The sequence below is a fragment of the Diadema setosum genome, chromosome 7 (genome assembly GCF_964275005.1).
Source record: "Diadema setosum chromosome 7, eeDiaSeto1, whole genome shotgun sequence".
Taxonomy (NCBI): domain Eukaryota; kingdom Metazoa; phylum Echinodermata; class Echinoidea; order Diadematoida; family Diadematidae; genus Diadema; species Diadema setosum.
In genome coordinates this window covers 4,444,363-4,505,310 of record NC_092691.1, presented here as the reverse complement: position 1 = coordinate 4,505,310, position 60,948 = coordinate 4,444,363, and the positions used below count along the sequence as shown (strand labels likewise).

At 37.9% G+C, this 60,948-nt stretch overlaps 1 protein-coding gene and 1 long non-coding RNA gene across 2 annotated transcripts; both read right to left on the bottom strand.

The window, feature by feature from the left end:
• Positions 1–3,637: 3,637 nt before the first annotated feature.
• On the bottom strand, positions 3,638–23,309 carry LOC140230489 (myelin expression factor 2-like). The gene is made up of 12 exons (XM_072310644.1): positions 23,029–23,309; positions 17,112–17,371; positions 16,786–16,838; positions 16,195–16,202; positions 15,600–15,693; positions 14,385–14,793; positions 13,177–13,395; positions 11,953–12,180; positions 7,948–8,315; positions 7,042–7,093; positions 6,419–6,520; positions 3,638–5,543 (listed from the first exon to the last, which is right to left on the bottom strand). The coding sequence occupies exons 1-12, from the start codon at positions 23,202–23,204 to the stop codon at positions 5,482–5,484; spliced, it is 2,031 nt and encodes a 676-aa protein (XP_072166745.1). The 5' UTR covers positions 23,205–23,309; the 3' UTR covers positions 3,638–5,481.
• A 21,747-nt stretch (positions 23,310–45,056) lies between these two features.
• Positions 45,057–58,427, bottom strand: LOC140230329 (uncharacterized). The gene is made up of 3 exons (XR_011901389.1): positions 58,382–58,427; positions 46,272–46,361; positions 45,057–45,473 (listed from the first exon to the last, which is right to left on the bottom strand). It is a non-coding gene; the product is annotated as an uncharacterized lncRNA (long non-coding RNA).
• Between the last annotated feature and the right edge of the window lie 2,521 nt (positions 58,428–60,948).

The following is a 60,948-nucleotide window of genomic DNA, read 5'->3' as shown; positions in this document are numbered from 1 at the left end:
GATATTGCCATGACTGGAAAAAAGCGGCACGTGAGCATGTTCACATTTGATTTGAAAGACATTGGTTATTTGAAAAGGTCTGCCAACCTTAGCATGATTCAAACATAGGGAAAGGAAGAGAGATTCAAGTTCAGCCAAAGTAAGTCCCTTCCATGTTCAAATTGAAAGCAATCATTCTTTGCAACCAAGCCATTTGAAACGAACACAAAATGGCAGAAATAACATATCAATTACACTGAACAAGTATGAAAAGTGAAATTCACTACAAGTCTGCACTGGACCCAGTAAGACGAGAAATACGACTCCAGGTACAATGTACGTTTTTAACTAATCTTCATGATGAAATTGATGCTGTACTTGTACATAATTCAGTTGTATTTGCAATTACTATTCAACAAACACACCTAGATATTTAGGAGCAAATGGTACTGTAATAAAAGTAACAACACCAGTTAGACTGAAGAATTGTTGATAAATGTGATCAGAGTTGGGGATTTGATAGACTCGTAGTGCAGTAATGATGCACTCCTCATGGATTTTCCTCAGAAGTTTTAATGTACCATCTTTCCAATGGCTATTCTTGAATGCATAGCACAAAGGAAATGTATGCTGAAAATTACTGAAGGTGCCTCCGAATTGTAAACTCAGTTTCATACTGCACTCTATAGCACCTGAGCGCTCCATGGTCTACCTCTTAGAGACCCAGTACCATGGTGAGCCCATGAAATGGGAATGCTGGTCTCACTCAAGATATACCCAGGAATCCCCATAACAAATTGTATACAGCTTGATACGCAACACAGACGCATCCAAGGATCTTGACTTGAGTTGACCATTAAATGTACGCTTCAGTGCATATATTCACCAATAGAGGGCAGTAAATGAAGATCAATTCCGGGGATGCCAGTTAGAATGACAGAGATGGCCTGAAATACATCTACATGAAGATACTTTGTACATGAAAAAGCCCGAGCTTTGAAACTGCCAGGGCTTGAATTCAGGCTTTCACCTAAACACTGGCATCCCTGTCAATTCAATTGGGCAGACCTTTTCTCCCCGTGATATTGGTTTCTCCCCGTGATATTGGGTCTTCAAGAATCAATGAAACCTCTGCAGCCACCATTATGTGTGTGTGTGTTTGTGTGAAATGTGGATGTGCTTTCAAGTCTGACTGTATGATATCATCTGTCGCCCGTCTCTGAAGCTGATCTCAATGAGCAAATAATAAATTTATTTCAATCCTTGAAAGTTTACCGTTTCCTTCTACCAGTATTGGTTGGTATTGCAAGAAACCTCAAATGTGCTAAAGGGTCGATTGTAAATTAAAACCACAAATAGTGACCAATAACATTGAGATCCTGACCGGTGTCATTCAGCAGGACTTCTCTTGCATTCAACTAGCAGAAGGAAACTGGCCTCTATAATTTACACAGCTACTTTGTCCAGCACGGGAAAAGATTTTGTGACGGAGGATACTCTTGGAAACAGAACATACCATACCTACATATTTCAAGCAAACATTGCAGGATCTTTTGACAGCTACCAACTTTAAAGACGTGATACTTGATTAAAATGCTTCATTCAAACATGCATCAAATAGGTACTTTTCCACATGCTTGGTCTTCTTTGAAAGGACAGTTTTAAGGGGAACGAATACTAGAAATAAATGTGGATTGCATAAATGCAGCATTATTAGTAGAAAACATCAGTGAAAGTTTAAAGAAAATGGGCAATCCATTCAGAATTTTTGTATCTTTTAAAGTTTGGTGCTGCCATTGCTAGATGAAAAGGTCACTACAGATTGTGGCGTATCACAAATGATGTAGAGAAAGAATAAAAAACTCCACAAAATTTCAATTGTTATAGACAGTAAACATTCCCTCGCCCTGTTACTGACATATAAAGGGTAATTATTATTCTCTCTGCTTTCTGAAAGAGGCAAGTAAAAGTCATCTTTTATTGTGCTAGAAAAGTAAAATTATGTTGATTTTCTTTATATTTCTTCTTCTGTATTGTTTTCCATGCGATGTCATGAACTGCAGTAGTCTTCTCATCGAGCAATGGCAGCACTGAACCTTAAAAAATTCATAACTTCTGAATGGATAATCTGATTTTCCTCAAACTTTCACTGATCTGTTCTACTAATATTGCTGGATTTATTCAATCCACATGTTTATTTGGGTTTCATTCCTCTTTAAATGATCCATTATTGAATTTTGTGCTCACCAGACATTCTTGACGACAAGCAATCTCCAGCCGATGATTCTCAGAGGGCCCAACGGAGATGATCATTTCATGCAAGGTCAATACCTGGCGGAAACTTTCGGACAGCGAAGGTACTATATCGACGACGGGAATGTAGAAAAGCCAGTCAGTACTTCTCTCTGAACAATTCCTGAAATGGTCACTTTTCTGCCTATGCTGAGAGGTATTTTTGTTGGCAGCTCTTCCTGTAGTTTTATCTGAGGCACTCGAGTCACTTCCATACTGTTTCAAGAACAAACATCTTGCAGGTCTACAGGACGACAGACCTTCCCCGACTGGTAGAAGTCGAATCGAACACAAGTCGAGCAGTATGTCTCTTTGCTTACTGAAATCCGGACCTCGTTCAGTGATGACAGTCATTTTCTTTAGATCAACCAAACATGCGACTCTGAGCCTGGCTCTGCAGAGAGTGGTTTCTACGAAAATCCTCCGAAGAATCTTCTTGAAGAATCATGGTCCACCCATGAAATCCCCACGTCACTTGTTGAATCTCATTGTACTCCAACTACCCTTGCGATAATAACAACTACAAAAATAGCCCATATTGGCTATATGTAGCTTGCTTCAGTCAGAAGACCATGTTTACATATTTCAAGCCTACTCAAAACTAGAGCACTCCAACTGCTGCATACAGGCAACTGGGATGCCTCTACTTCAACACGTAATCACTGTATCTGCTGTGAAGTATTTTGAGCTGCATTTACATTTTCGTGAAGATAATTAATCTCGACCACTGGACTGCAGATAAACCTCTAGCTCCTTCTGCACAAGGAAATTTTTTTTTTTGATTACCCTATTCGAATCTTTTACTCCAAACAAGATCATTGGACATGTATCAACTGAAATTTGATATCAGATATCTAGCAAATTTGATATCTAGCAAAATTCGGGTTAAAATTACGATTGGAAAATTACATTGTTCATTTTACAATAGTAATAACATGGTATGACACAGACGGAGAACCTGAAATATAATACTCCTGGCACATCAACTGGGTCAGAGAGGCTTTCTACAGCTCAAGACAGATAAAATTGTTCTTCTTGGGTGTACCAGAATCCTTATAAATCATTTCCTGCATTCACGAACCTTGACCCAAGAGCATGATGTATTGATGGCTAGCAGTGTATGTATTACACCATCATTACACCAACGTCTATGTCTTGCAGAATGCACTGCCATCTGTTCCTTTAGTAATGTCCGCAAAATGATCCCTTGCCCTGGACCTCTCCAGGAAACACATCTCGAAATAATGCAAACCTCTGGGTGTCCACACGAGCATGAGATCACGAAAAGTATCACACACGCACGGACTAGCAGTCGAGTCAACGGAAAACTGTACGGGACAATATGCAGAGATCAGCAGGCAGAAAATTCTTCCATCAACCATAGCTGGCATTTTCAAACTTTATTATCACTTTTCACGACACAAAATACAAACCACTTGGCCGTGGCCCAATTACAAACTTTTAGACCATACCATAGGGCTACAGATATACACTACATGTTGTTGAGAAGTATAAACTAATGCATTAGAGAAAGCTGACAAATGAGAGACACAAGCAGGAGCTTCGAGCCGAATTTCAACGGTTAAAGCTTGGCATTGAATAGAGCAAGATCAGCTCGAACAGAGAAAAACTCGTAACCACAGAGATTTCCTGGTATTAATATTCTGCAAAAGGATGTTCACGTTGACACCCCTCAAGTGTGGAACAAACATTTTGGTTGCCATGGCTACCCTTAAGCAGAGCCATTACCCTAGCCCAGTGTATTAGTTAAAAACAGGAGGAACAGACGGATAAAAAAGCCACCAGCATGACAATTAAAATGCAGACTGCCAAAATTGACACTTATGAGTGCAGTTCTGATCTCAACGATATAAAAAATGATGCACCAACAAAATAATACTAAATTGGAAAAGTGTGCAACATTTTTCTTCTCTTTTTTAGTCAGAAGATATCACATTTAACAAACAGAAGATGAGCAAATTTGCCTGCCGCTGGAACTATCCACAAATATGCTGCACCCAGATATTCATCTGTTTTGCCACTGAAATATTTACATGAAGGATAATATTCCAAATACCACTTGAATGAGCTTCAATTGGACTGCATCCAGGAAAATTCTATGCTCCATACAAGCCAGACTGTGAATAATAAAAACAAGCTATGACTACCATTGCTGAAGCAAATATACACGCTCTACATTTTAAAGGCATAATCACATCCATGTACGATGATTATCTGGCAAAGCAGTACGAAAACATTGGGCACGAGATTTGGGGATGTGATTGGAATCTTTCTGCTGATCGACGAAGGACTGGAATCAGCTCAGCCAAACTAGGAAAGATACTCAGTACAATCAAAGATGTTATAGTCCTTTACATCTACAACAAAGCGGCAACAAAAGAGACACTTCGTTGAGAAAATCTGAACAGGGTTAAGTGCACTGTCCTCTTTGCAATTAAAGATACCCTGACTGGAACAATTCATATATACAACATTGTTCTTACTTCCTGCCTCTACAATATTTTTTTTTTTAGTTTGTTCGTTTTTTAAGCTCTGGAGTCACTCAAATGAAAAATATCTGCCACTACGATGATGCATAAAATCTGTTCAGTCTTACTAACTCCAACCTCAGACTCCATTGAATATTCGCAATGACGTACACCAAAATTTTTCCCAGGAGACATCAACAGCGGCGTCTTTATGCAGAAATGAAAAATCTGTGTTTTATTCCACTTAACTTTTTTTTTTTTCACAAAAATATGGTATGCCAATCAGTCGGGAGGAAATCCACTTGAAAAGACTGGCTGCTTAATCAGCTGTAAAGATCACCAACTTATCAAATCTCCCTAAAAGAGTGTGGAATCATACGCAGATCTACAAGCAATGGATGGGGAATAACAACATTAGACAATACAAGAGGAGATTTATCTCTTTCTTCCATGACTAAAAAAAAGACAACAGAGCGCCAGACAGGCCTTACACAGAGGTTTGAAAGCGAAAACAACAATGAAATGGAGAAAGTGCACAAATCAGATATGCCACCGAAAAAATGCGGAGAGAGAGAGAGTGAGAGAGAGAGAGAGAGAAAGGAAGCCGCAGGACATTTAGAGGACATGGGGGGGGGGGGGGAAAGAAGGGAAGAAAACACAATGAAACCCCCAGACACTTCTGGCAAAGCCTCGAGGTGGATAGCACAAAGGGAACTCCGCCCTAGTAGCAGTCCAAAGTGACCTCAATCATACGCCCCTCGATGTCGCTTCCACTCATCATGTCTGGAAGGGGTAACTGGTCAAAGAAAACATCTCAAGCTGTCATTACATCTCATGATTTTTTGAATGAAGAAAACAAAGGCTTCTATTAAAATATTTACTATTATCTATCCAGTAATATTTTAAGAGTAAATAAAATCTACAATCACACCATACATTAAAAGGGGTCTCCTGCATAGTGCTAACAATAAACTTGGACAAGGGGGATTTGAATACAGTTTTACATACACATCCAAAGCAGCATCAAAGGACAAGTTCACCCTAATATACATGTGGATTGAGTGAATGCTGCAGCAACATCAGTAGACCACATCGGTGAAAGTTTGAAGAAATCGGACAATATATCCCATGCATAAGACTGACATTTAAAAAAAAAAATCAAACATAATTAAAATAAACATAATTTTCCCACATAATAAAAGGACACTTTACTTGTCTCTTTGAGAAGGCAGAGGTAACAATACTGCCCTCAACATATGTCACTAACAAGTCAAGGGAATGTGTCTTTTTTTTTTAATGATATTTTGTGGACATCTCTATATATTTTCCTAACATTGTTCTAAGCTTGTGACATTGCAAATTGTAGTAATCTTCTAATCCAGCAGTAACTGCAGTGAAACTAAAAATGTATAACTTTTGAAAGGATTGTCCAATTTTCCTCAAATTTTCACTGATGTGCTCTAATAATGTTGCTGCATTCTCTCAATCTGCACGTATAAAGGTAAACGTGTCCTTTACACCTCAACACAGAACTAATCATGGCCCAGCCGTGATTTAGAGCCTGCCTGAATATAGTCCGATCCCAGACAAAACACACTCTTCTCATCAGCTTACACATTCATAAGATGCACACAAAAAGTGTTTAACAAAGAGGATACTGATGGCCATTTGGGCAGCGCCAGATGACTCAAAGCGCACAGTTCCGAAGCCGCGGGACCGTCCCATGTCGTCTGTTTTCACGGACGCAAACATCACCTTGCCTGGGTAGGAAGGACAAAAACTTGCCTCGTTATGAACACATACTCTCATCTTGCCTTGCGAGCATAAGGTCAAGGTCAATGCATCAATGCCAAGTGAGCATAAAACAATAGGATACAGTTACCTTTTTTGAAGGCATAATGGCTCTGCTCTAATCTGGAACAAACTGTTAAAGAGAAATCTATGCCATGAGAAATCTACATCTCCGTTGCTTTGCATTCACAAGGTCTCTTGATGCAAACACAACAACCAATTAAGATACATAGGACAAAGATCTGTTTTTTGACAGAAACATGACATATAATGGCACGAAGAGAGTGAATTTCTTGATCTGAAATGTGCCAGAGGTCACAAGAAATTTCTTTGAAGTTGGCAAAGCATAACATTTACTGCATATCTTTTAAATAGATATGCCATGAAAATAGTATTTTTATGGCATGGCAAGCTAAGTAAAATACAGCTACCCATGCTTCCTGATTGCTGTATATATATTTGATGTAATGTTTGAAGACTGGTAACTCACCACAATCTTTAAAGATATCCTTCAGCTTCTGCCAGGTGTAGGAAAATGGGAGCTGCAAACAAACAGAGAACATTCACTCTACAGGAGATGTGCATGGAATGATGGATGATCAGCCCCAACAGACTAGTTTTACTCTTTATGAGCACATAAAAATTATCACCCATTCTGGACAATTAACCACTATAACTATGGTACAATAATTAATCTCCCTTCATTTGGAGCTGGATGTACTAAGAAGGTGAAAGGGTAAAAAGTAAAAGTTATGCATGATTTTTCTTGAAATCAAGGGTAAGTGTCTTTATGAAACGGGACTTACCCTCAATGTTGAACTCATGATCAATTCACCAAGTTACGCTAAATAAATCAAGCATAAGATCAATTGCAACTCTTTCTCAAACAGGCCCTAGTACTTAGGCACACATGGTCAGCATTACAGACTACTAACACATTTGACGAACACTAATAACTACTTATACACAGTCAATATTTCAGAGTACATGCGTTTCTGTCGAACACTAATTACCATTTACGCACACATGGTCAACATTACAGATTACTTACATACGTTTCTGACTAACACTACTTACTAGGTATGCATACATGGTCCACATTACTGACTACTTAGTACTTGTGTTTCTGAAGAACATCAATTACCACTTGCGCACACATGGTCAGCGTTGGTTCCATTTACAAATGTACACATGGTCAACACAGCTGATTAATTATGTTTCTGATGAACACTAATTACCACTTATGGACACATGGTCAACATTTGTACCACTCATGCCCATGTGGTCAACATTACTGACTCCTGAAGTTTTTGACAAACACTAACTACCTTTTACGCACACATGGTCAACATTGGCGCCACTTATGGACACATGGCCAACATTAGCGACTACTCACGTTTCTGACGAACACCTGTTTGCCATCTTCTTTAGGCATGCCTTTGTCTCCACCACCTCCTCTTCCTCCTCCTCCCCCACCACGTCTGCCCCTATCTCCCCTGTCGCGATCCCTGTCCCGCCCACCACGGTCACGGTCCCGATCCCGGTAACGGTCCCTGTCCCGGCCACCCCTATCGCGGTCCCTGTCGTCCATGAAGTCGCGGTCATTGCCGTAGCCCCCGGAGTTGCCGAGAAGTTCACGGTCGAGATCGTTCAGGGATCCCAGGCCCAGCCCCTGGTTTCCGCCCATGCCGCCTGATCCCAGATCGAAGCTGTTGAAGCTGCCCAGACTGGAGCTGCCTCCACGCCCGACATCAGAGCCAAGACCTGCCAAGACCAGCAGCAATGACACAGAACAACTAGATCGTGGGCCATTTTAGATGCTATACATGTATAGGTTCCCTTGGGTGAAAAGACCTCATTTCTCAAAACCATGAATCTTTAACCCTAATCAGGCTGGGCTTTTTTGGCTATGCTATATCGGGGGGGGGGGGGGGGCAGATTCCGCCCCCCCCCTTCAGATCCCCCCCCCAAGGAAAAACGCAGTATCTACATCCAGCTCCATTTCTCAACAACCGAGATATTCACCATTTTATGTTTTTGCCAAAGCCCCTGGAAAATATACTCTTTTGAAAAATTCCTTCATTGTGGAATTTTAGTCTATCTAGCTACCAATTTTCCTGGAAAATATCGTTTTGCGTTTTTGTTTTGTTTTTAAGTTATTAATGAAAATGTAGATACTTTGGGGAAACCCCATGCAATTGACTGATTTCCCCAAGGAAAAACGCAGTATCTACAGCGGAATGACTAGGATTAATCTTCTGCCATAATTATGTATCCATACATCATTGTACAAGTATTCATGATGCACCATCCTCAACCTCTGGCCCTGGGGGATGCATCCTCCATCCCCCATTTATGCCCTGATTGCAGAGCAGGCTTCATAACAATAGCATTAACAAATAACAGATCGTTCTTGGAACGTTTTGCTTACATTCCCAGACCGATCTTGCTGTAACGTTACGCGTAAATATGAAGCTTGCTAGGGCTGTAATGTGATGCTACATGGCCTAGCCGCTAACTATCATCTAAAATACTAGATCTAGATCTGTACAGTCTAGGCTAGAGTCTGTCTAGACCAAAATAAATCTAAATCGGATGTCTGGACCTAGATCGATCTAGACTAGGTCTAGTTTTTATATCGTTTATTCTAACGTTAGGCTGGCTTCGTAGCAGGCTACACCATACACGAGTCTACAGCCTCAGGCTATGCACGATACTCACAGAAAAAAAAAAATAGCCTAACGTTAGAACTGCAGAAGGTTTAGTCTAAGCCCTACACGAGACAGGACTCTTTAATTAGAAAAAAAAAATAAATCTAGAACCGGTCTAGATCGAAGTGACATCCGCTCTCTAGGCCTATTCCTTCTGGATTGAACCTAAGTTTGTTATGTCATGTAAATTTGTAATGGAACTTTTTTTACTTGTATGTAACGCTAAGTTGTAGCATGCAGCATGGAATCATGCATGCATTTTACGCAACCCAGTCTCACTAGGGTCTAGACACTGTCTAGATCCGATAAGAATTAAAATACAACTTATTCTTAACTGTCTCTATTTTGTCCATTTACCGTGGGTAGCCCCCTACCTATTTTTCACATAATCTATTTTCAACTAGATCGCTGTCTATGTAATTATAAGACAGTATGGTAACGTTATGGACTTCTTTCTTAGTTTTATAAACAGGCCTGCCCTAGAGTAGGCCTATTCTAGTCCTACACTACATCTTTCTTTAGACTTTCGGAATACGGACCCTGAAAGTTCTGATTAACGTTAAGTCTAACGTTAGAAAAGAGACGCAAGACTCAAACGTTACTGTCTAGACAAGTCTTAGACTTGGACTTAGATCTAAATATAGGGTCTAACATGTTAGTAATATTAAACGCGACGTTTATCCGATACAACACAAATAGGCCTAGATCTAGGTCTATTGCCTTTCGACGAAACTTTCAGATTTGGAGCCTGAGGAATTTTGACAAGGGTCTAGGCCTATCAAAGTTACTTCACAACAAGTTGATATTGAAATAGTACAGAAGATGTTCATCATCGAGGTAGAATATGAAAGAAAAGCTGATCGTTAATCACACGAAGCGAGGTAAACATGCATTTGTGTTTAGAACTCTAACGTTACCTCGCTTCGAGTGACAAACATGCATTTGTGTTTACCTCGCTTCGTGTGACAAACGATCAGCTTTATTCTTTCAATATTGAAATAGCTTTGAATTACTTACTCATTAGGCCTATCTGCAGATTTTTCTTGAGGGCTAGGCTCACGAGTAATTTTCCCCGCGACAACATTTTGTTTTAATCCAAGACAAGTACACACTCACACTGTATGCTGACTAGCCGGCCGGGCCCTGTGTGCTGACTGCATGCTCAGTGCAGCTATGCAAGCTGTCAGTGTTGTGCTGTATTGTTTAATGTGCACTCGGTTAATCACACACTGTGTTCTATATTAGGATCACAATCTCATCAAAATATTTACTAATCAGTATTGTTTCGGTTAGATATTTTGAACATTATGTCTTATTATTGAGCAAGTATATCTAAAGAAAGTAATTTACGTTCAAATTACAGAACAACCGGCAAAGTATCCACATATATAAATAACAGTGTCTGGTAATTAAGACTAGCTTTGTAGATACTGCATTTTTCCTTGGGGAAATATTCATCATGTAGATACTGCGTTTTTCCTTGGGGAAAGTGCAAGTTAAGTGTAGATACTGTGTTTGGCAGTTACAGAAAAGTAGCTTTCCAAACATTTTTTCAAAAATCTGAATATGTCATATGAAGAAGGATTGCCCACTGACTATATTTATGCAAAAAAGTGAAAATCGCCAAAAATGTTAGATACTGCGTTTTTCCTTGGGGGGGCAGAGATCTCGCCTATGGAACGTGTGATCGCGCCGAAAAACGGCACACGCGACGCCCGCGACGTATACTATCAAAATGTATGGTTGCTTTCTCCGAAAAATTTTTCTTATATTTTATACTAATTAATTATTGTAATTTATGCATAAAATCAGTTTTGGGCTCTAAATCACTTATTAATGCTCTAATTAAGCTAATTTCTTTTTTAAAATGTTTCTTGTATCATTCTCCTGAGACATAGGATAAAAAAAAAAATCTGTATCGAAATTAATTTCTTATGTATTTGACTGTTTTTTAAATTTCTTATGTATTTCGTTGTTTTTCGATCTTTTGTTTTTGTTTGTTTTTTGGCCAAAATTTGTCACAGACATTTTTTCGAAGCTTTATTATGCTAAAATAAATCAATTTCGTCCATTCTAAGTCAAGATATGAATTTTTATGTGAATTAATTGAAAAAACACAATTTGCATTGGATTTGTACACAAAATCACGTTTTCCTGACTTCATGCATGCTACACCTTCTGGTCCATGGGGGGAAATATGATTGACTCTACTCTCTCACAGCACTGCCTAATCTTCTATCCTCTTGACTAGCCCAACACTAGTGGTAACCACACTGTATGAGATGTTCTTAAAGGGACTGTACAGTTCTGGTTGCGGTGAGGATTTAGCTTTTATCGTTTTGCGAGATATTCAGAAACCACTCTATGAGATGTCAAAGAGCATGCAATTTGAAATGGCCGAGATATCCCAAAACAAGGTGAAACAAAGAGATCCAAATAAAAGACGTGGCCTGTCGCCTATTATGATTATCATTTTTTTGATACATCTCAGCCATTTGAAAACCAATTTTCATCAAATAAACGTTGAATCCTTCTTAAAATTACATGCTCTTTCATATTTCATACAATGTATATAAGAGTTCTCATTATCTCACTTAGGAACGTTATAAACCTGTATCCCCACCTCAACCAGTGCTGTACAGTCCCTTTAAGTCTCTTATCACTCCCGTCTGGATTTGCATAAGACTCACCGAGGCCACTGCTGCCGCCAAGTCCACTGAGGGCACCGAGTCCACTAAGACCACTGGACCCAAGGCCTCCCCCTAGTCCAGGCCCACCAAGACCTAGACCACTGCTGAGGTTGTTTCCAAGACTACCACCCAGGTTGCCACCAAGACTACTGCCCAGGTTGCCACCCAGCCCACCTCCCAAACTCTGACCGAGATTCTGGCCCAGACCGCTTGGTAGACCACCGCCACCTGTAAAAGAACATCGAATAATCATGTCCAAGTTCACTCTCAAGTATTTCAGAAAATATGTACAACCTATCTTATGTGTAAACATTTCACCCCAGCACCATTAAAGGCATAATTTACCATTTGCAGATGAAACAAAAACCCAGCATTAGTGCTTTATAATAGTTCTAAAATGTGAGTTTGGGATAGAAACAACCACTGTAAAAGGTTGAATCCGTATTACAATCGATGTTAAGTATCATTAAATATACAAAATGTAAACAATAATTATAATAAAAACGTTTTCAGACTAAACCATCTACAGTTATGGTTTAATGAGAAAAATACTGATATCTCCTTGTATTTTAGACTTTATTTAAAAATTGCACTGTTATCATGGTAATGCACTTCCACTTTCCTTCAAAACTTGTCCTGCACAGCTTTTTCTACTACAATCACTGTGTGCCAAATTTCCTCTGAATTGAATAATAAAGTGGAGAAGAATTTCAATCGTCAAGGCTTTTTCCTGATTAGGATGATGTGCTGATATTATGGCAATGCTTTTTCAAGGCCTTTTGTAAATATGTCTTGCACAACGCTATATCCAGTTTTTCATGTGTTAAGTTTTCTTGTGAAGGGCTGAAAAACTGAGGCAGTAGTATGATGCAATGGTTTTTCGGCAATGTGCTCCTTCCATGGCAACACATTTTCCAATACTGCTAAAAACTGTGTCTTGCACAACTCTACATGGGGCTCAAACATGCGTTTCAAGTGCTAATCACTTGAACGCTGGAAAAGTAGTTTGATAGCCTACAAAATTTGCGACACAGCAACTGCTCGCTTGACCACATGCTGTACGATGCTCCCTTCACACTATTTGGGGTTATAATGATTATCAAATCCAGCATCATCATCACCGTCATCATCATCATCATCATCATCGTCATCATAATCATCATTACAATGAACCTTGAAAATACTTCTCTCCTTGTTAATCAAGCTAATCAACAATATACTCACCTCCCAGTCCTCCTCCGATCCCACCCAGGTTGCCCAGATTAAGTCCGCTCAGTCCCATGTTGCCTCCACCGAGCCCACCGATGCTGCCGAGTCCTTGGGGGAGGCCACTCCCGTAGCTGCCTCCATCAGCTCCCCCACCGCCGCCACCTCCTCCTCCTCCTCCTCCGCCTCCACCACCGGCCAAGCTCTCAATGCTGGGCCCTACACTGGCCAGACCACCTGGAAAGGAATCACATCAAATGCCCTTCACTACCTGGACTTGGTTCAAATTTGGAAAGCATGCTACAGGCACGACAGAGTAGTCGTCATCATCCTCATCAACCAATTCCTTCTTGTTCTAGTGGCTCACCTCACAGGTATCAAGTCTTCTATTCCTTGCTTGCCACACTTGCTGTCCACTATAAATGTCATAGCAACAACTCTCTCACCATCCTCCTAAAGCCCACTGTTCACTTTCTCTCTTTCATCCTCTTCCCTTCTCCATCTTTGCTCAAAGACTGGCACAGTCTTTCCAAAGTTAAAATACCAACTTGCTCTCACATCTTCTCTTACATTTCTCTATGCATGCTCTTGTTTCGTTTCTTTCACAAATCACACACCTGCCATGCTCATATTTTTCACGACATGCTTCAACCACGCATCATGATGACGATCAGTATCAATACTATTATGACATAAAAATAAAAAATCATCAAAAAAAAAATGATCCGTCTGACTCTGCACCTTATTTCTTTATCTGTCTGGGTCTTTAATACATTTCTTAACCATACAGGTCTGCAAGTTGCAGTCAGAAAATTTGGTAGTGTCATACACAACCTTCAGTGCTAGTGGAAGAACTGATTACATTCTGCTTCGATCCTCCTCTCTGTTCAGAAATTTGTAACACATTAAGGAAAGAAACATTCCATTACTTGAAGGTCCTCTCTTGAAAATGGTTTCATATCAAAAGTAGCATGTTACATGCTGAGAATGGCATAAATTACACTCCATTACAGGCTAAGACAATTTTCTGAATGAAACTATCTATGTGCCACAAACGAAATATCATATAGGATACACAGAGAAAGTGACAATAACCAAGCCGACACTGACATAAACACGAACAGGAAGGAATAGTTTACGATTCAAATACTGAAACCAACAAAATCGAAAGGTAAAGAGAAAGAGAGGGGGGGAAACAAAGAAACTATTGCAGGATTCAGACTCACTTGGCAATGGCTGTGGTCTTGGGGCAACCTCCTTGCCCCCACCCGAACTGCGAACCTTCTCCTTATCCATGCGCACAGCCATGCGCCGGTCATACAGCATCTGACCGTCAAACATGCAGATGGCATTCACCGCGGCCAAGATGGTATCAAACTGGACGGTGCCCATGCCGCGGCTCTTCCCTTTCTCCTCCATGATCTCGGACCGCGCCACGGGGCCGGCCAGCTTGAAGACGTCCTTCAGCTTGCGCCAGTTGACCTCGTAGGAGAGGTTGGCCACGAAGACCGTGTCGCAGAGGTTGGCCGGGTCGAGGTTCAGCTGCTGCAAGAGCTGCGGGGTGAGGACGTTCTTCGCCTTGTCGTCCGCCTCGCGCTGCCGGAAGTACTTTTCACTGTGCCTACCCTCAGAATCCTTTACATCAATAAGACAAGAATTGCACAGTTGACCACGAATGTCCCTCTTTGGGTGGTGACAAACAAAGACTATTTGTCAGCTTTTGTTTTGAGTAAATGTAGTGGAAGAAATGCACTTCCTCTCATTCCAGAAATTTTCCTCTAGGTAAAACATTTAGTATGTATGTAAACAGGAATATCTTCATACATAATGACTACACACCCAAAAAAGAAATAAATCAACAAATTAAGAAAAAAGGAGTAAACACAAAATCAGCAGCTAAGAACCCACACAGCATCAACTGAGCAATTCATACCCTTTTGCTTCTAAATATACCAGCTATTGACTACTTGAAGTAAATGTTGTTTTCCTACAATATGTAATGTAAAATAAAAGGGTTACAATACAGTTTTCCACTCTTGACACCTTGAGTTATGTTTTGAGATGGACAATATCCTGCCACAACATACAAGCATGTATACTCAGCCTACAAACATGCTCTGCGATAACCATTAAAAAAGTGCAGGTGTCGGATTACTTATATAAGGAATTCCCCAATGGGCTAATTTCATTGAGTTTTCTGAACTCACCCTGTTACCTCATTCAACTGCCATTAAACATCCAAAAATCATTGCAATTCCATTAACAGTCCAATAAAGACCATCTTTACGGACAACTTTTGCCCACAACCCACTCAGTAATTTCTGTAAGCTGACAATTAACCAAGCAATTTGAGATGAATTCTGCATTCATCGTTGTCCAATTACAAATAGATGAGAGAAACCGTTGCTGTCAACAAGAAGTATGCACAGCAGGCCTCTTACCTCTTTGACGACCAGTTTTCTGCCATGGATCTCAAAGCGATCCATCTCTGACACTGCTTTCTTAGCATCATCTCTGTTCTTGAATTCAACGAACCTGACCGGGGGGGGGGAGATGATTCCATAAAATAAGACTCCACGGAAAATTCTTCACAAAAGATCAGACTTATCTCACTTCCACAGGAAGAAGAATGTAAAAAAAAAAACAAACAAACAAACAAACAAACATCAAAGTAGCAGATGTTTGTTTGGATAATGTCCACCATATGTAACAAGTGAATTTAATTTACAAATTGGAGATGTGATCCTGACATAGAGTGCATACTTCTAATTCACACAAACTATCGTATAAACACTACATGTAATTAATGAAAACATCTAATCAATGATATTAAATAAAAAAGTAAACAATAAACAAAAGTGTCTCTAAATATGAGGCTAGCACAATTTCACAAAAGAAGATATAGCTGGTAAAAACAGTGCACATGTATGTTCGATTTTATTTGACATTACGATACTGCTCTCTCTTGAAATATTTCATCAATTCATAATTACGCAAAAACAGTATTAAAAAAAAAAGCAGTTTTACTATACTTACGCACAGCCCTGTCGACGTTGCAGCAAATTCAGGAACCATGAAAAAGGAAAATACAGGAGATATAATGTGTTAATATCTTTGCACTTTGGATAGGTCTGTTTCCCTTTAAATATGGAATGATTACAATACATCATCTGTGATGTAAATCTGAGCAAGCGTCACAATCATTAAATCATTCAATTAAGTAGGCCGCAAGGTATCAAGAAAATATTGGCACTCACAATGACTACTAATTTTCAGCTGATTTTAAAGCACACAGGTAAAAAAGAAAACAAAAAATTAAATATTGTACATGTAGTTTAATGCAAGTTGAAGGGTAAGACACGAAAATGGCAAAATAGAATGTGAGACAGGATGGCAAATGAAAATAGGTACATGTATGCCGTACTAATAAACATTGGTGCAAACAGCGGTATAATGAAAATTAAAACTCACCATAGTATACATACAGTGTATCTCAGAATAGCTATTTCTTCTCACAAATATCAATCACCAAAACCGGGGAAATAACGAATTTGCAACCATGTCATTAGACTTTACAGAATAGAATGTTTCTATTATGCCTTGCTTTAAAACCGAAAATGGAAATACCTTTGATGTGCTGTCAGGATGGGCAAACAATTCAACATAGCCAACTTCTCCAACTGAAAAAGAAATATAAACAAAGGAGAGTGTCTCAGAATGTCACCAAGCATCCATCGCTACAAGTCTTCATTTATGCATGCTGTACTGACAGTGTGGTCCGTTAATCATCTTTTTCTTGCACAGGACACATACAAATGTAAAAAATGATTAATTTACCAGGCAGAAACACTGTTCAAATCAAATAACATCTTAGGAATCTTCACTCTGGAGCTATCAGAGTTTTGCTTCTGGCCACAATGCTACAAGTAAAACTTATAAAATGTCAATCTCACCATGTCTCTTCAACACATCTTTCAACTCTTGCCACGTGACCTTGTAGTCGATATTGCTGATGAACACGCAGCAGTCGTAGTTGATGATCTTATTCCGCTTGGCCCCTGGAATGCTTGAGTAGGTGGGCCTCCGCCTTCCACCACCATCACGTCCCCTGTCTCTCCTCCGGTCACTTCCCCTGTCCCTCCCTCCTCTGCCGCCGCGGTCCCCTCTGTCCTTGCTCCTTGACCGTCTCCTACTCCTCTTCTCCACTGGCGATCTACCGCAAGGAAAATAGAAAATAGAGGGATGGAGAAATACTGCCACAGCCTTCTATGTCTGCCACAGCTTTTTATGTCACTCTGCAAGTATGAAGTCGTTGCCATCTGGGAATACATAAGTTTAAAAAATATCTACGAAAAATAGTGTCGAAGTCTTCATAAATTTGTTTTTGGCAAAAAAACAAAACAAAACAAAACTAGAAATGTCGCTATGGCGACTGGTATGCCTCCGCCATAGTGCATGATTCTCCTAATAGGTCTAGATAGTACATGTGGACAATGTGTGATTACATTTTCACAATACAGTATTCATCGCATAATTGGGCATCTGAAAATCGGGAACCTCGCTTAAATAACATACGCTTCCCAGAAACATTTCCAATGCATGTTATTTTCACTGGATAATCGGATGGGGACCTCTGATAAACGGGACAATTTTTCTTCAAGCGATCTTTGATTTTGTTGATATTTTACACAAAAAATCTACCAAAATACCACAGAAATATTTCAAAGATTCCCTATCAGTTGTCGTTTACACGAACTTACAAAGCAAGCTTCGGACTGGTGTGTTTTGACCTCCGTCCATCCCGTACAGGTACATTTCAGCTCGCTGCCCGCCTTCGCTTTTCTGTACATGTGTATATATGGCAAGCTAGATCGCTACATATTGACAATACATGTACAGTGCAGTGATCGCGGCAAGTAAACGATCAGGCAGTGATGATTGAATGATTGAAGGACTTTTCATTGACGTTCCCACATCAGTTCTGGGTAATCATTTCCCATGGTTGTGGATATGTATTTATACGGAACGACCTACGTGTCCAAGAATTCTACGAATGTTTAAGAATGTGCTAGCTTTTAATCCACATATTTTGTGTTCGAAGAGAGGTGACAGAAGAAGAACCCGGTTGCGATTACTCTACATCATTGCGAGAATGCAGGGAGAGCTAGAGGGTCGCGCCGAGGGGTAGCGTGGTTGTGTATTCATGTACATGTACAGTACGTCAGTATGCATGTGTATGTGTGTGTGTGTGTGTGTGTGCACTACATGGTACATGTCGTATGCCGTTAGTGTATGGTGAGTGCTCATCGCGAAATCGGGCACCCCGCTTAATAAAGGAGCCGTGTTTGCTACACCTGTACTCCCAACCTGTCCCAATTATGCGATGAATACTGTATTGGCAAAATATCAAAATGACAAGTTTGTCACAAATGTGTTGAATGTTCACCTTCCTTGACCTAGGTTTAATTAGATGAATAGGAGAGCATGTACACATGTATTTGGGGATTTAAGGACTTTAACTTGACTTTGACCCATTCATACGTTTATGCATTGACAAGACTTACGATGGAAGTAAAATTTTATTTTAAAGGACAAGTTCACCTTCATAAACATAAGGATTGAGAGAATGCAGCAATATTAGTAGAACACATGTTATCAGTGAAAGTTTGAGGAAAATTGGACGATCGATGCAAAAGTTATGAATTTTTGAAATTGTTGTGTTGCAACCGCTGGATGAGGAGACTACTAAGGCTCGTGATGAGTACAACAGTATAAAGAAAATGTAAAGAAAATTCAACATATATATTATTTTCACTTTTTTCGCATAATAAAAGAGCACTTGACTTGCCTCTTTCTACGTAAAGGCAATGGGAATAATATTACCCATAACATACAAACGTATGTCAGTAACGAGTCAAGGGAATGTGTACTTTTTTCAAAAGATGAAATTTTGTGAAATTCCTTATATTGTTGTACGCATGTGACATCATACACTGCAGTAGTCTTCTCATCCAGCAGCGACTGCACAAAAACTTCAAAAATTCATAACTTTTGAACGGATTGTCTGATTTTCCTCAAATTTTCAATGATGTGTTCTTCTATTATTGCTACATTCTCTCAATCCTTATGTTAATGAAGGTGAACTTGTCCTTTAAGTTACCGGTACTGAAACAGGGCCCTCCAACCCTAACCCTAACCCTAACCAAAAACCCTAACCCAACTTTTTTCCCATAGGTTTAACACGCGCCATGCCCCAATCTGTGCCGTCTTAAAAAAAAACGCGGCCATTTGACAAACAGGTGCGAAGGTACACTAGCGCCAGTCTTTATACATGCTGATTGCTGGAGAAGAAACTGACTAGAATCTGTATCATGATTTGTAATGATTTACATCATCTCTAACTGTAGACTGTAGTATAAACTGTGTGTAGTGTTACTGACTAGATTTCTACTGTTGTTCGCCCGACCAGTACCGGATCAGGCCCGGACCTAACCCCGTCGCGGGGCGCTGTAACGTAGTAACATGTATTAACACTAACAGCCTTTACGGTAAGTATTTGTCCGTAGGCAGTGTATACAACCACACGCGTGTGTCTTTACCATCCAGCCACACGAATGTGGTTGTAGCCATGGCCCGAGTCGCTGGATACAGCCACACTCGTGTGTAATGTACATGTACACAGGGATACAATGTACACACACGGTACCGGAGAAGATGATCGCCGTGCGTGCATGTCAAACACGTAAACGCCACACAATCAGCTTGCTCACAAAGTGATGAAAGTAACCTCATTTTCATACCTTTTAATATTGTTATTTTACAAATACATTTTTCGCTCCATTCTCATCTTGTTTGCTTGATATAATGGGTTTAGAATTAATAGCAAAGTTACAACTGTCGCTAAATTGGGGGACTTTGGATTGACATCGCTTAATTGCTGGTGGTGTGCTAGCGATCGCTCAGTGCAGCTGTAGCCTAGCCAGCGCAGTTGTGCCGCCCGCCCGCCTGCCCCAGGAGGGACCCGGACTCGCGCGTCGGCTGCCTTGTGCAGATCATGGATGCGCGATTTGCGAGTACCCGAACGAACGAAGGCGAAGTCTCAATAACGACACGATGTATCAAAATCAAATGTAACTTTAAATTTACTTATCAAATCAAGAAAATGAGAATAAAGTTAAAAATGAAAACAAAAAAAAAGTAAATTTGTCTAGATGGTGTGATAATATTAAATGGGATTAATCTAGGAGGCAGGTTCATGTTCATTGCTTTGAAGTGGTGCATGATCGCGTGTTGATGTGGCCGGACACACACATTCCCGCTACGCGTTTGTGGATAATTATGTATGGTTGAGGGGTCTAGATATCGCGCACGTAAATTTGAAATGCTCTTATAATAGAAGTTATTCTATAATCGTACCTGAATTTTTCAATGAATATCACGAAAAAGCAGAAAAATCACCTCCCAGAATCTCCTGATGATACGATGACATAGTGCGCTGTCGCCGTTTGTATGTCGGACTTTCTTTTATGCGTTCAATTTCTCGGGGTATGTAAAGATCGCGCAGCTGCCCTCTGTAGTTTCATGCGTGAAAGTGTCTGCCCCTCTGCGGCTGTAACGTGCTCCGGCTTTCGTAGAATATTTTTTCACTTGATATTAAATTTGTCCCTGTTATAAGCAACAGCAGTTTTACCTAACTTGTGTATATTATTGTTATTATTATTATTATATGTGTTATTATTATTATTATTATTATTATTATTATTGTTATTATTATTATTATCATCATTATTAATATTATCACCACCACCATCATCGATCATCATAATCATCATCATCATTTTCATTATTATTATTATCACTTCCACCACCATCATCATTTTATCATTCTTATTATCATTATTTTTATCATTGATATTTTCATAATCGTTAATGATTTTCATTTATAAAGTTTTCTTACAATATTTCTAATCACTTTAACCAATGATATACACGTAATATAAAATGGAAAAAAAGTAAAATATGAACATACTTTGTGTGTGTGTGAGTGTGTGTTTGTGTGTGTGCTTACCCATTCGTCACCCTCTCATTTTCGTCACCCATTTGTCACACTCTCATCTAATTTGTTTTCTTCAGTATCATTATGGCCCTCCCCTGTCACAAATATATCACAAGTTAGCGCAAGAAATCACAAGCAAATTCAAATTGAAATCACACTTCAACTTCGATAGACTGAAATATTTATTCCTTTGTAATATTATAATCGTTGTGTTAAAATTTGACTTAAAACAACATTTATTATCAGTATTTCAGCGTAGCTGGCAGCATACATTGTTCTTGTGTATGATGACGTCACGTGGTAAACGATCGATCGAACAAATTACGAATTCTATCGACTACGAACGAGACAAGCGAGACGACACGTCTAGGCTACAACATCCTTAGAACAGATTTTAAGGGAAGGTAGGTTTGTACAAGGTAAAAAATTGGAAATTTAGTGGAAAATTTGTTGGAAATCAATATTTCTTACCTGCTTCCTTCTCATGTTGAGCGGTAAGTCAGGTATGTTTATTCCATGGGCGTATCGGCAAATTTTGCGCTTAGTCCTACGCGTAATATCGCTTGCTATACGCAGTTACGCTATGCGCGATCATTAGGTCCCTGCGCGAGACCTAGTACCCTTACTATACATAGTACAGTAGAGTACACACGAGTGTGGCTGTATCCAGCAACTAGGGCCATGGCTACAACCACACTCGTGTGGCTGGATGGTAAAGACACACGCGTGTGGTTGTATACACTTGGTCACTTTGCCTTGTCCGTATCAGTTCGGGAAACCCACTCACAAGGGGGGCCCCTCCTTATAAGTAACCCGTCCCCCTTATAAGTAACCCTGTCCCCCTTATAAGTAACCCGCGGGGCACCCCTTATAAGGAGTCTCCACGCTTTTTTGCAATGCAACGCGAAAATGAAAGGACTGCGGAAATTCGCTTGATTATGTCCATAAAGCTTCACAAGTTTCCTAGTTACTCACGAAATTTGAGCAAAATCGGTTTGAGGCATCATATCTAAAATCATGGATATAAATGCGATGTCAAACGACCCATGGGAATGCTGAAATGCGAGCGATTACTGGCGTGAGTGTCGCCAGGCGCAGCGGCGCGGCAATGTTTGAGTGCAGACGTGGCGACTGACCTCCGTACTCAGTCGCCACGTCTGCACTCAAGCATTGTCGCGCCGCCGCGCCTGGCGACACTCACGCCAGTAATCGCTCGCATTTCAGCATTCCCATGGGTCGTTTGACATCGCATTTAAATCCATGATTTTAGATATGATGCCTCAAACCGATTTTGCTCAAATTTCGTGAGTAACTAGGAAACTTGTGAAGCTTTATGGACATAATCAAGCGAATTGCCGCAATCCTTTCATTTTCGCGTTGCATTGCAAAAAAGCGTGGAGACTCCTTATAAGGGGTGCCCCAGGGGTTACTTATAAGGGGGACGGGGTTACTTATAAGGGGGACGGGTTACTTATAAGGAGGGGCCCCCCTTGTGAGTGGGTTTCCCGAACTGGTATGGGGTCGCTGCTGCGGTTAGCCCGGGCCGTGCGCAGCATGCAACTTGCAAGGGTTCTTCTAGACTTCTTATGGTATTCTGAGTACAATTATGACGAAAACCTTGCGTTTAGACATCAGTACATTTAACGAATAAGTGGAATTCAATGGGGTTAAGCTTGTACAGGTCAAAAGTGCAAAAAAAAAAATAAAAAAAGAAAGGCGTTTAGACCCAACTCGTTAACTCTGTTTGTCCGATTGCGTGTTTAGGCTTTATGTGCCGACATTTGCAGAACTGATTTGATTGTCTTTAATTTTACCTCGATCTTGAGCGCTCTCTTTCTTGCTGTTCTTGCTTCGCAACTTCTGCTAATGCTGCAGTCTGAATAGCCACGAGTTCCTCGATATTATCCTGGACGAAGGTGTTTTCCACCCCGGCTTCAATCCCCTCTTCGTCAGCCATTTCGTCAGAGTTTAGTGGATCACCGTTGTCCATAGGCCCACGCAGTGATTTTCACGTCCAATATGGTGGTCTCCCTCTCACAAATGCCTGCATATATCATCACAGACGCGACACGCATGCTGCAGTGTGTGCGAGTATTGTACATCATGTGTGCAAGCGCCATGGGCGAGCGAGCAACGCGGCTGCTGATCGCCGTGCACCGTACAGCGCATGCGTAGAAGATCGGTGCAATGAAGTAGGACGCCCCCTTCGTTGGAGTTTCCTCCTCTTTTGTCTGTTTTGACTTCCTGTTTGTGCACTGAAATTCGTAATGTTTATTAAAATTTTCTCACGCCAAAATACTTTCTCATACTAACCAAAGTGTTACAGTATCAAGAAAAAATCACAAAAAACCCTTAAAAGCAGTCATGATGATATGAATTTAGGCGAATAGAATGAACTACCAGATTAAGTCTGTCTCTCAAGTTTCTTGCCAGCCCTGTAGCTGAGCATTATCATAGTGGGTTAGACAGCTAGATTTCAAAAGAGTTGGTTCAGAATGTTTTGTCTACTGTGCCCCAGGTCTCCCCCATAGAGGAAATTGACATAGATCTACAGACAAATTCTGCAGTCCGCCTTGTACTTCGAAGAACTCAAACCAAGAACTGAGATCTTCGTGATAAGGTACTAGTGTAACCCGTAGTCCGAGCATCAGTAAGAGCAAAAATATTCGACACTGAGGATGCTTATCATAATCCTTGAGTGATAGTGCATTAGATTATAATAATTATGCTCAGTATTATATTATATACTATGATATAGACATAAAGTTTAAAAAAATAATGCATGATCAAGCTGGCGAAAACGCATCATCATCATAACAACTAGTGTTCGTTGCTGACATCATTGATTTGCAAAAGGGAGCGCAAAGTCATTGCTAATGACTGCTGCGTGCAGTTAATTATTAAGCAACCGATTATGAGAACATAGATTCGCTTTATTCCTTTCAGTTAATTATTATCTACTAAGTGAAATGCAATCGTTGGATTAGTCATTGTACCAGTCCTGTGTTACGCAACGATCTTCCTATCAAACTTACATTTTGAAATATGGAATTTAAAGTTTCTGAAAGTACTACCCCATGGCATGAAATCTAATCTAATGGGAGGGTACTGTATTGGCTCCGTCATGGGGGGGGGGGGGGAGGGGGGAGGGGGGGGGGGGTGGTGGCGTTGTAACATGGGTAGATAGGCCCATGGACCCTACCACAATTTAAAAAGACTCCTGACTCCCAGTCGGAGGTTCCGAGTTCGAATCCAGTCCATTGTTCACGTCCTTGGACAAGATGATTTTAATCCACCATGTCTTAACCCAGGTGTTAATGGTTACCTGGCAAGGCTAGGTCCAGGAGGCTAATACTGATGATAGGGCCCTCTGGAACGAACCGTGCCAACACTGAGAGGCTATCAAACCGTTAAGACTTTTATTTTATCTGTCCAAATCATGATTTGTATGATTGTACACAAAACATGCATTGTGTAGATTACGAGTGGTTACGTTTCCTTTTCTTCACGTTGTATGTCAAGTTTTAATGCATTCTGATCATTGTTTCATGACAAAGTGGGAAACTCCACTACTTTCTTCATTTTTGTCAGAGTTTACATCTTTTTTTTTTTGCAATTCTGTTTGTCAAAGGAATATTCGTGATGACACTGTGTTTGTGTTATGTGGGTTACAGCGTGTGTGTGTGTGTGTGTGTGTGTGTGTGCGTGCGTGTGTGTTAGTTACAGTTAGAGTATGAGGTTGCTTTACAGTCAGACCATTATGTTATGTTACTCCCGCACGCACTGCGCACGGGGCTGCTTCGTGCGGCTGCGTGCAGGTTCTAAACGTTGAAGTCAGTGTATAATTCAATTCAATCTTCTTATTTCTTTTTTTTTAAATAGAATTAAGGGAAGACTCAATGGAAATAATATACAATTGCACTGAAGGGACAATTCAAAATGATTGGTACTGGAATGTGAAGTTTCCCATGTATTTTTGTTCTTCACAAAATAAGGATATTAGTCATAACATCGTCGCCTCAAAAATCGATCCATATACACGAACAATCATGAATATTCTTGTACGTACCTTCTTTGATTAGCTCACATTACGTGATTACAATGTTATTACCGCATGATTATATGACATGATATAATATATGTATATAATTACACACACACACACACACACATTATATATATATATATATCTATATATATATATATATATATATACATCTATATATATGTATATATATATATATATATATATATATATATATATATATATATATACAATTATATATATACGTGTAGTTATATATATATGTATACAGGGATGAAATTTGATTGTTGGTATTTTCGTTCATAAGCATGTCCAATGTGTATGTCCTGTAATCTTTATCTATTTTTTTTTTTTTTTTTTTGCCATCGTTTTAAGGCTTCCGGTGCAGGCATTGCTCATGTATATACAAAGTCCTTCGGCACCATCACTATACAGCCACCATCACCACATCCATGTCACATTGTCATTCTTGGGAATAACAACCATCGTCATAATTAATCATTCTTCACAAAATATGTGGATTGAAACCTAAATCTACTATTGTAAACATACATACGCGCACAGACACACACACACGCACACTTATATACACACAAGCACATGCAAGTAAAGAAAACGAGTCTTTATATTCTGTAGGTGACCTTGCAGTGTCGCTTTAATCAAGTTCACGTCAAACTTGAGAATGTTCATACAGCGTTTGAAAGAGTTGTGAATTTATTCTTATTTCTAAAGCATGTTCAGCGACATTCCAAAAAAGGAAGTTTCATTTCTTTGCATATGAGCGTCAACATTTGAAGCTTGGATTTCATCCAAATTATGTTTAGATAAAAAAAAAAACGGATGCCAATTAATTATGTGAGATATTAAACAGAGAAGGGTTTCTGTCCTCTTTTTTTCTTCTTCTTTTTGTTGACAATAACTATATTTACAGAACAAGCTTTGGTCGAGGAATACCATCACCAAAGGACGTTTGGCTTGGTTTGCATTGCTTTTGCTTTGGTTATAATTCTGTATTTTTCTACCAATAGTACAGTTGCTATTCAATACAAATTGATACAAGTATGCAATAAAAAAATAAATGCATAAATCAATACAGGAATAATCAATATCGTTAAAACACCGTCCTTAATATTAAGTATAATGCAGCATTTCATGTATGTTATGTATGCTACTTTGTATTACTTTATTTGGAAATAAAATCATTTTGAATTGAACTGAATTGAATTGAATTTTGATGCATACTGTTATCGTCTAAACGTCAAGAAGGGAGAAATCAATACAAGGGACCGTCATCATAAGCAGAGCTTGATGAGGCCCTATTGCCAATTTATACCATTACTACACCATTAAAACTATACACAGATATTAAGTTAATAGCTTTATATTATGTACATCTTAAATGTTACAATCGGTGTATGTCTACACCAAGTGCATTCCGTGTATCAAGACATCATCAGTAGTCATCGCCACGATTGAAAAGGAGAAGGCCACTGCTTAACTTGATTGCTCAGAATGACGTCTGCTACTTGCCTGTATTCAACAGAGAAAATAAAACAGAAAGTAGAAACGATTATGTGGTACTTCTCTGTAAAAATAATAAACGAACAATTACAAGAACAAGGCGATTATGCACTCTCGCAAGTGCTTAAAAATATTTTGGGGTTAATTTGGCGAGAAATATCTCGACCGATGCTAAGAACGATGAAATGAATGTGAAAGGTGTATTTTGCCAATCATCTCTGACCAGAAATATGATTATGCAAGTTATTTCTTTTTATTACAAGAATGTTCAATGGAAATAATTTTCCTTGTTAAATTTTAGCAAACTGTGATTAACAAGTCGAACTTGATAGACGTGTATAAACGCGTATTTACAAATACCTTCATATCAATCAGAATTATATCAGTGATGATATAGTATGATAAGCAAATCAGTATAACTCTCCTCCCCACGATAAGCCAAATAACATAAAGGTTTATAAAAGAGGACTTATTTCATGCAAGCCAATCAGACTGCATGCCTGGGTTATATAACTTATAACTATGCCTTGTCTGTGGTCAGAGACAAAGGGTAACAAAAAGCGTTCACTTTACCCAATCATGGTTGTGGCCGGAATTAAATAACTTATGGCCAATCATCACACCGTCTGGACTGCCTGTTAAAAGATTTTGTTTTATGGAAATGGAGCACTGACCGCCCGAGCCACTAAATGTGATAATTCTGGGAGTTGACCCTGAATGGCAGCTGCCTCCGCCTCTGGGAGAATACATAAGCCTACTTGGCAGGCAGTGATACAAACCTGTCAATTTATTAAAGTTGATTGGGGAATGAGGCCTTGGCTTTTATTTGGTGGCACTTCTATCATAGTGGGTAGATTCACACTGGAACTATACAATTTTATTTGAGACATGTTTGAATGTCATAATCTAGATAAAAACTCACAGGAACAATGACAATCCATCTTTATATTCAAAGCATTCTGTCAGCTGAGATGTTAAATTATATTTTTTGAATTCATAGAATTAATATAATTAAGGTTAGCTGAGTAAGTCTGATTTAACACCGTGATCAATTTTGGCTGAATAATATTCTTTGCATGGAAAATTTTGTTATATGTATTATAATCAAAATATGTATATAAAAATGTACATGATACATGATGCATGTATGTGTGCATACACGATCTATTTCTCTATTCATATATTTATATATATGGGTATGTATGTGTGTGTATAGGATAGGTGCACAGATGTATATTATGTATATGAGCATGTATTATGTATGTGTATAAATTTGTGCCTTACTATTACTGTGCACATTTAGCCACGGTAAATCTTGTTATTTCATGTCAGATAACCACGAATGCTTTGTTTTCATTTATTACTATTTTTCATGGTGCATATTCGGTCATTACTACGGCAAAGGCCCCTGAACGTGTTAAATTTAATAGCAGACTCAGAAGTATAGGGTCTCGGTACCGTCAAGCCTCGACTTATTTTGGAGACCCTTCTGTTTAAGTTTCCTAAGCTGTTTGTACTTGTTTTGTTTTGTAATATAGCTACTGTGTGTCGATATACTGTTTATCAGAAATGACTTGTACTCAATCGTATCTGATTTAACGGAATTAAGCAGAAATAAATCAAACTATGATCAAATCAAATCAAATCAAAATACTGTCATATTCTGACGAAGGGCGATTAGCCCGAAAGCTTAGGAAAGGGGTTGCAACTCTAACATCGCAGCTATATGTGTAACATACGTCTCCGGTGTGATAGTATCATCAAACACAGAACTGAAACAAAGTTCATGCTGTATTCACCAACAGTTTATTTCTGTACACATTAATAACCTGTTGGTGAATACAGCATGAATTTTGTTTCAGTTTTGTTTTTGATGATATAATATATGTATTATATACATATATAATCATATATATCATATACATGGCACATGCACATGAAATGACGTTCCCACTTAAAATTAGACATTTTTTACATTGAATTGTCGAAATGATAGGGCATGTTAAAATCACCATTGCGTAGATCATAATTATATACTCATTATTATTCAAGAACAGTATTGATGGGAAGAGAGAGGGATTATTACACTTAAATGGAGAATCAACAGTAATTCCGGTGAATATGCTCTTATTGAATGGAGAAAATAAAATAATGAAAGAAACCTACTTGAGCAAGCTGAGCAGGAACACTTTCCATCGGCACAGCAGTCACCGGTTTCGCAGCACGACCCTTTGCAGGTGCACTCTTTTCCGGCTGAAAATCAAGGAAAAGTTATACATTACTATCCATAATAGACTTCATCACAGGAAGAAAAACAAACAAACAAACAAACAAACCGAGAAAATGTTTTATGCAGCATGATACAGTTCCCTCGTTGAATGAAACGACACCTAAAATTTCTTGATTAAATTTCATTCTCGGATTCCAACTTAGAGATTGACCACTTTGTTCTATATGTTTGCAATATTCTATTATGCTTTCTAGCTGTATATCATGTATTATTTCATTTTGTTTATTTGATGTATTTTTTCACCGAGAAATATGAAAATAAATTGAAATTGAAATCATTGTGCCTTTCTACGCACCATTTTCCGTTGGACTATACACGCAATCAAGCTCGTGCTCTTTGTGTATCTGTTTTTCCCACGTTGTTTGTGTTTTTTTTTTCTATTTCATTATCTCAACTTGTTTTGTTTGTGTTTTCATTGTTTATATCTACTCCTAGGCACAATTCCCTTATATTTACAACTATGTATCTTTAAATTGAATCGGAAACAAAGATCAAATTGTTGTTTGTTGTTTGTTTGTTTGTCATTTTTCCATCTCAGAAGATGGCTGGATAGCCCATATTCAGCTACGTTAAGCTGGTCTTCCATGGGGTCCAGTTGGAAGTGAGGCGGGACCACTTCACCGGGTTATCACCATGCTCTCTGCGATCAATGTATGAAGCGGGATCTTTTACGTGCAGCATGACACGGGACCTTCATTTCATGTCCTATCCGAGGGACAGAGTGTTTTGCCTCTTGCTAGAGGAACCTCCTGAACACCCCCCCCCCCCTTATAGTTACGAGTAACGGCCTCAGTCTGAGGAGAGCTTAGGGACACAGAACGATTACAACAAAAGGGGTCAGTTAGAAGTCAATGGCAGGGAGCTATCAAGATGGTAAGAGAGGGGAAACTATGCAAGGGGGTGAACAGACATAAGGGAGAGGTGGGCCAGTGATGAAGGCAAGGATCATGCATGGGGGCAACCTGTCTAGGGTAAAGATGAATATGGAGGCAACATCAAACAAGATAGGGAATTGGGTTGGTGATACCGGAATGGATTGTAAATTAATAATCAACTGATGATGCACTAAACTCTTGTGAGATTCTGCAGTATATTGTATATTGTATATTGTATATTGATGTTATTAAAGTCATCAATTGTGTTTGATTTCTCGTGAAACGTGCTTCAGGCAAGTTTCAATCATTAATATAAAAGATGGTCCGTGGGATTACCGGCCATATCTATACGCATTATGTTTACGGAAGGATTCTCTGTTTTTGTATTTGTTTTGTTGTTGTTGTTTTTTCCTTGGATTATGTCGACAAATAGAAATCCATTACTCTGAGTCTGTAGATCTGTTTCCAATATAAAATCAAATACCGCCCCTTTACCATGTAATAGGCATTAAAAGCAATGCTGATGTGGTATATCATATGCCATAAGTGCATTTGATAGGCAGTAAATGTGCATTTAGCCAGGTGTCCGTAATCCATGTTATTGAAAAGGAGCTTGAAAATCTTAGTGTGAAAGAAGTATAATTCTTATAATGTTTTTATGATACTTCTGGCGTTTGTGTGAAAGAAACTATTAATTCGAGTCGGAGAGTTATCATGTTAAGTGATGCTCCTAGTTATGGTATGTCTGATTAAGAGGTGTGTTATCAAACTGTTGTCAAATTCTTCTGAATAATAAATCAGTGTTTTGCTAAGTTTTGGTCAAGTATAATTAAATCTTGGTTGTATTATGTATAGTATAATTGGAATGCACTAAGCTTTTGAAATGGGGGCAGATTGTCTTTATAAGAACGCATTCAATAGCCTTAAAATCAACAGTCCAGTATTATAAACACATTCAATAAACACACATGATAATTATATTCTACAGCTAGACGACTTGTTCTGTAGACGCGCAACGGAATCAATAGTGAGTCTTAAACCGAATGCCCACGAAATCAGTCATTTCGTCGACGAAATGACCATTGAACGAAATGTTCATTTCGTCGAGGAAATAATCATTTCGTAACGAAATGATCGACTGATTTCGTAACGAAATAGGCCATACACAAATCGTGTTGGTTGGCGCCCCGGGGATACAGCTCGCACCAGCTCGCAGCCTCAGGTCGCACAGTCTGACTTTGGGCATTCGGCTTTAGACCTGCTTGCGACGCAAGCGCGAAGACGACGCAGCCTCCCGGGATGGACAATGGAAACGGCAGCTGCGTGCATATTATGTGCAGATCATCATTTTTTTCTTTTCTTTTTTTGCGTAATTATAGCATCATCTTGATTAGTGTTCGCGTCGCAGAACTAAAGATCGCTAAGCATTGTCTTTAGTAAGACTTTGTAACAAATGCTCTCATGAACACAAAATAACTATCAAGAATCTCGACAGATTTTAATCGGAAATTAAAACTGTTTATGATGTATTCCTGAAGTGCTGCAGTCCAAACTATTATGTTCCTCGCATAAACGGTTCATTCACTTTATAGGCGACACAAAGTAAAATATTTCCAAATTGTCATATGCCTACATTAACCAATATGAAGTGTTGAAGATAAATAATCTCAATATCAAATTGCTTTTCCAGTACTTTTAAAATAATTTAAAACATTGATAAAAAAAAAATATTCAAATTCAAATCAAATTCAAACTTTATTTTCACTTTTTTATTTCAACAGAATGTACAAGAAACAATATTGTAAATTTGACATGGGAGTCGTTGAAAATATACATAACCAGACAGGATTAACAACATATTCATGTCTACATGATCAGTACAAAAAATATACATACACTCTATATACACTCTGCAAAAAAAAAAAAGAAAAAAAAAGAAAAAAAAGTGGAGGTACCCACTCAAAAGAATATGCTTGTTTCATGTGGGTAGCTCTGAGGGAAAGGGGGGAAATAAGGGGGGTGAAAAGCTTACAACTACAAAGAGTGCGGGAAACTGGGGAAAGTCGGGAATAGAAAAAAAAAGAAAGAAAGCAAAAGTGTGAAAAAAAAGGGAAGAAAAAACAGGGAAAAGAGGAAGAGAGAGAGAGAGATAGCCAACAACCCTCATATACCTTCGACATAATCACATTTTAGAATGCATTAATATACTGTATACATTTACTATCATTCAAAATAGGATATTTTTGTATAACAGATGACACACATTGAATTGTCGTTCATTGTTATGGGTTTAACTTGCAAACGAAGAGCTAAACATAGCGCGTTATGTGTACAGCACTGACATTTCTGAAGTTCTTATCTCCAATAAACTATTTCAAGATCCATCTCAATAAAGACAAAAAAAAAGAGGCCAAAAGAGTCACAAAATACTTATCAGTGACGAAATTGTGGGCAGTCTAAAGAGAATTGTCATTCGCTTTCCAAGATAACAAAAGTCCATCTTCTACAAAGAAACGTAATAAAAGATGGGATTGGTTGCATTAATTTAATGACGATTTTAACTCCGCACAAAATAAATGTTGTTATCATATTATTCTGATCATGTATTGCACCAGTGGCGGCTTTAAAATAAGCGCTGCACAGAGCGTCAATGTGAGCTCTTTTTTTCACATGCATGCATTGTTAGCTGAACAAAGAAAATCCTCCATTTTATATTTCGATCAATCCATGCACTATGTCTCATGTGCACACATTAAGAAACCGTATTTCACATACGTACATTTATGACAAAGCGAAATTATGATTGCCTTACCTTTGCAGCACTCGCACTTATTATCAGGCATGTTGACAGAAATCCGAAGATGGGTTTTATGGTCAGAAGAACGGTTGGATGCTTCTCTGCTATCTCACACCCTTGGTTGATGCTTTCTCACCAAAAATCTACTGTTTGTCGTCAGGAATGTACCCAGTATTTAAGGCATTCTGTTTTGATTTTTGCGCTCAACTCGCTGGATAACAGGAACTAGGTATATTAAAAATGAGATTCGTGTGCAAAAAGAAAAGAAAAAAAGAAGTAGCAACAACCATGATCTAAATATTCAAATATTCAGCTATTGGTGTGCACACGACACGCGCTTCATTCGTGCGTCTGAGATGGTTTTCGTAGTCTTCCCAAATATACCGCGGAATGGCGTTGATGTGATAATTTATGTGTTACAGGATTGTAATTTTCTTCTTTACCCCCCTAAGATGAAACTATTGCTTTATAGGGATGATGTAAATGATAACGATTTTTTTTTTTCGTCATGACATTAATTTTCAGTTTCACGAGTTAAAAATGTAGCTATCGTAATCAAAAAGAGAAAAAGGAGAAAAGAAAAAAAGGAGAAAGGAAAAAGCTTGTGCGTGTGTGGGAATAGTTGATATTCAAGCGATATAAATCGAGACATGCAGACAAACAAACAAACTGTTGACCTTATCAAGACGACTTGAAATTATATAACGACCTGCGTATGTTGCCCTGTTGAACATTACAGAAAGTCTAAAAGTAATTTCTTCAAATAAACAGACTATTACCCATGCACAAACAGCACTGATATTACTTAAATCAGGGTTTCTTTGCAAATTGCAACTTATTCAAATTCAAATTCAAACTTTATTTTCACTTTTTTTTTCAAATTCATTCATTTTTTTTTTTCATATTCATCTGCCTCTCATAATGGACATCGCCGGCTATATACATGGGAATACAATTCTATTACACAATTCAACGTTCTTCTATACGCAATATTGTATTATGACACACAGACGCAGACAGACATATTTATGTGCACACACGCACACACACGTACATGTACTTTCAAGTTTGATGTTGTAGGACTTCAAGAACATTCCCTCGGACCTCTGCAGTTAAGTATGGTCCTATTGAGAGTAAAAATTTCCGCTAATTTCAGTCTGTGCAGAGATCAATGAAAAACTTTCCACATGAACCTAAACGTGATCGCACACACCCGTATACACGCTCAGCTCATAATAAGCCTACTTGCTCACAAAGAAGAGACTGAACATTTTGAAAGGGAATTTTAGTATGACGATAGCGGTGATGATGTTTGTGTGTGTTTGTGTGTTTGAGGGACACTTTAGAGTTAGAGGAATCGCATATTAAAGCACACATCAATCACGTAGATGTCATGGCATCAATTTCTCCATTTATTTACTAGCAAAACAAATCATGAAAGATTTATCATTTCGAGTACCCCTCTATCTCTGAAGTCATAATCAAAGGTTGTTATAACACTTCTACACTGCTTAGGCAATTTAGATGAGAGAGCTTCTGAGATTATTATTCATTCTAGTTAAATAAAACAGGATCCTGCTACTGCAAGGCAATGACATCATATGTCATTTGCATAATTTTATGTAAGAACCAAGAATATTGCTGTGTTAGCGCACTTGGGTAAATTCAATTTTTCAATGTGATCAGTTATTCAGTAACTTATTAATGTCATGATCAATTTGATGAAAGGTCAGTCCTTCGGTTTGCATGATAATTCTTTCTGTTTGTTGTGTCGATGTAAGCATACACTGTAAAAACATCGGTGTTAGATTGAACACCATGGGTGTTAAATCTAACACCGATCAATCTTCAATAGAGGACCACACCCACAGGTGCAGAAAATGTATTGTGACGGTGTTAAAAAGTGTTCACCTGACACTTTGTGGTGTTAATTTGACACTGTAGCTGGTGATATTTTTGTCACTGCGCTAGAGTTAATTCATTAATGACACCGCATGGTGTTGATTTGATATTGGTGATGTTAATTTCAATGGTATAACACCCGTCCAGCTTCAATAGGAGACCACACCAACTGGTGTTACTGTGGTGTAAATGTGTTTACACATTTTTTTTCTTCAAAAATCAAGTACTTTATCGGAAAGTTCTTCATCGTCTTGTTGAAGTTCAGAATTAACGAGAAATTCAGTAACTAAGAAACTATCAAAAAACAAACAATTTTATATTTTGAAATGACACTCGGAGGTGTTAATCTAACACCATGAATGAGCAACGGAAATTTAACACCAGCTCGGTGTTTCATATTTAACACCGGAATTTTTGCAGTGTAGGGTCGAGTTGCTCTTCATTCTTGTAACTGTCATACACTGTACTTACCTTTTATATCGGGCCATCGTTATATTACAGTCATACACCTCTTTAAGCACAAACACCAATACGCAAATTTATATCTATATGAAGACCACTCATGAATATGCAATACCTGCTTGTTGTGTCTTTTTTCTTTCTCTTTCAAGCTGATCTCTCGGCTGAAACGCACTCTCGCACAAGTTACACAAATGTAACTTTTGCCCATTTTCTTTTTCTTTTTCTTTTTCTTCTCTTTTAAGGCTGTCGTATCTTCAAGCTATATGCTTATTCGACGACAGTCTTCTGCATTCACGCTCCCAATACATGTGCCATAATTCAGTCAGATCATTTGATTCACTTTATTCCGAGTGGTTCACAATTGATGTAATCTCTTATTCTTTTCTTTAATCTGTACACGTATTATATCTCAGTTTTATATTTGGATGTAAGCCTATACACACTGTATGTTTTATTGTCTCGAAAACAAAAAGAAATGACTGTATTTCATTTGTAATATATTCGATGCAGAAATTCCTAATGAATCTTATTTGAATTGAACTGAATGCACGTTTGTAATTGGCGGTTGTTTTTTTTTTTCAGAATGTGTTCACATGTACAATAAGATTACTTGCTTGTTTAACAAGTCTGATGTGATAGTATGTGCAGTATTTACAAGGCTTCCTTTTTTTTTTTTTTTTTTTTTTTTTTTTTAGAAATGCTACATTCATCAATATCGGAATCATACACAACATGAATTCACCACCATCACATTCATTGCTGCATTATCCGATGTTGGGTAACATGCAAAATGAATGCGCGCAAACACACACAAAACCCCACCCACTCATACACACGCACATACGTACTATGCAAAGAATACTTAAAATCTAACAATATGCAGTTCAAGGCAAATCAAAGAATGTCAATACAGTATTTGCAAAAAAATGAGAGTTGCTATTTATTACTCAACTTCTTCAGTCAGACATGTCCAATTTCTGATTTCGACAACCATTTGAACATTTTAAGTTCTTATGCTGTGAATGGACCGCGACATTAAAGTATACCTTTGTTTAGACTATTTTCCCAGTGATATCAAAGTGGTATCTATGTTTATGTTATAAACGGATGAAACATGCAACAGAACCCCCGCATCTCCACATCGCATAGAATTACAGAATTACAAATATGTTACGTAATCAAAAAAAAAAATACTTAAATAGAATGACAAATATATACAAAATTTTACAAGTGCATGTATGGTATACATGTACGACGTTAATGCATTGATAGGCAGCAGCCACGACGGAAGTGACCTCTTATTACGGCTGGCGTACAGAATGTTCATTCGATCACAAATATTCCATGATTTTAAGGGTAAGTAAAAAAGAGAGAACGGGACATATCAAAGATAAATCAAAACACACAATCAAAGTGGAACATTATTATATGGGAGAATGTCTTATGTTATAAGGGTTAAAGGAATAATTCTGGTAAAATCAATGCCGTTACAGAGTTTAGGTAAAATGATTTGTATGTTTTTGTTGTTCTTGTTATGTAGCCAGATGTTTCTACAGTATATTCTAGGATCTGGAATTGCCACATACAAGGCAATGATTTTCCTGAGGGAACTACTGGGGGAAACTGGGACTACATTATTATAAATTGAAGATAATATTCTACTTTTAACAAAAGACCGCTTGGTGTCAAACGTCTCGTATCAAACTGACATGGATTTCGTGCTGACATTGTTTCAATATCTGCATGCTTTAATCAGCTGGTCATTTGACAATGCTAGAGCAAGTGTTGGTCCCAAGGGAATGTTGTCATGGAAGGACGTTGATTGGATGATCAGTGCATAGGTCCATACTACACACTGCGTGCACATCACGGCAGCGCATCTCCACGGTTGGTATAAAACGGACGAGATTAGCAGAGGTCACATTGTCCAGGGTGAGTCGGTTTCTTGTTTGTCTGTATTTAAAAGAGAAAACAAAAACGAAAAAAAAATCAATGCTCATCGATACTCTATTTACAAAGAACAATAAACGAAAAGGGGTAACAAAAAGTAAGGAGATATGCACGCTCACAGATGCGTTAAATTCAACCTTTATACAGGATATTTCCTTGAAATATAATGTAGCGGCGGATCCAAAGGGGAACGCCCCTCTTTATTTTGTTTTTAAAGCAAAAGAAATACATTCGTAACAAGAAAAGAAGTGTAGGGGGGGGGGGGTGCACGTGCGCCTCCCCTTTACGGAATTCCTGGATCCGCCCCTGAAATGCACACTGTACATGTATAGTTGATATGAAATATTAGGCCTAATTGTCTCATCAGACAAGGGGAGACGCTTTTTTGTATTGACTTCAATTCTGCTTTGTGAAAAAACATCAAACATTATAGGTTAAGAAAGTCTTTTTTTCAATTCATGACAATAAGACCAAAAAGTATATAAATAACATAGTGTTATATAGGCCTACATACAGTAGGACTACCACACGAACACATCACTACACTATATGCTATTACATGCGAATTATCTCATCAATGGGAGGAGTATTCAACTCAATTGAAATTGAAGAAGTTTAAAACCCAAAATAAGGATATAATGTTATCTGTTTATAATTTACAGAAAATCCATTAATCATTTCAAGGTTTTTCGCATTCATTGGCATTTTCCAAGTTATATATACGCAGTGTGTGATTGGGCCTACATTTAAGATTTCAAAAACACAACCGCATCTCAACAGATGTATTTTTGAATATCAGAATGTGCAGCATTCATAAAAAACCCACAATCATTGTCTGCACTCTAAAAACGCAATCATAATGTTGAATTAACATTTAAAAGGGCCGAGGAGTGACAGCATATTTTGAAGTGTTGCATCCAACTTTTAAAATAACATTTTAAATGTTGAATCTAGCAGGAAAACCAACACTTTGAAAATGTTGTCACTCCTCGGCCCTTTTAAATGCTAATTCAACATTTGTGTTTTTAGAGTGTGTGATAGATCATTACAGACAATGATTATCATCAAAGAGCAATATAAGTGTTGTTGGTAGGAATGCAAGTACAGATCGATCTCTGAGGAATATCTGTAAGAATGAAAGAAAAGAAAAAAAATTGGAAATTTACCTACCAGAGTAAGCTCAGCTCAGCATGAACAATTTCCACTGGCACAGCAGTCGCCATTGTCACAGCAGGTTTTCCCGTGGCAGGCACACGGTGATCCCGCTGTAGAAGAAGATGATGATGAAAAAGAACGGAAAAGTGGATTAATGAATGTGAAAGCGCTTAACCGGAAAACAGAGAGACAATAATAAAATGTTGATCTAATGAATAATTCGTATCGAAGTGGATATGTCGATATTCGAACTGCATCAAAATAACTTCACAGGAAAATACTTCAAAACAGTATAGTTATTCTAAGCACTCGCGTAAATTTGAATCAAATCAGTCATCGGGAAGCACCGATATCGTCGTCGCTGATCAAAACAATTCACTCGTCGCGAGCGAGCACGACGTATATTATGCTGCCTCATGCGCAATCTGAAACCGAAGATATAAAACTCTCCATTGTCATGCGACGTATCTTTCGAGTAGCTGGGAGCTAAAATGCAGTGGTACAATGAATGGTTTATGAAAAGTTGAAGTCAGTTGGGATATTCAGTTCCTAAAGCGCATACGAACATACACAGATACAGAAAGACAGACATAGACAAACATACTCGCATATTCACACACACGCCTTTAAACTGGTATTGAATTAAGGTACGTGTACTTTGATTTTCTGCCCCCAGTCTCACTTTACTTGTCACCTCGCATAATTTGAATATTGGATGACTATGAACTTCATGTTTAGAACGTTCAGGCAGCCATTGTGTATACGCGACCGCTCGCGACTAGTGGGTCGTTTTCGGGGTTGTTTTGAGCGACATATACGTAAGTCGACGTCGATATCAACGTTTTCAGATAACCGGTGACCTTAAAATTTCATTCCTTGATTGGATATAGTCTATGCAATCTTTTCAGTGAATTTGGTCCAATTTGGTAAAGGAGAATTTGAGATATCTACATGGATACGAAAGTACGGCCGTCAGCGCCGATGTTGAAGCAACACAATCATTCTCGATCGTTGTACTCGCCGCACGTTTTAGACAGCGAGCCCTTTGACTCCGCCCCTTATGCATAAACATTAGCTTATAATCAGTCACACACAGCAACAATTGCGGTGTTGAAGTGAGCGTTCCATGCAGAAACCAATATATCGGATTAGGCTAGGGAAATGCTTTCGTTTAAAGTGCTATAACACACAATGTGATCGATAAACTTATCATTATTTCACAACAGGAAATAGAATTTTACTGCATCAATATGACGTGTCAATATACGGACAGGTAAAGAAACTGAAGGGTGGGGCGTTTACAAATTTCGTTCCAAGAAATACTGCGTTTTTGTATCGAGGGACTTATTCTACAGTAGATCAACTTAATGAGATAGCCATTATAAACTGGTAACATCAATAGTAAACATGCACCGTATAACACTTCACTCTATGGGATAAACAAACATGTCAACAATTAATGTGTGACATTTTTGTTGTCTTAGATTGTCAAGCAATTTACAGTTTCCATATATCCCGATGAAATTACTTTAATTACTTCATCAGTGATAACCTTTTTGGTAAGTTCATGTACATAAAGTGGTACATTCACTTTTCAGACTGCAACATTTTATCAGTAACAGGAAACAAAGTTAAAGCTAAGATCGAGTTCATAGTTACAGTTTCTTTATATACAACGTTTCAATCAGCGTACATAATTTTTGTATTATTGTTACGACGAGAAAAGCCAAATATAAATCGTCTTACCTTTGCAGCACTGGCACTTGTTATCAGGCATGATGAAGAAATCCGAAGATGGTGTTTTGGGTCAAAAGAATTGATGGATGTCTCGCTGCTAGGTCTGTCTCACTGCTCGATGCTTTCTCACCTACGATCTATTGTTCATATTTACAAAAATTCAGCCTATTTAAGGGCTTTCAGATTTAAGTTTTGCACTCAGCTCACTGGTGACTGTGCTATTATGTAAATTAGATTGGGGTCGTGTGCATATGAACGTTGCACACAGAACTGAATATTCAGCTTCTAAATGCTAGGGGTAACGGTTGTAGTACAGTCGCTCGTCGTGTGAAAACTTTTTGCACACGACACATAGCTCACACATGCCAAGAGGTGATTAGTCTTTAAAAGCAGACCTGAGTCCTATCTATAATCATCATTGTGCTATTATACAAGAACATAATTGTTCTTCTCTTTATACTTCTCGAGTCGCAGTAGAAATTGCTTCTGTGTTCAGAATAACAAATTACCTATTTTATAATGCATGGTTCTACGAGTAGGTGCAATATGTTTAGGTTGCATACCTGGATCTATACTGGAATATAGAGTAACATAAAAAGCAAACAAAAACAAAACAACTTCTAAAACACGTATAACGTAAAATTCTATTTACATGGAAATGATTCGGATGTTGTCTTGATAATCATAATGGAGACATTTTATGTTTCAGTTTTGTTGACTGAGGAACTTGTACAAGTTAAAAATAGTTAGAAGTCGTCCGAGCAGAAACATTATAAATTCATAAATAGAAAATAAGTGTGTGTGCGTGTGTGTGAGATTACCTGTTAGAGATGATAATAGAGTGATAATAATGTGAGGGAGTGAAAGAAAATGTCAACCTTATTAAAACTACTTGTTGGTTGAACCTGCCTTTAGACACTAACATTCGATTTTTCGACAGCCAATCACAACACTATGGAGAACAATATTGAAAGCCCTCGATCTGTTCTGGTAACTTTCTAGAAACATCAACTAACACCAGTAAGGGGAAATTCTTGCAACCCACACTGTCATTGCGACATTGACATACGGCTTTCTGTCAGCCAACCTTACGATGTTTTATAATCAGTGATCATAACAAACTTTACCAGTCTACGTCAGCACTCTCACGTATATACGTACACACATACACACACACACACACACACACACACACCTCACACACAGAGACATGCACACATTTCTCTAAATATTTAGCCAAATGTTTATCACTCATGATAATGATATGAACAAAATGTCTGTTGGAAAGACTATGACTATGCCATCTGTGCCTGTGTGTGTGTGTGTGTGTGTGTGTGTGTGTGTGTGTGACACACTTACAGCATGCACACGAACGACAGGCACGATCTTTAGGATGCTGCCTCATTATGGCACTTTTGCACACGTTACTAAAACCACGGAGCTACCGGTAGCTCCATGCTAAAACTGTGTGTGGGTTGTAAGTCTATCTTGGGCATCGTGTGCATCGTAACCACTGACATACAGGAAAGAACAATGGACTCTCGGTCGCCCATCTAGGTTGTTCGAATTGAAGCCACTGAGCCGCCATATTACCACACACACTCCATGGGGACTTGCACTTACTTTCCAGCAGAGATCGCTACAAATGATGACTTATCTGAGTGGCTCACATCAAGCTGTCTTTAACGCGGGCCTCTCTTTTCCAACAGCATGGTTATTTTGAACATTTAGTTCAGTTCAGTTCAGTTCAATTTTATTCACCATCATTTCAGGAATACGCAATTAAAAAATACACAAAAAGATACATAATTGTAAACATAATAAAAAATAAATAAACTTGATGGTGGGAACCCAAGGAGAAGCGGCGCTTATAGATAGGGGCCCCAATATTCACGTGAAACAAACAAACAGAATATACATACAATTATACAAACCCCTTGGTTTCACTTATAGCTACGCATAAATTGTTGTACAATGTAATACATTGTATTTTTTCTTCTTGAACTTCAATTGTATCAACAACAACAAAGAATGTGCTATTGGAAATTGAAAAAGGTTAAATGTTTGTCATCACCTCCCTTCAATGCTCCGTACACAAATTTACAGGTGAACCGCATACTAAAATGGCTTCGCGATGGTTTCAAAGCGATTGGCCAATGGAAAATCCAAATATTATTCCTCTATAGAGAGAATTGAATGTAACCCACAGATAAACTGAATACAGTGCACTTTAGCAGTTGTGTTGCTGACGCAGCAATACGGCTGCGGGAAAAGTCTATCTAGCGGTTCCAGTGAAACTGCAAAAGTCGAATAAGGGTTGCAGCAATACATCAGAATGCATCAGCAAAATTTGAGGGAAACTGGACGATCTGTTAAAAGTTATGACTTTATAGATTCGGTGCCTCCACACCACTGGATGAGAAGACTGATATAGTGCTTGACGTACGTTTGCATGTACAACGATAAAAAGAAAATATAAAGACATTACAACATAATTTTTCAATTTTCTAGCTTTAATGAATGAGCACTTGACTTCAAATGTATCCTAAACATAATAACGTTTATCGGTACAGGCCTACAGTACAAGTCGAAGAAAGGTGAACTTGTCATGAAAAAATGAAATTTTGGAGAATATTACTCTCTTCTTATTCTCTTTTGCTTGTTGTTCTTGCATGATGGCGTCATGAACGTCTTCTCATCCAGCAGTTGCGACACAGGAATTTGAAAAATTTTATAGCCCTTAAATTGCCCGATTTTCCTCAAACTCTAATGTCTTCTAGTTATATTGCTGCATTCACTCCATGTTAATTTTGGTTTTCATTTCAATTTCAACGAAAATTCCTTACCATTTAAAAAGTTATTCTGAAAAAAAAAAGTAAGACTTTAAACACAAAGTGAAGATATCTCATCAAAATTTGATATGAATTAGTAAAGTTACGAAAGTAGCTTTGCAAATTGTTATAAAACATTTCTTAAAAGTCATCATAATTATGGAAATAGGTGAGGTAATGACGTCACCATTTTACAAATTTCCAGCGGTCCTGAATTAAAAAAAAAAAATGACGAGAATTTCTTTTTCCTATAAATAACTGTGTTGAATAAATTCTTAAAATACTATGTTAAAATGAAGAACACAATGATATTCCTGACTGAATTACCAAAATAGGAAGTAAAGATTACTCCTTTTCCTGTTTTTTTTTCTTCTTCTGTAAAAGTGGATATTTTCGCGTGAGTAATTTTTCGCGCTCGGCCGGGTAAGATCAGTTTCGCTCGTATTTAATTCCGCGGAATCAAGACATTAACAATTAAGTGGAACATGTAGCAAGCAAAAATATTCGCGTGCTTTTATTTTCGTGCTATAGTTTCTGGTTGCCCGAAATGCGCGAAAATTCCCACTTTTACAGTATGTTTGTTTATGTTTGTGTGTAAATGTATAACCTTACGTTTATATTTGTGTCCTTGTCAATAAGTGTTGTAATGATCCATTGTATTTTTTCCTTGTACTTAGTACAAGTAGTATGAGTAACCTAGGATTGTTTATGGCATGGTTTGATTTGTGAAGAAATAAAGTATGTTATAAGTCATATATCATATATATTATATATAGCGCGAGAGATAGTTCCCTTCCCAAATATATATATATATATATATATATACATATATATATATATATATATATATATATATATATATATATATATATATATATATATTGTGATTGCCACCGCTGTATGTCTCCTTCACCGTCGAGGTATTATGATCATACGGTATGTATTTTTATATTTAGGTATAACGTATATCTATATGTACTTGTGTGTGTGTGTGTGTGTGTGTGTGTATAGAAATACGCATGCAGTATGATAGTAGAGAGAAAGACGAAGTCGCTTGCTCATGATGACATGACATATTGTTTTCTATGTGCCATCAGGCTCGTCAATCGAAATCGGACGGCGCATAAATAATATACTTGAGTATTCAAGGAAGACCACCAGGCGAAACTACGAATCTTTCAATAAACATTGCAAATATGAAAAGTCAACAGGTAAGATTTGACAAAAATAGAATACAGTAATGTCAAAACCTGAGAATTTTCAAGGTGTTGGTGAATGTATTCAACATGCCATTCTGCCATTCTCTCTTGATTGTTTCTATTAAAAAAAAAGAACATGTGTGTGCTTAAGAGGATTAATAAGAACTTCGAAAGCGCACTCACACTGGCTCCGACAGGATATATGGATAAACCTTTCCGCACACATTGAATTTCCATTCACACTTCACTTGAAACACCCGTGATCCACATAACAGAGCTCAATAGCTAAAAACTTTCATACGGGGAAAGTTTTTAAAGGTGTGTACGATGATACAACGATGTTGGTAATGATACTTTTGTGAATGAGTTGGGGGCTGAAGACAGATTATGGAAATGTTTGTTTGCTTGTTTGTTGAACCTTGAATTGCAAAAACTGTATTTCATTCTTAATTTTTCTTTTTGAGGAACTAAACGAAGCCTCCCGTTACAAAATTATCTATAGCGGTTGCCGCTATAACTTGTCTTCTTTCTGACTCTCTCGGTTGAACACATAATATTATGTTGTTGTTTTTTGTTGTTATCTTTATCTTGAGGAGATTATATGATTTCTTAAGCATGCCCACTGGCGCAGACAAACATATGTTTTCTCTTTTTTTTTTCTTTTTTTTTTTTTTTTTGGGGGGGGGGCTTTATTTCTTTTAAGGCTTCCGTTGTTACCACCCTTCAAAGTCCCCAATAACATCAAAATTATAACCATCATCCCTGCATCATCGTCGCTTCGTAACATTCTTTAAGTCATGGATCAAAATGTGGATTGGCAAACACACGCGCGCGCACACACACACACACACACACGCACACACACACGCAGACGCACACACACATATTATATTAACACACACACCTTGCTAGTACACAATACACGCAGGTGCAGAATATACTTACAACTTTCTATTATTATCAATCAAGTTCAAGGCAAATTAGAGAAAGCTGATGCACCACTTTTTAAGAGAGTTGTGAATTCATTATTTATTTCTCAACACTTTCAGCCAAACATGTTCAGTTCTGCCAGTGACGTTACGTATTTCTAACAATGAAATTTTTGCTTCTTTGAACAGTTGACAACGTTATATCTTAACGCTTGAATTGATTAATTTGTGTTTAGATAAATTATCAACCGATCAAAAACTATAAGGGTCAAGCAAGGTCTTATCAAGTTGATAAGGGTTTTCCTCTGATATCGTTTTAACGTCTTCTTTAATCTGTTTTTGTTTTTGTTTTTTGTTTTTATAGTCTACACAGTTATTGCAGCGAACGTTGATCCTGAGGGAATAATAATTGTCACCAGGAAGAGGTTGAGTGTCTATTTACAGAAAGTTTACATTATACATTCTGTTCAATTATAGGCTTGTAAGTTAAGACATCGTCAGACATCTTTCCAGGGTTGATTAGGTGCAGGTCAACTTGACTCTCCAGGATGACGTGTGTCGTTTGTCTGTATTCAAAGGAGAAAGGAAAAACAAGAATATTTGCCCCTCGTTAAAAATAGTAACAGTATAAACGAACAAAAGTGGGAGGCGCACATTGTACCCCTCCATTTTTTTTTTCGTTTTATTTCTTTTGTTTTAACAAAAAATAAAGGGGGCTCACTCAGTGCGATCCCCATCCACCACTAATAGAACGATTCATCAATTTATTTTGTAGCCTATAGTATAGGTTTATTCTTCATCATTTTTTAACAGTCCGTACGGGTGGCTCATAAAAACTAAAAAATACACACACACACACATTATGATAAGTAAATTAGGCGTTATGATGTACAAAATTTCCCATAGTCATGTTTCAATACCTACCGGCATGTTTCCCATCAGAAGTATTATATGAATTATTATTGCTCATGACTTTTGTAATTATCAGTTTTTTAATTTTCATTGTAAGATATTCAGTTAAGAATTACTTTGTGTTTCTTTTTCATTATTCTATTTTATTCTTTTCTTCTTTTGATTATATCATATCGTAGACCAGTTGAGTAGGCCTATGCTTCATAGAAACTGTGCAATATAAATTCACTTACAACATTAATAACTTCTTTTTTTAAATCATCTTTTTTTATGGATAGTACACTGTATGGTCTACGCATTATAGATTATTATACAAACACCATAATCAATAGGTGGGGATATCGCAGGGTACTAAAAATGAAAGTGCAGAGAGTAAGATATCAATATAATCACATATTTTCATGGAGAACTCATAAGAAGGAAAGAAAAGGCCAGTGTGGGGGAAAACCTACTCTGGTAAGCTCAGCAGGAACAATTTCCACCGGCACAGCAGTTGCCACTGTCACAGCAGACTTGCCCCTCGCAGGTACAGGTCGTTCCGGCTAGCAGGGAAAGGTGACAAATAAAGTAATCATAATTATAAGTAAGAAATTATAAAATTAAATGTTGTTATGGAAGATGTATACTCTTATATAGTCCCCACGTATTCATCGTACAAATATTCTAAGACAACGGTCACAACTATTTTCAGTTCAATTCATTTATTTTGGCCCTCATTTTTCTTTCGTCAAAACGTTATAACACAGAGTAAATCAGATTATCATAAGCGTTATATGATATATATATGTATGAAGGGCTCGACACTAACAGTGGTCCGGTGGCCCGGTGGCCCGGGGCCACCAAAAACGCACGTCGCACCACCAAAAAAGGTCGGATGTTTGCCTTTGGGCCACCAAAAATAAAAGTTAGTGTGGAGCCCTGATGTAGGATTTAGAATGTGCGAAAGATATTCACGATATTAGTTAAAAGAGTAGAGATATACATACAAGATACCGGCAAAATACTAAGTTATGTTTGGGGGGGGGGGAACTCAGAGGTCCACTGAAAAGCATGCTTGTGGGTTGTGAATCACTTACGTATTTCTATAAAAATACTTATTGTAGTTACAAAATACTTAACACGCACAAAAAAAAATAATTAAGACAGGTTGGAACAAAAAGGTAGAAACACAACAACATGACATTACTAAAGTATGGGGGATACGATTGAAAGGATTGGGGCAAAAACAAAATTACGCGAAGAAAGGAAAGGAAAGAAAGAAAGAGCACCAAGGCTAGGTGCGGCCGGACTCCATCTCCTCATGCATAAACACCAGATTATCTCGCAGTCAAGCGCAGTAGAAATCATTAGTGTCTTTTAGCACATTATTTTGAATCGCCGGTTAAAGCTCAAATCCGTAAGATAAACTAAATAAACTACTGCAAGCCTTTTTCTCTATACGATTAGCACACAGAAACAGCCATATCGGATCATAATAAGGAGACAAATGCAATTAAAACTGAAGTTTAAAAAAAGTTATGTAATTTCTTACAAATAAATTCCCCCTACATCCCAAGAAAGAAGTATTTCATTCACCTGTTCCCTCCCATTAAGTGCCATTTATAGGCAGGAATTCGCTCAGTTGTTGCTAGGTATAGGGCAAGCTTCCGGCAAGCTTTCTGGTTGTTAAGGGCAACTTGTGAACAAAGTATGCATAGAATCGAATATATTACAGAACCGTCGCTTGCGCACCACCTCCATGAATATATTATGTTAATGAACAGTGTGAGGGCGATCACTACGTCCAAGGGCGCATGAACAGTATACATGCATAGATCTTCTGTAATGTACAGATTTTGGAACTTAAGGGATTATAATATAGTTTTGTTTGAGATGGGGATTCAGGTTTAAACTTTTGGGAGATAAACCTCTTATATGAAATATCAAAAAGCATATGAGATTCTAAGAGTAATTAAAAGTTTATTTGATTAATATTGGTTTTCAAATGGCTGAGGTGTTCAAAAACATTAAAGAAAAACAAAGTGGTCCTAAAAAGTGGATCCCACCTTCTAATAGGACCTCTTTGTTTATGAATATCTCAGCCATTTCAAAACTGATTTTCATCGAATAAACATTTAATTCCTCTTAGAATCACAATTATACTCATTAATATTTCCTATAAGTGGTTACTTCTCTCACAAAACGCCAAAACCTAATTAAATCCCCATCTCAACCAAAACTCTATCATCCCTTTAATGGGAATCCTAAGGAACAGGTGAATGAAAAAAAAAAGATGCTTTCTTACTATAGGCTGCAGGAAAAGAAACATCCTGCATTTGTAATAAATTGCAGAAACGGTCCATTATAAAAGTGAAGGCTTTATTTGCTGATGTTTGGACCTCACTCACTCCGACACCGTTGATATGATTATGAACTAATGTAACTCGAAACACTGGAATTGTCATTGGCCAAAAGAGAATCTTTATCAATTTTCTATCAGTGACAAAAGCTCCCTGCAAACATGTAAGTCGGTGTATTATAGTTTTCCAATTCACAAAATTCCGTCTTCAAAAGAAACATGGTAAAATCTCAGGGTGGTGACAGTTAAGGAATTTTTTTCAATTGAACTTTTCTTTTGTTATGAGTGGTAAGCGAAGTTACTGATCAAGCGAAATATCACTTGTCTTACTTTTGCAGCACTGGCACTTGATATCAGGCATTTTGAAGAAATCCGAAGATGTTTGTTGCCGTCAGAAGAACTGTTGGATGTTTTGAAAGTATCTCACCGTTCGTTGATTCGTCACCTTTAAACAGTTGTTTGTCTTCAGAAATATTCCGAGTCTCGACGTTTGCTGTTTAAATTTTTTGCGCTCAGCTCACTCTATATATAGTATGTTTTGCGAGTATGATTATGTAAATTACATTTGAGGGCCGTGTGCAAAAGTGAAGAATGTTCATTAGTATTCAGCCACTGTCTGGAGTACTAGTACTCGGTTCGTACTGTGAACATAAACAGTTTGCACACGACACGCAGTTCACTCGTGTGCTAGAGGTGGTTTCGGTTAGTCTTTGCAACTAGACCTGAATCACATCGTTGTGATCAACCCCATACAGGATTGCAACTAGCTCCTTTACTTCCGCAGTAGCCTCGACTGAAATCACTTCCAAGATTTCACATATGCAGAATTGCATATTCTAGTGGCTTTTTTTTTATGCTATGGTATCAATAGTATTGGAGATTTTCTACTCTTCAATTTTGTCGGAATGGAGAAACTCGAAGTCGGGATAAGCCGTTATATTGGAAGAATTAGAGGAAATAGACATACGTCAATGTGATTGTATTTCACGTGTTTTATTCAACAAAGTTAAAACAAGTGTGTGTGCATGTGTTTAATGCGTATTAGAACAAAAGAGAGACAGAATTATTACTCGAGATACACAGGATGCTGCCCTCAAAGATATTTTGCAGGCCTACATATTGATGTTTTGAATCAGTATCTTGAATCGCAATAGCGTTATTTTCCTGCGAAGATCACTGAAGTAAAAACCCTCCAGCAAACAATGTAGGGCCTACGCTTTTTCAATGAAACTGACTATTAGTATTAACCATAACAAGAAATTCCTGGGACTGTCTAGCTGACGTTACACACGACAATATGACCGGTATATCACAGGGAGATGGGACTTCTCCCACGTATGAGGCAGAATGGTCGTTTCGCTTGCAAATAATAATATGAGGCCATACAATGCTATGGAGGTAAACGCAACTCACATCTGTACACACACCACACACAACAAATAACACACACACACACACACACACACGCACGCACACGCACACACACGCACACACACGCACATACATTTTCCTTAGACATTGTTTTAGCCTTCTTTGTTTACCCAGCGTAGCTCACATTGTTTATGGTTTGATATGATTGACGTGTACAAGCCGTCTGCATGGAAAGACTATGAAATGCTAAAGAGGAATGTACACGTTGTCCCACGTGCATGCGACGTATTACTCGAATCTATCAGTCAACTCTCTGGGTAGACGACGCCCACTTTTGCGCACGTCACTAAAACCGTGTGTTTGAATTTCGTGTTTTCTTGACTTCCGCATCGTGACAGGTGACCGACCTATTTTGTCCATACGATTACAGTGGGTAAACGTCTATGGCAGAGCAGAGCACATAAATTTTAGCAGCCAGACATATTTCTCAAACCTCCCCGGAATTAGCTTCCCACATCGAACATGTAAAATTAACTACATTTTATACCGTGTATGAAACAGATATGGCTTGCTTTTAAATGAGGCTTCCAGATGAATTTTATGCTTTTACATTAATTGAAAAACTATGATTTAGTTATACTGAGTATGTATATAGAGTTCCAAGATATTTAAAGTGATTGGGCTGAGGAATAAGAATGTTTTCAAAATATACAGCCAATTGCAATGAACAAGGATGATGACATGGCAGCTCTCACCATAAGAATATTCATGAGTTGGACCTCAAGGAAGCAGAACAAAAGAAGAAGGCATTCATACATATTGTAGATTGTACACAGATGAACTTAATGTAATGGAATTACACTGCTACATTTCGTAGAATGATAAGTCCCTGAGGCCCCTACGTCATCAACATTGTTCAGTGTAATTAAGATTTTTCAGAGTATTGGTTTTTCTGCTCAAGGACCACTATAGATTACACATATCTATTGAGCTGTGGATTTGTGTATTATTTTATTAAGATGTGAAATTATGAATTTTATTAGGTAAATTTCGTTTGTCATGAAATTGCAGAAATTAATAAATATCAAATATCAAAATATCAAATATCACAATCGTCTGGAATGCTCCATTAATTGGAGAGATTATTATGATTTTGTAGTTGCCCGCGGTATGTTAACTTCATGCTCCATAGCATCAACAATGACGACCCCCCCCCCCAAAAAAAAAAGAAGAAGAAGAAAAGAAACAAAAACAAAAACAAACAAACAGTCCATGTCGATAAGTAAAGAAGGAAGAGAGATGGATTTCCAACTGGCTGAAATCATTCAAACAACAGAATTCCACAGGTGTATTTTTACCTTGGGTGATCTAGGTTCGATGCTCGTACGTTTCTCTGAGCAATCTGAAGAATAACCCATTTTGAACGCTAGAATGTCGGTTTTATTAAGAAATTTTCACATAACGATAAAGCATATAACACAAAAGAAAACCCTTTTTCAGAATGATGTGCAAAAATGTAAACCTCAGCTGTATATTGTGGAAATTCAAAGTTCAAAGCTCAAATTTATTTTCATTTTCATCAATAAACAGAGAAATCTTGTGGAATGTATCAGCAGAACATATTTGTAATAACTGCAAAAACTTAAATTTACAAAATACGTTTGAAAATGAGCAACAAATGGAAAAAAAAACATAAATGTATTCTATAATGTATACATATGCTTATAGTAGGCTCTATAAGCTAATTAAGGATGGGCATGGAAATGGAGTGTCCCATTAAAAAGCAAAGTTTGTACGGTATGGACCTTCAGAATATACTAGACAGCGAATAATGAATTAACGAAAGTATAAAAAAAAATCAAACGAACCACATTCGTTACTTGTACGAAGTATTTGAAACTGTATCCTCTTAAAGCCGATTTCTTCATTTTTCTGATTATTTCCGACAAATGAAACCGATACATGATTTAATCGTCAAGGATAGTTCTTTATTCATTTGTAAGTCAATTTATAGTTTAAAGACAATGTAAAGCCTAGTATATTTTAGTTTTATTTCATCAGTTTTTCATGTTTTACGCAATTTTTATTCGGGCATAGGACTGCGAAAAGTATTCTTAGAGAGTGGCTGGTCAGGCCCTCTTATGCAATCAGACATTAATTCTGTGGGCAGCTCATTAAGTCATGCTCACTGTTATGAATATGTATATAATGCAAATCGGCATGCATGATTCGCTAGAGGACATCTCGACCATATAATACAAAATGCTAGGTCTGTGGGTAGCTCCTTAGCTCATTTCATGAATATGTATTTATGCAAATTAATATATGCATGATTCGCTCGAGGAAGCCCACGTGCCGCGAAGCTTCTAGAGACAGAAAGATCGCACACAATACACTTGCATGTGTTGGTCGCTCAGCCGTAGGCTCTATTTTTTACGGCTTTTTTGTTGTTTTCTCCCTATGTTATGGTGTTGTGCCTTTATTATACTCAGTAGTTGAGTGTTATAGAGAAATGATGAGCGTGCGGTCGATCATGTGAACATTAGCTTCAACCATTTTGTGTATAGCCGCATCGAACATGGATCGGAGGAAATCTATTGTGAATCATTTCGTGAAACTTGAACCTCCGTGGATAAATCGAATGGGTGTTCAATGCATTTACAATTTGTAGAGGCACAAAGCCAGCTCTAGTGCTTCAAACAGTTATAAAATATAAGTTATGGATAAAAAAATCCTGAGTAAATATTGTAAACATGTTAAGAATTGCTGAAATGATATGCAAAATGTGAACAATAAGTATAAATATTTGTTTCTATATAGACTAAACCGTCAACAGTTATGGTTTAGTAAAGTAGTGATATTTGCTTATATTTTAGGCTTTGTTACGAAATGTTAATACGGTAGGATGTTTTGTGATACAACTGACTTTTTTTACATATGCATGAAATGTGATAACTCGAGCATTTTTTTTTCATTTTTTTCATTTTTTTTTTAACATCAAAGCTGCTCCCAATGGTAAATAATACCTTCAGGAAACATTGCCAACACTATACTGCAATACGGCTGTATGCACAGTCAACTATGAAAGCGGTTTGATTGCAGTACGTCTTTAAAGTGAAGTGCGACCTAACTTAAACGATATGGAATATAAGAATTGAATGATTGCAGCAATAAATATTAGTAGAACACAACAATGAAGTATGAGGAAACCCGGACAATCCGTTCAAAAACTATGTTTTTTATTTATTTTCTTTTTTTTTTAAGATTCCGTGTCTGTCATCGCTGGATGAAGAAAATGATAATGAACCTAGATAAATGCAGACCCGTTCCACATTATTCGCATCTTTATTCATTAGGCTTACGAACACATTTTGTAGGCCTACATGTTATCTGGGTATAGTTTATGGAACCAGCTCCACTAGATACCGACGAATTCACCATTGGGTCGGTGTGTTAGTTCTTCATACATGAAAAAATACACATATCTCAAAAAAGCATAACAAACAAACAAACAAATAAATAAATAAATAAATAAATAAATGAATAAATAAATAAATAAATAAATAAATAAATAAATAAATAAACAAACAAAACTCTTCCCATTGATATCTCACTTGTAACATGACAATGAAATTATGGTTATAAAACTAACCGGCATATCTTGTTATTTTATTTCTTAAGACCATGATAAAGAAAAAAAAAAATCTTTCCATCAACATCGAGCCTGAAAAGGTCAATTAGTCAATGTTTGAAACACACACAACACACACACACACACACCTACAAATTTTTAAGGTGACGGTTACAGTAACTCATTCCATGCCGCCCTCACAGAAGTTGGCTCTCATTTTCTGAAGGAAGCGCCATCAACGTTCGAAGCTTTGTATTCACATCACACCTCAACACTTTTTGACTACCCCCTATGTCATGTAGTGTTGCCAGAGTTAACATAATTCCGCTTTCTGACATGATTTTAGACGTTTCAGCATCTAGCATTTCAATATGCTTGGCAAAATTTGACTGTATTAGCATAATTCTAGCGTAATTGCTACAAAAAGGAAATCTCGAGGCGTTTTGTGTGATATGGTGCCTCTTTTTGGCTGGTGTGTTAATTTTGAGCCAATATTGTATAAGAAGAAATTAACAAAAGTTGTGAAGACCTGTTTTTGAGAGTTGTTTTGTTTTGTTTTTGTCCTTTTGCTTTTTGTTTTTTGTTTTTGCTTTGACGGTTGAGAGCTACACTTCAGTTGGGAGCATAGAATTTCGGGACCTTTTCTATATACTTGTCAGCCCGGTGATTGTGCACCATAATTCGTGCCCCCCCCCTCCCCCCCAAAAAAGAAGAAAAAACAAGTGAGGACCCTCTTTTGTTTTGTTTTGTTTTTGTTGTTTGCATGTCAGCTGATTAGGCACCACGATACTTAATTGATTGACATGATGTGACATAATTTCATAGAAATTTAGTATAATTTTATATAGGCCGCTTCAAGCACAATCCCATTATTTCCGCTGGTCACATGTCTGACTAACCCCAGACTCACTCCACTTTATATCCACAGACACCAAAGACTACGCCCTACAACTCAACACTTTTCAAATGCCCATGCGAGTTTGCTAGGTTGTTTATTCGAGTATTCAGATTTCGCTTATTTATGCGTATAGGCCTATTCCTACTTTGAATTACGTCATTGCGAATACATGTACCACCATGTACATTTGCTGATGTGTAGGGGCCTATGTTAATTTATGTCTAATTGTAGTTTAGTTTAATTACGTTTATGAACTCATTACCCCATGGAATATGCGAGTTCGAAAGCAAACAAAATATTAAAGACTTTATGTAAACAATTATTAAAGTATTATAGCCTACGGAATTGCAGTGACAAGATCATCTTGACAAAATCGAATTAAGATGATTTTACAATGTAAAGTTTGGTGACAGTATAAAGCTTACAATAATTACCCGTCCTCATATTGTACTATAGGTAAAGCACAAATTATTACGTACCAAAGAAAGATTACAGGCACCGCCCGCATTTTGTCTGTTGCGTACGATAAACTAAAAACATGAAATCATCAATACAAGGGAGCGATAGTTGAATAAACACATGCTGGTAAACTTCGTGCATTACTCATGCAGGGGGGTCATCATTAATTATTCTCCACCAGTCACTGAGAGTTCCAGCCAGTCTATGAGCAATACTCCCTATTGGTGATGGGCCAGCAGTTCAATGCGCCACTTTTTCACAGGTAAGAGAGAAAAAAAATATGGATAATAACATCGTTCAAAATAATGCTGATCACTTTTTGCGTCTGGACATACTTGGTCCTAACTCACACAGAATTACACCCGCATATGCTGCCTCAGATGCAGCTCCGCAAGCATGGAGTTTCTCTGAGTGAAATTATTATGACGTGGTCTGACACAGCAAAGCATCAGTTGCACTGTAACATCATACCCTAGTTCTTCTGTTATTCAATAGTTATTCAAACCATGGACCTACCATGTTCAAACAAGCCAGTTTGGATGATTCGATGAAAGTTAACCACAGGGGGCGCTAGACCATAGTGGTGGTCCACTACAATACACTCTCCAATCCAAATGTCCTTGTTTTGTAATGTATAGGCGTTAACTACAAATACTACAAATGAAAACTCCATGATGCCAAAACAAAGACCTTCTTTTAAACGTTTTTCACTGTATTTGACTAATGGCCGTATATTACAAAACAAGTGGTAATGCATACAACCATTTGACTGTATCTTAAAATGCTGTTAAGCCAAAATGCTTCATTATGTATCTAGAATTGATATCTGAAATTGGATTCCATCTTCATAAAAGTCTCTCTAAGATTAGCATTACCAAAAAGTGAATTCATTTCAATTCCATTTGAAAGTTTCTAGAAATATTCTAAAGAGCTTGTTTGCGACAATTTTTAAAAATTTTAAGTATCTGGGGTTTTTTCTTTCACCTCTTGAAATGCTTGAGTTCCGATAAAGAGTACACACTTTGTCGGAATGTTTTACCAATCGTGTGAGTCTTGATTGTAGCATCAACAACCCAGGAGTCACGACTACCTTAAACTTTGACAGTGTGGTATGTCCTCTGCTTGATTATCCCAATTATCAGTGAAGCAAAAACGGTCAAGGAGTCCTTTAATCTTTTGAATTCAAGGCTTGCTATGAATGCCATCAACAATTAATGATAACATGGATACAATAAGCGGTTATTAGGCCCCTCTCCATCACTCTTTCCCTTTCACTTCACCAGAGTGAAAACATAATATTCTATACTCTAATTCATAAGCCCCTATAGTAAGTTGCTCATAACCAGTTTAATTTGGGGTGGTATACTCTTTAGAGCGCCCGATCATATATGTATATATATTTTTTTTCATTTATTTTTTTTTAACAAAAAAAAAATTGAGATACCGCATCCCCACAAACCTCTTCCCCTCAAAACAAAACCAGTAGGATTTACAAATCAAACTATTTTACTTTCCTGTTTATCAACAGGAAGGCATAAAATGGTGAAGCTTCATTATCAGAAAAGAAAACAACAACAAATAAACAGGCGGATGTGGCTTGACAAATTTGATAAAATTGATTAATGTTATAATTCAACAAGAGAAGTATGTCTCTTCTACCATAGCACAAAAAAAGTCCGTAGACAATCATGCTTGGATGAGCACAGCCCACTTCGGTAAAAGACAACTGGCGCAGGAATTCACTATCCATTCTTCTTGAGATGTTAAATTCTTCAAGAAATGTTCCAATTTTCAGTCATCTTCATGACTGACTTCCCTTTCCATGCCGAGTCTTGCTCAATCTGCCCATCATGTCGTATACAGACTATAATCTGCATCATTCCTCTTTCTTGCCTGAGCTCTGGAGCTGGTCCAGGGTAACTCTTCTCTTTTTGTCGTCTCTAGCCCATTTTGCACTCGTGTTTCCTAACCCAGTACTTTCTGTGATCCAGGACTATCGTTAATCCCGTACCAATTTTTTTCAGCTTTTTACACTAGCCAATAAATCCCGTACGAAGCTCTTGTCCTGGGCTGAAGAGAAAACTGACCTTTTTACACTCGTATTTCTTAGTCCCGTACTTTCCAAACCACATGAATATTCATGATTACGCTGTGCACTGTACAAGTACACGCACCAGCAGCACTTGATTACCTCGTTTCTGATTGGTCAGTGGGGGTCGGACTTCGTCTCCGTCGCTTAGCCCCGGATTATTTCTTCGTTCTGTTTACATTGCACTCGCTTGCTTGGCACCGCAATTGCGGTGCTAACCCTGCTTTTTTGCAGGGCCAGATAGTACGGGATTATCGATGGGGCTAGCCCACTTTGGCAAAAACAAGTGTAAACAGAAAGTGGGCTAAGGAAAGTCCGGCACCAAAGGTGGGGCTAAGGCCCCCCTTAGCCCCACCGTTGGTACGGGACTAAGCAAAAATTTGCAAGTGTAAAAAGCCCTTACGTGTAGCGTGGACCCTTGCCGCCAGTTGCCTTCCACACTCTTATAAGAAACTGGCGAGGTTTTTTAGGCAGAGTGGAGCAAAATACCTACAGGTGGACCTATGACGAATCCATGGAAAACACCTCTCAGAAATTGTGAGGCGTATCATACATATTATACGCAGGCACACACACACGCACACTCTGGAGCACACACACACACACACACACACACACGAGCAACCAATGGATTGACGGCTTCAAATCCCCTGAGGACTAGGCAATGATGACACTTGCTGCAGGAACCTTGTGATATGCGATTTGTCAGCAGTGATTTAGGGTTTGATGTTCAGTGTACACATTGATCCTCTGTTGATATGACTGTTGATATTCAGTGCCGTATACGGCACTGTTGATATTGTGTTAATAGCGCCACCTTGTGGTTCACTGTGGTCAGCAGTGGAATGAATAAAAACCCACTTTAATTGTGCGCGAGCGGAAGTGTCCTCTTTCAAGTTAGAGTTCTGAGTGAGCCGAGAGAGGCCTTACAAGCAGCAAGGTTCTTCAATATTGCTTTCTCCCCTCGATTTCTTGTCAATACACTTGTTTCATCCTTCTGTCTTCTCTGAGGTCTTTGACTCTGACCCCGGTATGACTGTGACATGCACGTATCAACAAATCAATCATAAAACAAAAATAATGTTACAATTGCATGTTCTACGGTACAATGTCATAACGCATTTAATAGTAACTTAATCTCACCATAACATCCTACGTTCTTTCTCTTTCTTTTACTGATTCATCAAGACAGACATACACAGATGGATACACACACAACACGCACCCACACACGCACACGCCGACACACAGACACACACACATACAAGTGCCACGAGTATTGTTTCACTAGAGTATACAGTTATCATATTATTAAGCTATCCTTTAGTTACAGGGACGCAAATGCGAAAAATGCCAACTATTCAGAGGGATTTCTGCACTGTCTTGGTTTATTTATTTAAATATTCACAAAAGTTTGTAGAAATCATTTACCCCAAAATGGGAAAATTGCATATCAGAAAAAGTGAGTGTCCATTACCCTTGAAATGACCCCATAAGAATCCCCAAGCAGCACAATTCATTGCTTGCTTCCATTATTTAATTTTTTTATTTTTTCGACAAAATACAGTTTGTAATATCGTATTTGTTTCGAAACGTCAATGTTCCTGATCCTTTTTTTTTGGGCCAATCACATTTTTTTCACTTTTCATGTAAAAAGACTGTTTGTTTCGAGGAATTTTACATGCCACATGTTTTTAAAAGCTCCAAATTCCAAATCATTAAAGTGATTTTAGCGTTTTTTGTGTTTTTTGTTTTAGATTTGTGGCTTTTACTTACTTACTTCGATATCGAGTTGGCTGTGAAAGGAGTCCGCCCAAGACAGACAGTGAGATCATGTCCTCATCGAAGTCGCTTACAGCGATGGACGCATAGTCAAAGTCATCGGCATCAAGTTCTGCAATAATGGCAAAAATAAATCACTTACTGTATTATACAGGTATTGTGTTATATTTTGACTATAATAGTTATAGGCCTACTAACTTGGGAATGTGGATGTACAGAGGAATACTGAGATTTGAAAAGATGAGTAGGCCTACATACATGAAAAACATAGAAAGACAGAGAGGGGTAACATCTTGTCACTTACCTGAATCATCAATTCGATCGTTTTGGTTGACCGAGTTCACTTGCTTGATGACGCCATCGAATGGAGGCATGGAGAACAGCGTCGGGCTGGTTGTCATGGTGACACTCTTCTGGGCATGGTCATCGTCGTTGTCGTCGTCGTCGTCGTCGAGAAAGTCTTCTTCCATGGAAGCTATCGGAGCAAGTTGAGGGCTGGCGACTGCGCCAAGTTTGAGATAATAATGAGAACGAAATGAGGAACGCTCAGAAAGTAAGTTATGAGGGATTGTTGGCTAATTATTGTTGCATAAGCAGAATGTTGGAAACTTCACTCCTGCATGACACTTCCCTTGAACCTCGGAAACAAAAGAACTAATAATCAAATTATATCAAAATGTTATGTTGAACATCTTTAAATAAAGATATGCATCTGAGGTCAGCGAATATGTCACTCATGAGCATCTTTGTGTCATAAAGTATTCTCGAATTTTTGTATGGTTATCTTTTCCTATATATTGTAGAGTTGAAAACAGTACCAGGGCAATTACCTCCGGCTAAAATACTGGTTAGTGATAAGGTTAGGGTTAGGTTTAGGGTTAGAGTCTGGGTTAGGCTTAGGCTTAGGTTCAGGATTTAGGATTAGGGTTAGGGTCAGGGAAAGGGTCTAGGGTAATTGCCTAGGGGATAATTGCCCTAGACTCGTTGAAAACACGTGTCATGGATGATAGACTGCGCACCAATGACGTCTTATCAAAAGCAAATCTTGTGCAACTTTAAAACTACATAGATATAATGTTTGTCCTTTTTCGTTGCTATCTTCACATCGTCGATTCCATCCATACAATGGAAATCATTGAATACACTGAATATTCCATATAAAACATTTTGAGAGTGTGCGTGATGTATGTATACCATGGATATTGTCACCGCTACCCCGATTGTGAATGCTGGACACCGACTGGGAGTCGGGAGGGATGCACTCTGGTGTTGGTGAGCGCTTGGTAGGATGAGTGAGTGGACTCTGCGATGAAGGAGATATATAATGGACTTTATCAGAAATAGACATACTAGCGGGTTGAACATCTGTTCTCTAATTCTTGCTTTAATATGGTATTTCAATTTTAATGTAAGGAGTTTGGGTTTTATAGTGTATAGGCATATGTAATTGATGTAAAAGTTCAAAATATGATTATGAAGTGATGAGATTTTATCATCTACAAGCATTAAAGCCAAAACATGGTATGCCTGCAAAACTTGTCAAATTTCGCTCCCAAATGTGAACGTATGCCTAGGAAATGTGCGGAATATCGCTATAATAACAAGATATTCGATGGGTAACGACGAAAATGCGAAATATTAACCAAAAAGGTTCATTCTCAGAACTTACCCGAACGGAGTCAGGCTTAACTCGGGCTCGGGAATAACTCGGCCTCGCTTTGACGGCGGGCTGGGTTGTATTGGTTGTCCCTCGGCCTCTGGATTGTACAGTGTTGTACTACTTGTATGTGAGCGGCCTGTATATGACAATTGTAAACTGAGTCCCATGTTAGTTATTTTGTGTGTGTGTGTGTATGTGTGGGTGTTAATGTGTTATTTTGAATTTTCTCACACAAGTTTTGTCTGTAGTATTATATCATCGTTTTGTAAATTTAAAATTTTGGGGTCTGGGAAGGGTCAAAGTAGTTGGGGCTATATAGGGTTATAAAGAATTGATATATTGTATATGTATACTTGTGCAATAGATATGTAGGGTGTTGTTTGTATTCATTGTGCCCGTCATAGACATATGTAATTGTGATGCGAGATGTGTTTGTATTGTCATTATTTTGGTACAATGTGATGTCAATGGAAAATAAATTTTTATGTCTGACATGAATAGACCAATAAAGATCCTCTTTTTCCTTCACTGTGTTTTCTCTCTCTCTCTCTTTCTCGTTAACAAGAGAGCTTACTTGTGTTTGTTTGTCCGTCTGTGTGTTTGTTTGTTTGTAGAGGTCTGTATGTGTTGCGCACTTTTATACATAATATATACATATATATATATATATAATATAGTAATTTGCTTCCTTGATGTTATTTATTATTTGTCCACGAGGAGACTGCAAAATACAAGCTTAGCTTTTCACCATGTCTCCTCCATTTCCTGCAACTTTGATTTTAATTCAATTTCATCTGCTTTTGTGATGCGTAGTATTGTTAATTCCACGTATTTTTCTTTGTTAGTACATTTTGTTGATATTGTGTCATTTTGTGTATGAAAATGTTTTGCATTGTTGGAA

Bases quoted from the DNA above. Each gene is read 5' to 3' on its own strand.
- LOC140230489 (XM_072310644.1), bottom strand. From the start codon at position 23,204: ATGGACAACGGTGATCCACTAAACTCTGACGAAATGGCTGACGAAGAG. The intron at 17,372-23,028 runs GTAAAATTAAAG...TCCTTGCGGTAG, and splicing joins AGAGAGCGCTCAAGATCGAG to ATCGCCAGTGGAGAAGAGGA. The intron at 7,094-7,947 runs GTGAGTAGTCGC...GTTTGTTTGCAG, and splicing joins AACAGGTGTTCGTCAGAAAC to CTCCCATTTTCCTACACCTG.